Source organism: Ambystoma mexicanum, chromosome 3q, assembly GCF_040938575.1.
Source record: "Ambystoma mexicanum isolate Mex_15411 chromosome 3q, UKY_AmexF1_1, whole genome shotgun sequence".
Classification (NCBI taxonomy): domain Eukaryota; kingdom Metazoa; phylum Chordata; class Amphibia; order Caudata; family Ambystomatidae; genus Ambystoma; species Ambystoma mexicanum.
This window is the reverse complement of record NC_090926.1, coordinates 836,506,128-836,578,216: the sequence shown is the minus strand read 5'-3', so window position 1 is coordinate 836,578,216 and position 72,089 is coordinate 836,506,128.

The following is a 72,089-nucleotide window of genomic DNA, read 5'->3' as shown; positions in this document are numbered from 1 at the left end:
TCACCTCTCATCTCGGGTCGGTGCCTGTTCCCCGGCATTCCGTACCCCGGCCCCTATGGGGAAAAAGACACTAGCATTAGTACATTAATGCATGGACACAAGGGGAATCTTTTATCAAAAAACTTATCTGGAAGCCAAGCAAGTTTGGTTCTCACCAATCCGAAAATCCAGTGAAGTAACTGGATACCAACGCGCCCCTGCATCAGAAGCAGGATGGAGAGCTCGTCCTTCCAGACCCTAAGGTGAGACGCTACGAGGAATCACAGAAGGGTTTCGAGGAGGGTGAGAGGGGAAAGTGGGAGGCTGATTGCATTACCCCGCAGACAGTTAATCCCCTATTTTCGCCTACAGAAGGATACTTCTGCGAGCCAGACAAGCCGGATTTGGGGGCCCGGTCCAGTCCGTCTTCCGAACCCTGCGCATCACCTTAGAAGAGGTCACAGCAGCGCGAACCAGGCCAGTCAGGTCAGGTGAGCGTTACAGAACGCGAAGCCTTCCTACAAATTCCCACCCAGGCGCTATGGAAAGTTCTGAGACTGATCAGTTGGCCCAATTACTGGGGGAATTACGGGCCGAAGTAAATGCCGCTCGTCAAGAGACTAATGCCCTCAGGAGGGAATTAATAATATCAAAGGAAAGAACTGATGACCTGGCCAGACAGCTTTTGCAAGGTCAAGCTGGGCAAACTCCTCTACCCGGTTCCGGAGGGAACCCCACTCCTGTGGTTTCCAGTAACCCTGTGCAGATTAATCTACCTGGAAACATGCCGCTGGCCCCACCCGAACGCTTTGCTGGGGACCCCAAACGATTTGCCGTATTCATGAATCAGTGTCGTTTGCACTTCCTATGCAGACCTGGGGCTTTCCCTAATGATCAGACCAAGGTAGCCTTTGTATTGTCATATCTCAGCGGCTGCGCTGCCGATTGGTCAGCTCCACTGGTTACTCTAGATGACCCGATTCTCCGTGATTTTCAAAGGTTTCAAGCAAGCATGGAAAGGTTATTTCCTCGACACTCTCAGGGGCAGGCTCTGGATGATGAACTTCTATCCCTGCGACAGGGCAATCAGGACCTCCTATCCTATATTGCAACCTTTAATAGAATAATTGTGGAAACGGGATGGCCAGAGGATAAAAGAGTCACGTTGTTTTATCGAGGCCCACGCGGAGAACTTAAAGATGTCTTGGCCCAAGTTGTAAATTCGCCCCAAGAATGCACAGAGTATATGGACTTAGTGGTCCAATTGGATCACAGACTTCAAAACAGAAAAGCAGATCGGTCCAGGTTTGAGACCCGGGTGTTGGTCAAGACCCATGCTAATCCCAAGGGAGTTGATGTCTCTGAGCCTATGCAAATTGGAGGGGTTAAAGGACCCTTAACTCAAAAGGAACGTGAAAGGAGGCGGCAGTTAAAATTATGTCTTTATTGTGGGAATTCTGGACACTTTCTACGAGATTGCCTGGCTAAAACGCCCCGAAAGGTGGTAGGAGCCGCTGATAAAAACCATGAAGAGTCTGTTTCGGGAAACGACTCCGCCCGACAAGTGTAGGGGTCCGCTTGCCGAGCTTGAAAACTAACTCTCAGACCTCGCATTTCATTGTGCCAATGGTTCTCGTAGATCCACAACAGCCTAAGCGGTTGCATGCAATAAAGGCATACATCGATAGTGGGGCTATTGGAAACTATGTGGATCGTGAATTGGTCTCTAGGATTAACCTCCCTCTCCGTCCTAAAACCAGCAAAGATGTCATCACCACAGTCGATGGAACTGAAATTGCCTCTGGACCGGTAACACATTCCACTACTGAGGTGACTCTTATTGGTCCCGACGGCCATCGGGAGGGTGTTGTGTTTGATGTAATCAAGGCTCCACAGTTTCAGGTTATTCTTGGAATCCCTTGGTTAGAGACACATAATCCTTGAATTGATTGGCGAGCTAAGAGAATAACCTTCCCGGATTGTACACAAACCTGCTACCCAGAAAACCTGAAGATTAATCTAGCATCTGTAACCTCTGCCTCCATGCAACTACCTCCGGAATACCAAGACTTTCAGGACGTCTTGAAAAAAGGAACAGGCCAACACGTTACCTCCTCACAGATTGTACGATTGCCAAATCGATCTGGTGCCCGGTCCACAACCCCCTTGTAGCAGGATTTATGCCCTTACCGAACCTGGGAATCTGCATTTGAGACAATATTTGGATCAATACCTAGCTAATGGTTTTATTCGCCCGTCAAAGTCCCCGGCATCCTCGGCTTTGTTCTTCGTGCCCAAAAAAGAAGGCGACCTTAGAACTTGTATCGATTACCGCACATTGAACCAGATAACGGTTAAAAACCGTTATCCTCTGCCTCTGATCCCTGAACTCCTTGACCAGGTGAAGGACGCTTTCATATACACCAAGTTAGATCTCCGGGGGGCTTATCATCTGGTACGAGTTAAAGAAGGCGACAAATGGAAAACTGCCTTCCGTACTAAATACGGATTATTCGAGTACCAGGTGATGCCTGTCGGATTGTGTAACGCACCGGCTGCCTTCCAATACTTCATGAATGATGTCCTTCGGGAACTCATCGATGTTTGTGTTGTTGAATATATCGATGACATTCTGGTGTACTCCTCTTCGGAATCTGATCACAGAAAACACGTCAGGGCAGTACTTGAAAAACTGCGCCAACACAAACTATTTGCTAAATTGGAGAAATGTGTTTTCCATACCACAGAAGTCGAGTTTCTAGGTTTCATCCTGACACCCAAAGGAGTCCGAATGGACTCAAGAAAAGTGGATGCCATCCTCAAATGGCCATCACCTAGCTCTGTAAAAGGGGTTCAAAGCATGCTTGGCTTTGCCAATTTCTATTGCAGGTTTATCCCGGAATTGTCACGCGTGGTACAACCCATTACTGCACTCTTGAGGAAAAATAAACATTTTGAATGGTCTGAAGAAGCCGAGCAGGCCTTTCAGGATTTAAAAGCTAAGTTTACCTCCGCACCTATATTGAAACACCTGCGTCCAGATCTCCCTTATGTCATCGAAACTGACGCATCCAGCCTAGCCATGGGAGCTGTCCTGTCCCAAAGAGATCCCGAAACCAACCAACTGCATCCCGTAGCATTTTGGTCCAGAAAATTCTCGGCACCCGAGGTTAATTATGCAATCACGGACAAAGAACTGTTAGCCATTAAGTCCGCTTTTAAAGCCTGGCGACATTATCTGCTTGGCGCTCTACATACCATCACAGTGATCACTGATCACCGGAATTTACAGTATTTGAAAACCGCCAAGGCTCAGTCATCACGGCAGCTCCGATGGGCTTTGTTTTTCGCTGAATTTGATTTCGTGATTACCTATCGACCTGGCTGCAAGAATGGCAAAGCAGACGCCTTATCCCGAATTGGAATGGGAGAATCTGATACAAACTCAGAACCAGTACCAATAATTCCCGAACTTAGGATTCTAGGCATGACTTTGTTACAGACGCTTGAAGACATTCAAGCCAGAGTGAAACAACTCCTGGACCCTACAACCTTACAGGATTGGATACAAAAGGGATCAGACTTTACCATAGATAATGGTTTACCTTATTTCCAAGGACGCTTATTCCTGCCACATAAGGAATTACACAAACTAGTTATTTCCGGTTATCATGATGCATTAATAGAGGGACACCCCGGTATTGCCAAGGCAGAGGAAAAGGTGAAACGACAATTTTGGTGGCCCTCTTGGCGAAAAGATGTTAAATCTTTTGTGATGTCCTGTGGTATTTGCGCCCAAAATAAAAGTCAAAAGAAAAGACCAGCCGGTCTCCTTCAACCTCTAGACATACCGCCAGCACCCTGGCACACCCTATCAATGGATTTTATTACGGACCTGCCTCCTTGTTCGGGTTACAATACTATTCTAGTAATTGTGGATTTGTTTTCCAAAATGGCCCACTTTATTCCTTTGAAAGGTTTACCTTCAGCTTCTGTCCTAGCCAAAGAATTCCTCGAAAATATTGGTCGGCTACATGGATTCCCATCTATACTAATCTCTGACCGGGGAAGCCAATTCATTTCCCACTTCAGGCGCAAATGTTGTCAAATGCCGCAGATCGACGTAAGATTATCGACCAGTCACCACCCTCAGACCGATGGTCAGACCGAGAGGACAAATCAGACCCTTGAGCAATACTTACGGTGTATGTTACAGCAATCTGAAAGCAACTGGAAAGACATTCTTTGGATAGCCGAATACGCATATAATAATTCGGTACACTCTGGAACTGGCCACAGTCCTTTTTATACTTTGTTTGGGCATCACCCTCGAACCTCAAACCTTGACTCACCTCAGAACCTCGGAATGCCTGCAGTAGAACATCTGCATTCTACAATTACCCAAGCCTTCAAAGAGGCAACTACGCATTTAAAACAAGCCAAGAGAAAATACAAGGAGAATGCTGATCTACATCGGAGTGAAGCACCTCCGTATCAGATTGGGGATCAAGTGTGGTTAGCTACCAGACATTTACCACTCAAAGGGCCTCGAACTTTTAACCCAAAATATCTGGGACCTTATTCTATTACGGCAATAATTAACCCAGTGGCTGTTAAACTTGATTTACCAGCTAGTATGCGAATTCACCCTGTTTTTCATGTGTCACTTCTGAAACCAGTGGTACCCGGAACCCGACTACTCAAACCTCCAGAACCTATTCTAATAGATGGGGAGCCCGAATTCGAAGTGAAGAACATTTTAGACTCAAAAATGTTTAGGTCAAAACTGTTCTACCTAATTGATTGGAAGGGGTACGGACCTCAGGAGAGGTCGTGGGAACCCAGCGACCATGTGCATGCACCTCGATTAGTCAGGAAATTCCACCGACTCTTCCCAGACAAAACAAAACCCCCAGAGGGAACAACCTTGGGAGGGCCTTGGGGGGGGAGTGCTGTCATGATGCCCGCTCCCGGGGAGCCGGTTCAAGCCCTGCGTCCCCGAAAGCGGACATCCAGTCCCCAAGGAAGGACCCAGCAACCTCATATAGGGGCCCTTTGGATAGTGTCCTGGCGCCTATGGCGCCAGGCTCATAAAAGATATCAGTCCTGGCGCCATCGGCGCCAGGCTCATTATGAAAGTGCTTGGGTGCACTTACCTGATGCAGACCATGCTGCAGGATCCCGGCCTCCTTGAGGCCTGAAAGGAACTACTTTACCTGTGGGACTAATTTACCATCCGGGCGTGGTCGGGGAAGGATACATACCTGATTGGAGGAAGGATACATACCTGGAACTTCTTCCAAGGCTATTTAAACCCCACCTGAACAGCCACACGTGCTTTGCGTTGTTCTGCATCTAGCAGCTGGACGCTCACCGTGTCTGCTCCTGCATCCTGACTTCTGCCACGCCTGCCAGCATCCTGGATCACCTGCAAAGGAAGAGAAGAAGAGAACAGAAGAAGGAAAAGTCCTTACCTGCTGAAACCTGCATCCCGGAGACATCTCGCCGACAATCCTGAAAAGGAAGACTTTTATTTAAAAGCTCATCGCATCGATCGCTGCAGCGCCGCATTCCACTCACCTTTACAGGGCGCCTCCATGTTCAGCAGCGATCATCCGGATTTGCAGTCACACCCCAGCGCCTAGGGAGAAAAAGACCAGAACAAAAGGTGAGGGAGAGAAGGGAATAAGGAAAGCTAAATCTCCATGTTAAGACTTACCTGTTGATTCATTCCCTCTTCATTTCGGGTCTGCGCCGCATCCTGGCATTTCCGGACCCCGGTCCCTAAGGGGAAAAAGAGACATCAGCCTTAATGAGCGAATGAAAGGACATTATCAAAAAACGCTCATTAAAGACTTACCTGATTTCTACAAGGATTTCACCTCTCATCTCGGGTCGGTGCCTGTTCCCCGGCATTCCGTACCCCGGCCCTTATGGGGAAAAAGACACTAGCATTAGTACATTAATGCATGGACACAAGGGGAATCTCTTATCAAAAAACTTATCTAGAAGCCAAGCAAGTTTGGTTCTCACCAATCCGGAATCCAGTGAAGTAACTGGATACCAACGCGCCCCTGCATCAGAAGCAGGATGGAGAGCTCGTCCTTCCAGACCCTAAGGTGAGACGCTACAAGGAATCACAGAAAGGTTTCGAGGAGGGTGAGAGGGGAAAGTGGGAGGCTGATTGCATTACCCCGCAGACAGTTAATCCCCTATTTTCGCCTACAGAAGGATACTTCTGCGTGCCAGACAAGCCAGATTTGGGGGCCCGGTCCAGTCCGTCTTCCGAACCATGCGCATCACCTTAGAAGAGGTCACAGCAGCGCGAACCAGGCCAGCGCCTCCGTGGGAGTCAGGTGAGCTTTACAGCTACACTGCCCAGTAACGTCACAGAGAAAGGCAGAGAATATCACTAGGTTTGGTGATGTCAGGCTCAGGGGCGGGGGACATGATTTAGTGCCGCAAGGGCAGTCCTGCTTGGGCATGCGGCAATGGATAAGATTATCACAAAATGGCCGCGCCCTGCTGCTTCATTTCGCATGTGTACAAAAGTGGAAAACTACAGTAAGGTGCATAGGAAATGTTTGTACGATCGATCAATTTATGCTTAAAAACACATGCCCGAACCCTCGGGACAATAATATTTCTGAGCTCACTATTCCTTTAAGGGCCACACCTTCAACTTTGCTAGTTGTTCTGTCCTGACGGAAGATGGAATAGCCTGGTGGGAGAGCTAGACATGTGGCTGGTCCTGATGTGCCATTGATCCATGTTTCGGCAGTGGCGAGTATGTCAAGATCTAGGTCAGTGAGGAGGTTGTGACTTTCAGTGGCATGAGCAGCAAGCGAGCACGTGTTCATAAGGGCACATTGGAGTGGGGTAGGTGAGAGTGCTAGCACATTCTCTGTTTTTGGGTGGGATGAGGGTCTAGTGTTCTTGTGGGAGTTAGATGGGGTAGTAGGCCTCTCTGTGGGGGGCGGGGTTGTTGAGGTTTTTGCTTCCTCTTGGTGCTAGGAGGAGTAGGTGAGCGGCGTGCTCCCAGTATTTGTTTTCTTATTATGGTGGGTCTGGGGAGGCATGAGTAGGGGGTGCTCAGAGCAGTGTGTGCTTCCTAGGCTACCAGCTGACAGGTAGGAAGGGTTGTGAGTGTGGTTAGGCATCAGGGCGTGTAGGGCAGGAGGGGGGCAGAATGAGGGTAGGAAAAGTGTAGGGGATGTGTTCCAGGTTGGGCTTTTTTTCTGCCATGATATGGGTCAGGCAGGATTTGGGTTGGCACAGTGGCAGTACAAATATAGTATGGGCATCAATTTAGCAGGCAAGGGTGCATGGGTAAAATACAAACTGTTTGGGCATCGGTTTGGCAGGCAGGGGTGCACAGGTAAAATACAAACTGTTTGGGCACCAATTAGGCAGGCAGCAAGGTAAAATGCAAACTGTTTGGGCATGAGTTAGGCAGGCACGGGTGTACAGGTAAAATACAAACTGTTTGGGCACCAATTAGGCAGGCAGCAAGGTAAAATACAAACTGTTTGGGCACCAGTTAGGCAGACAGGCGTGCACAGGTAAAATGCAAACTGTTTGGGCACCAATTATGTAGGCAGCAAGGTAAAATACAAACTGGGCACCAGTTAGGCAGGCAGGTGTGCACAGGTAAAATAAAAACTGTTTGGGCGCCAATTAGGCAGGCAGCAAGGCAAAATACAAACTGTTTGGGCATGAGTTAGGCAGGCACGGGTGTACAGGTAAAATACAAACTGTTTGGGCACCAATTAGGCAGGCAGCAAGGTAAAATACAAACTGTTTGGGCACCAGTTAGGCAGACAGGCGTGCACAGGTAAAATGCAAACTGTTTGGGCACCAATTAGGCAGGCAGTAAGGTAAAATACCAATGGTTTGGGCACCAGTTAGGCAGGGTAGGGTGCACAGGTAAATACAGACTGTTTAGGCCGGTGGGCAATGCAGTGCTAAGGGCCTCATCACAAGTTGGGCGTTAATGCCGGCGCTATTAGCACCAGCGTTAATAGCCCTACTGCCAAACCCCGGCGCTAATAGCGCGGGATCACGGGTTTGGCAGAACGGGTATTGCCCATTCCCCACTGAGCTCATTCGGGAATTCCCCATTCCCCATTGGGCTCAATGGGGAATTTTCATGCTCAAACCGCCGGCGGATTTGCCGCCGGCGGTAATAGCGTGACATTTTTGGCGTGACATTAGCGCCAGCGTTAATAGCCCTACTGCCATACCCCGGCGCTAATAGCGCGGGATCACGGGTTTGGCAGAACGGGTATTGCCCATTCCCCACTGAGCTCATTCGGGAATTCCCCATTCCCCATTGGGCTCAATGGGGAATTTTCATGCTCTAACCGCCGGCGGATTTCCCGCCGGCGGTAATAGCGTGACATTTTTGGCAGATTTCCCCCCAGCTCAGAGCTGGGGAGAAATCCGCCGAAGCCCTGATTTGGCGGAGCCTTAAATCCGGTGGTAATACCGCTACTGCCGGATTTAAGGGTTACCGCCAAACTCATGATGAGGCCCTAAGTCTGCTGCATTGGATGGCATAAAAGTGTTAGGATATGCCGGCACGCAGATGGTCTGCATTGTGAGATTAAGCATTTATCGAGGGCCGGAGGGGCGAACAGGTCTATGACTATGGGGTGTTGTAGGACATGTTGTACATGCAGCTGTTAATGGGCTTTTTTTAGGCTACGAACTAGTTATGCTAAGTTAGCATAGAGCGCTGGTGTCTATAGGAAGCTAATCCAACAATCAGCTGGAGAAGTAGACTATACCTACATATATTTTCGAATAAAAAAACAATTCACAAAACAGGAAAAAATTAAACAATAAAGACTCCCAATCATAGTAGACGACTCTGCTAACAATTCTAATATGGGAGGAAAACATAAACTGAGTAAACACAAGAAATCAGGCAAAAGGAATTTTTTCAAAGCATTAAACAAGATTGCTGAATCAAATGTACAAATCGATAAGAAAAACAAAACCAACATTTCTGCTCTAGTACGACAGAAGACGTAAGAAAGAGAAAGGCACCTAGAAATGAACCAGTTGCCACCAATGATGTGGAACCAACTAATGAACAGCAAACCAACCCTAAATCAAGAATCAGTATCGGGTCACAGACTATGGAAACAATGAACAATGTGAAAGCACCTTTAAAACAAATATGGCTGGCTCCTATTTTTTGTAAGAGACAACAACTGGAAACTGGAGAGTCAGATGAAACCAACAAAACAAACGCCCACCCTATTTCTGAGTCACCCCAGATGAATGGCTGTTTAGGAAATGACCTAGGCTAAGTTCAAGTAATACAACACACTACATCTAATCCTGTGCCACCAATTTCAGTAAATAAACCTGTTGCGGCCCCCAAAATATGGCTCAGACGCTAAATCAAAAGGTAGGTCAAAAAGCACTTAATCAAAATCATATTTTATCATATACTAAAAAAATGTCAGACCTATATCTGTTTTCTAGCCAAGATATTGAACGTATATCCTTCCCTTATGAAACATGCACACATATAGCTGAACTCATTCTAAAAACCAGTGAAGGAATGAATGCTCTCCAAATCTGTGCTAGTGAACTTAAAAGTATAGGAGTAGAAGTATCTGACTGTCTATCGTTCATAGCCCCAGATGAACTGAAAAATGGAAGGAATGATATGACTGATGGTGCACAAAGAACATTGTCCAAACAGGCAAGAACATCCGAAATAACTGAAGCAGTTCCTCGAAGTGCGAATAAAGAATCAGCAAATCTACAATTGATTATATAATAAATGTCTGCAGGACTGTTTCAGTACTGCTCTCAGTTTAGTGTCGTTCCAATGAAACACAGTGATCACAGTTTTTTACAAGCCTTGTTTCTCAAGGAAAGATTCAAAATGAATAGCCCATCCTCTCCGAGATTACAAGTCAACACACAAGGCAATCGAGTTGTCCGTTTTGCTGAACAGGGCTCGAAAGTAAATACTAAATTGGAATGCATTGTCGAATGTGGCTTTGAATTTGAAATGCAATATCTCTGTTCTCCTGGAAGCTTTGTTGAATTTCTATGGGACCTCAAGTCCCCAAAAGTAAAGAAGGCTCCAAACTGAAGGATCCACCTGCACAGCTTTGTTGAAGAAACATACTTAGAAAAGAAAGCAGCACAGTAATAATGTCTGTGGCCTAAAAGCAAGAGGTCTTGATAAAAAAAACCTACATAGCAAAAAAGAAAGAACTTTGTAACAGATATCGACATTGGTCGCGTGGTCGCAAACTAATGTGTAATATATATGATGGTCAAACCATGCTCCAAGCCTTACTACCAACACAGGCAAAAAAATGGTGGTTGATAATTAATGGTAAAACATTGTCCCAAGGAGCGCAACAATCATCCACAACATCTTGTGGAGATTAGGTACAACATTTCACTGAGACACTGAAGATGTCAACCTCGGGTCTAGGTGTTGGAAAGAGTAAAGTAAAATGGGAGCTCCGTATTGAAAAAGAAGACATAGAGAGACTCATCACCAAATCATCAAGATCCAGGGCTGCCAGCCCTAATGAATTAACAAATATGATTTTAAAATCTGACACAGCAACCTGGTCCGAAGTTCTCTTTGGTCTCTTTGAAAATATTATCCACACCCAATGCCTCCCCGAGTTTTGGAAACAGGCTATTGTAGTCCTATTGTTGGGTGACAGAATGGAGCCAGTTAACTATCACCCCACCGCCCTTTTAGATTGTGATAGCAAGATTTTCTCAGGCCTAGTGCTACAAGAACCAGAGAAATGGGCCGAGTGCAGAGCGATTTTGTCTGAACAATAGACCGGCTTCCGATTTGGGTTATCAACCACACTTAATGGACTAGTCCTGAACACCATAAAAGAACAAAGTATGCAAAAAAAAAAATCAAAGCCAACTTATATAGCCCTTATTGACTTATCGAAAGCTTTCAAATTAATCAATAGGGCCAAATATGGTGTGAGTTAAAAAAGTGGGAAATCTCTGAGGACTTGCTGGAAATCATTATAGCTCTGCACCAACACATGCATTCTCGCTGCCTTTCTTTTCCATCTTTACCTTGCAGACCTCACTGATGCCCTGATTCATGGATTCTTTGCGCCGACAAAAAATGGGATTTGTGCGCCATTCTGCCCGCAAATCCCTGTTTTATAAATGGGGATTTGCGGGCAGAATTGCGCACAAATCCCATTTTTTTCGGAGCAAAGAATCCATGAATTACCCCCTGAATACCTACATGCACACACACACGTCTGTTCAAAAATAAGAAAATGCACAATCCACGTTCTTTGTGCACAATCCACGTTCTTACCTATGCAGACGATATAGTCTTAATCGACTATACACCAATTGGGTTACAACATCTAATAAAGGCAATGGAAATGTATGCATGTGAAAATGGCCTAGCAATTAATCCCCCCAAATCCAACATAATAATATTTACCCAGCACTCCAATAGTAAACATCAACCTGAATGGTGCATGAATAAACAAACTTTGCCGGTTGCAAAGAAATTAAAATATCTAAGCTTTGAATTAAGTACAAACCAGTTGCTCAAAGATTTGACTATAGAATTGGAGAGTAAAATAATACAATATATAAGTCAATTGAAAAAACTATTGAAGTCACTCTGCAGATTTTCGCTCCTACCCTTGTTACAATTTTACAAGGTGAAAGTGATCCCTGCAATCCTCTATGGAATGGAAATCAATCCTATTGCCCATACATTTAATTGGGCTTGTCTAGAAGGTTGAGTGTGGAAAAATACGTTGTCCTTACCATTGTCTTTATCGATTGCCCCACTAAAATATGAACTGGGATTACAATCTCTCCAATCGATTTGAACTAGAAATCACTCCTTCTACACAGATCCATTCTAGATCCATGTAAGAATGCACCTTGAAACACTTGTGTTTAGGTGCGTTATAAATGTCATATCATATCATATCATAACTCTCTATATGAGGACATAAGGATCCATACAGAGTCACAAAAGAGTGACTTCCTGCTAAGTCTGCAAAAAGATGCTGAACAAATCCTTCAAAATTGTGAAGTAACAAGTGAAGCACTGATTGCGAATCCGGAGAAGGTAAAACGTGCCTTGATAAGAACATACTGGATTGCAACCAGAGCTTCATTCTGTGACATGAAATGTACTATCAATTTGAGTGTTTGTGAAAAATGTAGCAAATATGTGCTGCCATACATAAGAACATTTCCTAACCCTACCTGGCGTGCAAAACTCTAGCGTTTTCTCCTAGACCTGATCAAAACAAATGAAACATTAGTAATCTGTCAAAATCTAGATCACACAGCAGAAGAATGCAATTTGTGTGGAGAAGGGCATCCCCAAAATGTAAGACACCTTCTGATTTCTTGCACATTCACATTAGAACTGAGAGTAAAATATGTTGCTAGATTTGTACATCACATCGATTGGCTCAGTAATCAAGAACTTTGGCCTAGGCTTTCGGCTGGGAAGGACATTTTGTTGTTTATTGAGCTCCTAAAATTATTAAATGAATTGCATTTTATAGAAATTCCACTATAATAAAGAGTAGGCGGAATTTAATTTCAAATTTAAATTGTCTTTCTTTGTTCACAATTTTTAAGATAAAGGGAATAGCACTGTTTCAGAAGAAAGTGTATTTTAATGATGACCAATAATTGATATAATTGTGTAAAAAGTCCTTCTATGACTAAATGCACAATAAACAAATAAACATTATTTTTAAAAAAACACATTCACACATCCTTACAGCTTCTCACAATCATTCATACTAGATCCACCACAACACTTCACTTATGCCGATACATTCTGTCATTCACACACATTCACTTTAAAAATAAAATCTCTCACACAAACATACAGACACACAAACTCACCCATGCACACATTTTTTTTGTTTATTTTCAAAAATAAATTTAGCGGGACGCAACAATGACTATTTGCTCGTCAGCCAGGGCTTTTTCCATTTTCCGAGACATCGATGGGCCTCATTACACGGTAGGCGGTGGACCAAGGTGCTATTAGCACCTTGGTCCATGCCGATAAAATACCGGCACCGCCTTGGTGGAAAGGGGAATTACCGCCCTATTCCAAGGTTGGCGGGGCGGTAATTCCCCCTTCCACCATTGCCCTTCCCCATTCCCATTTTTGCCCCATAGGGCATAATGGGAATGGGGAAGGTGCTAATTACGGTACCGCAAATTTGCGGTGCCGTAATTAGCACCAAGGTCCCTTAGCGGGTTGGTTTTTAATGCCTGCTAAAAGCAGGCGTTAAAGTACCAACCCGCTAAGGGACCTCGTAGTAAGGCGGTAAGGGTTAACGGTCACCGGTACCATTACCGGTGACCGTTAACCCTTACTGCCTACCGTGTAATGAGGCCCATCATCATGTTGGAGGAGGAAAGGTATCAGGAAGTGATCTTCACCCTTAATCCTGCCTATTTTTGTATCAGGCAGAGGGCAAGGATGGCGTTCAGGATGATTTATGCACTGAATTTTCCAGCACCCTCGAAGCGTCGTTAAAGCCATGATGTCACCCATGGTCTCCCTAATGCATTTCACAGACCTTTAAATGAGTGAAACTATAGGCTTTATTTGACGGCCTTCGCCCATGTAAAGCGTTCTGTAGGGCATAATAGAAACCACCAGTCTTTGTATTTGCAAACAATTTGAATATGTGTAGATTTTTTGCATCATTGATGCATTATGGATGTGTTAAAACTTACGTGTTACATAATGCAAATGCATTTTTGGGTCTGGGTTTCTTAAAGAGACCACGAGTGTCCCATACAGTAAGAGGGGGCACCATCTTAGAGCCTCCCCCATGTGGCCGAGCACCCACTGACATGGATCTCCACGTTTACCATTAGGAGAGTCAGGTGGTGGGGTGGCCATTCGCAGACGTTACAGTGTAACGTGTGTCACCTGTTGAGGGACACACATTTCATTTGTCGATTTTTCAAAGTGGGCGATTCTTCGATCAAAGCATGATAGGGCGCACCTGTGTACTGTGTCACTTTAAACGATCATGAAATGTATTTCAAAAGTGAGCAAGCCAGTGAGATGGAAGACCGTACGTCAGGTATTTATGATGTGCATTCTAGAACGAATTTAGGGGACCGAGACAAAGATGATATGCCCTCATCTGCCAACTCTTACGCTAGGGATAACGCACACAAGACATTAATATGGAATAAACCGTGCAGCTCATTTCACAAACGGGAGACTGGAACAGATCCATTAACCAAGTGATGAAATGCAGCATTGTAAAAATCGAACAGTTTTTCTTTTCCACGTGAGACTTTTTTGTTTTGTATTTTTGCAAGCTCATCTAAGGTCAGGCACCGTTCACCATGAAATAGGTCCAGGCGCCTGCTCATTTTGTTTATTGGATATTCAAGTGCTCACATATAAACTGATGAGCTGCCAGCAGCCTTTTCTAAGACTTGTCTTAATAATTACAATATGAGTTTTAATACACTTTTTTTTCTAGAAACTGCGAATTTTCTTTCCCTATAACTCTTAAGACCAGCTCGTAGTTTTCTTTAGAAGATGCATGATCGACACTGGAATTACTCGGTGTATGTCCGTTATTGCTGAAGTGTTTGACAGTTGTGTAAAAGGTATGTTTAATTTCCGGCAAAGACTTAATGAAGCTGTCATTGTCAGTATTAGGCCTTTGCGAAATTGCCGGAAAAACCCTCCAGGCCGATTGCAGGCACCTTAATTAAAAGGCAGTATTTTCTGTCAATAACTGAACAATTTTATTACGTCTCATAATGTCAGAGTAATTATGTACGACTCGACTCACAAAGCAAGTTGCCACAACACAGTGGATATCTGTATAATTTTGTAGAAGTGACAGAAAAGGTGAGACCTACATTTGTGAAGCTCCTTTCAAATCTGTAAAGGCACTGGCAGGCAGGCATTGCAGAGAGCGGTTAGGAGAAGGCAGTGCAAGCGTGGCTGAACAGCCAACAAGTTGCAACTTACACGGGCGTTCACAAATAGTTACAAACACGCTGCACTTGCACAACTAACGCACACCTGATTGATCTACGACTGAACCGAGCAACTCGTTTTAAATTTATTTTTTAACACATATGCAAGGTGTATGTATTGCATGTCCCTAGTACAAACCCTGTCTACCATACAAAGAAAAAGCCCACATTTCATGCACATGGGCATTTCCGTTGCCAATAGGACCAGCGACATATGTAATTCACAAGAGGCTTAAATTACGCAAAGATGGTATATGTTTATAAATGCCTAGTTCAGGTGTAATGCATGACAAAATGAAGGTGTACATTTTGCGCACGTGAACCAGCCCAAGTATATTATGCTCATTAACTTAGTGCGAAAGTTCCTCGCTAACAGACATAGAGCAAACCGCTTGAGAAAGCAAGCGTTACATGCATTCTGTTTGATGGCCGAGATCGTGTGAAGGTTAGAGCCTTCAAACAACGGAAATCTGTGTTGAATGAAGAGATGATGAATTTAGCAATTTAGCCTCCATAGAGAAGATGAGTCACAGATGGGGGGGGGGGAGGGGAGATTTTATTTTCATAATATTTGGAAAGGTTGTGGCATAGCAGTCAGTGGCTATTGGGTGCTCTCAGGGGCAGGGGGACTGCACAGTCAATAACAAGTTCAAGACACAGAGTACATATATTTTCCGCCCTGCAGGGCCTAGGAGAAACGTGTACGGGCACAGAAGTGGAATCTCACTGGAATATCAAAGGAGTAAGGCAGGCTGTTTCGTAAACCTTTATTGGATGTTACGAAGTATGAATTGCTAAAGTATTATTATATTGTCCCCATTTTAGGATCTGTGACTTTGGATTGCAACATAGACATCTCATTTGTTTAATCCCTTTCCTTTCATGTATAGTTTGCCATACAATGGTAACACAACAGAGAAACTATTTTGACCCAAAGCATTTTATTATTTTTATTACTGAGGTTATTGGGTTTCTTGCGCACCACTTGCACGTTTTGGACTCCAAATACATCAGCTCTTTTAACACCCCGTGGAAATTTGGAATCGTTCACTTCAAGCTGTGGGGCGCCCCGGTTCCCTTAAATTTGGTGTGAACATTGAGACACATGCACTCCAAATTCGCTACATTCATGAAGCCTCTTTAAAACTTGTCATTTAGGAACTTTTACTCAAAGTTTCAGTGTGCATTACTTCACCTTTTCACCACTTGATTATTGTGAACCTTCAGTGTATGTTCCAGGATTCATTATTTCTCTTTATCATCGTTTGATCATTTGGGATAACTTTCACTCCATTGCAGTGGATAGAGTTTCTCACATTGAAATTGCATACACCCTCTGAGACATGTACAGTGTGTGTTATCATGGATTTACACTTACTTTCGTATACTTTGGGAACATTCCCTCCTGGTTCCATTGTGTACCAATTATTTCTCATTATCAACACAACTGTGCGCATCTGGAATCATCATTTTAGTTACTGGTCCATTCCTCCTACTTTTCTCATATTACCCAGGACAGTTTTTCTGCCAAATTTATCCCTCCCTCGTAAGTAGTGTACAGACGTATCCTGCCAGCACTTGCCTTTCATCTCCTAGGAACACTCTTCTTTCCTGCCCTTAGCACACCCGAACAGTTCAAGATTCTGGTGGGTCATCTCTCTCTCTCTCCCTCACTCTGTTTCTCCTTTCACTCATTCTCACTGGGGTTCTCTCAACAGGTGCTATTTGGCGTGTCAGCGCTCATGCATCTGCCAGTGATTGGTCAATGACACTGGCTTTGCATGCTTTTTTGCGGCATTAGTCTTGCCACCGCCTACTGGTACCTCTGGAGTTTGAACTTGCTGTTTCCAGGAGCCTCTGTCTCACAAATTGGTCCAGTCTTTGAGCTTGGGTTCATGTCTTCCCAGGATGACCCCAGAACACATGGGATTCCTGTCTGCAGCTCTGTCAGGACTCTGCTTCTTCTCACTGGGAGACCTTCACATTATGGTCCACCTTTTCTTCAAGTTCCATATCTATAGCCAACTTTGCGTGATGGTTAAAAGTGTAACTCCTCACAATCCCTATTCTGTGAGGCCCCATGGATGGCATTTCATCATACATGTCACCTTCAACTTCCATGATTGTGGAATATTGAATATCTGTGACAAATTGGATTTTGCTCTGCAGGGGTCCAAGGATGAGTAGGGGTAAAATGGCCCACTCGGCCCTCACACGTCTACAAATTGAACCCCAACACAATCATAAAGGTAACAAAAGGACAGTTATGAGATATAACTTCTTAGTCTTTTGTGGTAACATGGACCAAGGGAAGGCTATGATCTCGAGAGGGGTGAATGAGATCCAGTAGTGACCCAAAAGACACAGATTCAGTCGAAAATAAAGATAATGTCCACGCAAGGTTCCATGAAATATATATGCCTTAATTAAACCCACCATCTGCAATAGAATGTAATAGAAATACTGCACAAAATCCAACCCTGTGAAAGACAAAGAGAAAGCAAGAGCATGGAGACAGTAGCCTTCTGAGCATGGGTACAGAGGTGGTAGACAAATATTAACAACAAAAGGATATGTCTTTGGTGAAAGAAGGTGCTCGGGTGGCCTCACCAGTCTCTAGGGTCCCACTGGACCAAAGGGGCAATTCATGCTAAAAAATACCTGGTTTAAGTTCTTGGGTGGGTCGGCGATGTTGAAACGGTGTGAAACATTGAAGCAAGCAGATCAAGCTCAGTTCAAGCATGTTGAATCATGTGGGCCTAAGCAGAATCGGGCATCAAGTAGAAGCAAATGTGGTTGCCATGTGTTGTGGAAGGGGGGCTCTCAACGATGCAGGTCCGGGCAGTTACAGGATCTCTTTGCCGTTGTGCCAGGCTGAGTCGGGCTTTAGCCGTTGGGAGGGGTCGATGCATGATGCTCCAGCCGTTCGAGTAGGCGGGCGATGGTTATCAAAGTGGTGATCTTGGGGGCATCAATGTGGGGGCCTGTGACTCACAAGGGATTCCGATTGTGTCCAGGCATCGAGCAGTTGATTCAGGCCTGCAGGTGACAGGCTCAGCTGGGGCACATTGCAGTGTCAAACTGGTTGGAAGTGCAAGCAAAAGGTCGGATTGGTGGATGAGCGCAAAAGCCAGTGCCAGACTCTTCCCTCTCGTTAAAGGTGCAAAGAACAAGGGGCAACCACTTCAGTGCAGCAGAACAGGGAGCTTTGGCTGGTCTATGTGAGGGGTCATAAATGTGAGGCAGAAAACTTTGTGAAGGTTTTTTAAAAGATGCCATTTTATTAACTCAAAAGATTGGATAAACGCCTCACTATCCCTACCATGACACCGATTCCCCTGCCTAAAATAAGCGGAAACTGTCTAACAAAAAGATTCTGTCCATCACACTTAAACATACACAGCTTAACAAGGCAATATATGGCAGTTCAACAGCAACAGATATAACAGTTAAATTCACATCATAACAACTGTTTCTCCATCTAATCTGGGTGAATTTGCCTTCCCCAGATTTACGCAAGATTTTGTTCAACAGTTGCAAACAGGTTAAGGAAATCCTGTATCGTAACAAAGTTCAACTTCAGTTCTCTTTTGGTTCCAACTTGATAACACAAAGTACTAGATGGATAACTCAAAAGTTCCAATTTGATTACACAAAGTTCCAAATTGCTTTCAACCAATAATTCACAAGTTCAAATAATTCAAAAAAGTTTTCCTCTTTTTACTTGCAACAATGTTCTTAAAATACCTTCTGTTCAGCAACTTAGAATATTTCCTCACTACATTGGTTTACACAAAAAGGTATTTGTCAGAATATGTTTGCACCGGGGTCAAAAAACCACTTGTTTATTATTAAATACTTCTGCAGCAGTTCACACAGCACTTGCTTCTTCAATGGTATTCAGTTGTCAGGATGAGTCTGCATTCATTCACAAAACACGTTAGTGGTTCTTCAACTTCTTCAAGTCAGTTAACCATACCACAGTACTTCAATGGCTTCCACCTGGTCTACTCCTGTGCAAGGTTTAATAAGACAACATTCTCTGCTCTGGTACAGATCAAACTACCACAACATTCTCTGACCTGGTGTACTCTCCTGCCAGGCCAGAGCAATCTACTTCTTGTAAGTACTTCTATGGTAAAGGTTGAACTCAAACAGGTTAGCAATGTCTTTTGCTCCACAACATCAAATATAAGAAACACTTCAAGGGAAACAAGAACCACACTGGGGCTGTATGCTATACCAGCATGATTGCCACACTCTCTGCAGGTTATGCTCCACTCCTCCTGGACGTCTTCCTCCAGAAGGGTAGCCTTCCTGCCACTCTTGTTTCTCCCCTTTTCCACTAACCAACTGCTGATAAGGCTTTTGTCTTAACTTTACACTTCTTCGCCTTTGGCAATGTAGGTTTAAGCCATACTCTCGTAGAGCCTCCTTTTCATATGGGCAATCGTTTTTACCAATACTGGCAATTCTGGTACTTTCTTAATTGCCTAGGTATGTTTCTCTTTTGGCTTTGGCAATGATGGTTTATCTTTTCTCTTATAGATATTGACCCTTTTTGTATGTAGGGATATATTACATTACGCATACAAATAATAACACATGTGTATAGATAGCAGTGTTTCCAAGGGAAGCAACAAAATGGGTGTAAATGCTGATGGCAGTGTTTTAAAAGCAGCCCATTGCGAAAGGTGGTCAGATGATAGTTTTGTTTTTCATTAGTAGCCAGTAAAATGACTGCTCATTTTAAGAAACACAAAACAATGTGTGCAGTCATTTTAAAATGCAAATGGGTGCACAAGGGGACCATTTGAGGATATAAATCAGAAGGCTAATGGGATTGGCTTGAAGGTAGAGAAGAGATGGAGAATTACATGATGCAGGTAAAATGCCACATTAGGTTTTACATTAAAATAAAAAAAACAGAATGCAGAAAAAGACAGAGGTTCAATGTGCATGTACACAAATTAGATGTATTTCTATCTGTGAAGTACTGCATTGGGAAATAACATATATAACAGACTAACTCTCCTATTAACAAAAAAAGCCAAGAAACCAATTAATTATCCCAGCTAACATTGTAATGCAGTTCGGTAAACACAGATGGAAATTAATTCTTTTCAATGGAGAAGAAAATATGCACGGTAAAAAAAAATAATGAATGAGCTGTCTTATTGTGCAGTCTGAAAACTCTATTGTTCTCGCAGGAAATTAATAGTTACATGAAGGCTCCTGTAATGTGATTGGTAGAAGCTTAGGAGTTGTCAGACACGTCAGGAAGAAAGGCAGAGTTATTCTTGATTGACATCCAGTTAGAATATAGGGAGTTGAGCTGAAAGGCGTGGATTCATTCATTCTGGGATTCTGCTTCTTGCCTGTGTCACAGTCCAGTGCTGTATAACCCTACAGTCTGGCTTGTCAAGAAGGTACCCCTATCCCACTAAACTAGGGTGGTCTTCTAAACTTCTTTCAGAGTTTAGAAATCCATCTTAACAGATACCCATGATATACACATAGACCGTTAACTTTCCCCTGCTTGTGCATATTGTTCTGCTGGGGTATATGTCATGTATATACACCCCATTCCCTCCTAGGTCAACCCAATTCTCCACATAGTTCTCAGGGTCAGGTGGGGGAGTAGTGATGGTCCAGGGGGGTGGAGACGCTGTTCTATTATAACCATGCGTGGCTTGTCAGGGTCATCTGTTTGCACTGCACTGTCTTTTGTACCACAAGGTGCCCCATGTACCCCAATTGAAACCATCATCATTGCACTGCTAGGCATCATTTTAGCACAACATCGAAGTCCCAGTTGGCAGGTGCAGAAGAACACCAGTACGAACATGATCACTGGTACCAATATCTTCATGATGACCCCCATCCATGATGGTGCCCGGAAAGAAGATTGTTGAACCAATCGCTTCTTTGGATGCCAGCTTCTGTTTGCATGTGGGTGCCAAGGGTGTACATGTCCTCTATTAAATGGGTGAGAGACCCATTGTCAGCATCGTCTGGAGTCACGTACGTGCAACAGGAATCGCCAATCTGTTTGCAGACCTTGCCTTCCATTGGCGTAAGTTAATCTAGGGCATAGCAGTACTTCAGGGTCAACAACCTGATTGCTTGTTTCTCCATCTTTATAGCATTGAGGACTTGCTCAGTATCATTCACCAACTGGATCATTTCCGAAAGGGGCGATCTGGAGCCATTTGGCATTAGCAGCTGCTTGCACCCCAGGCAATAGTAATGACGCACAGAACATCTCTTCTTTGCTGTAGAGCCTGTATTGATCTGGTATTTGTTTGATCAACTGTGATGAGTCTTGAGATATGTAGTTGGACCTCCTTCTTCTCTGCAGCGTTTCATTCTTCCTCCTTTTCTAGCTGAATTAGAAAGATGGGCTGCTGCAGTAGAACTGTGGTAGGGATGTCCGATACTGGTGCTGGTGATTGGACCGATAAGTCACCAGGTCTCACTAACAAGTGCTCTTCAGGGACCACCAGGAGACCTGAGTGCAGTGTGGCCAGTGAGTAGGTGCCCCTCCATGGTGGTGGGAGGTGCAGAAATGCCTGCTGAACACAAATCCAGTACCTGTTCATAACTGCTGCTGCCCCTTTCTTGAGGGCCGGAATGTATAATGTCTTGTTGCACTTATTTCTGGCCCCTACGAAAACGCTTCCTTCATTCTAATAGCACAGTACATATTCCCCTTGTTTCTGCACCTTTACTGGTTTCTCTATCGCCTCGATCCATGTGGCTTTCACCACATGTTCATTCCAGTAGTCTCTGCATACAGTTTTCACTTCTTCTTCGAATCCCACAAGGCCTCCTGCCATGTAACTCATTGTAGTTTATTGCCACCTGTTTGCTACAAATCGCACACCTTCCAGTGTCAGTCTTTGTAAACACTGTGTGCTACAGGGGTTGCGGGCACACTGCAGTTTTTCTGGCTCCATGATCACAAGTTGTACACTCTGTACCTGAAAAGTGCTTCGAAGCCTGCATAATGTAGATGGACCAAACATTGAGCCGCTAAGTGGCATTAATACCTTTGGGGCCCCCGACAAGTGTGGTATCAAGGAACAGATGTAGCAACTCCCATTAACCCTCTTTTTCCCTACTGAGCTCGTCTGCATACCAGCTATTGCTTAGTTCTGGATGGCGCACATCTACAATAACATCTAGTCCTAGACCGTTGACTCATCAAACTTATCTCTTTTCAACAGTCTTTTAAAGCATTTAGTTTGAAGTTGAAATAATACTCTTATTGTGCATCATTAGAAATAAAACATTTGGAAAAAATAGTGACCATACAATACTAGATAAACTGTTCTTTGCTCCTGGGTGACACTCATGTTACTGTTACTCATTCTTATGTTACTGGCAGTGGTGTTACCTTGATCAAAAAAGGAGGTGTTAACAAGTGAAGTGTTGATGGAAGTAATGTTTCCCATCCCCCCTTTCATATGTTCATCCCATATGAAACTACACCCCAAATATATTCCTAAACTAAACATTAATAATGCAAATAGTCCAGGTACACAGAATGTAGTCACTGTAGATTAGGCACGATATTGGCCAGGGCGTGCTCCAAACATATTTTCAGTATAGGAGAGAGTGAGAGGGAAAGAGAGAAAGAGAGCGCGAGAGAGAGAGGGGAGAGGGACAGATAACGAGAGAGAGAAAGAGAGAAAGAGAGATAGAGAAATTCAAAATAACAACACAAAAGTGAAAATTGTGCATAGCAGCATCAACTATGGGAAGTTGCAATTGGTCATTGTGTGCAGAAACTCAAAAACAGAGCATATAAAATCAATCAGTCACTGTACAGTTTTCTCACATTTAAGGTTTTATTCATTCTTCATGGGGGATGTGGCATAGGGTACTTTCCAGATGTTGGAAAGATATATCTAATACCACAGCTCCCTAACCATAACCGCCAGAGGAGTGGCATAGACAACGGTGTATGGAACGTTGTACTTAGACTCACTCCATCAGTGCACAAAGTTCTTCATGTAGATCGGGTCACCTGGGATGAGCTGGAGCGGTGGTGACGTAGATGCAGCGCTGGTTGTATCTTCAGACCATGGTGGCGCTATCGGTTGAGAAATAAATTGTACTGCTTTTGGTAAGGCAGAAAGATAAAGTTGGTATTCGTCCCTTAGAACAGATGCAGCCCTGTGAGCAGCTGATGCACTCCTGATGGAAGATAAGGGCGTGGGCATTCACCGGCCTGTTACCACCTCATGTGGGGATAAATGGTGATCCTTACGGGGCTGCATGCGCATGCTAAACAAAGCGATGGGCAAACAGTGCACCCAGTTTTTCTTCAACGTAGTGCAAAGTTTGGACAATTTGCTTTTTAACAGACCATTAACCCTCTCCACAAGTCTGTTGGCATGGGGGTAGTAAATTGTGCACATCCGATGGCTGATGTCCAATAATGATGTCATTTCATTGAACAGCTCATTGAAGAAGTGGGTGCTATTGTTGGATCTCAATACATGGAAAACAACTCAATGAGGGAAAACCTCTCTGATCAGAAATCTGACTGCACATTTGGAATCAGGATGTGCACAAGGACCTGCCTCCACCCATCGGGAGAAGGGACAAATGCCCACGATCAGGACAAGTGACCAGTCTTCTTGTATATCTGCAGCAATATGGTGTTTCAACACATCGGCCGGATGATGCACCTGTTCGAATGTAAGCAGTAACAGCTCCTGTAGCATGACTGACTTGCCTGTTATTTCCTGTCACCACAATAAATCTGTCGGTGACTGCTTACATCTCATCTTTTGCTACAGGTCCTTCTCTTCCTGTGGAGCATGAACTTGCAATTCAATCATTTGGGCAATGGGCAAGGAGTTGTTTTGTTCAGGTTGTTGCACTTGTCCTTGTGCTATTACTGGGTATTCTGGGATGTTGGGTACACAGAGGTGTGCTGCTTGTTTGGCTGCTGCATCTGCAGCGGCGTTGCCGAGTGAGACGTCATCTGTGTCATTAGTATGGGCGGTGCATTTAACCACCGCCAACATGGAGGGTAAGGAATGTTCATCAATTCATTTTTTCTTACAATGCTGCATGTTGCACGAGGGACCCATCAGCCCACCTAAACCCTCTCCAGTTTCATCGTGCCAACCCAGAATGCATCATAGTGGTGTTTTATAGCTCAGTCAGAGTAAACAGTCACGCAACATCCCCGGGACACTGAAAGCACCTTGATGAGCGATATAAGCTCCACCACTTGGGCCGAATATTACATGGGCAGTCTCTTTTGCACAATCACTTATACTAGGTGGACAACCGCCACACCAGTAGGCCTCAAACCAATCCCCTGGTCAATGGTTGCTGCCCCGTCAATGAAGAGGACCTCCCCCACCCCCTTGAGTGGGCTGTCTTTTGCTATTGGTATGTCCTCTTCTTCCCCTTCGAACATCACACAGTCAGGCTTTGCAAGGTCTTTGTAAGTACACAGTCTGTGAGAAAGGTGGCATGGTTAACAGTCTTGCATCGTAGTATGTGTATCTGCGGGCTGGACAAAATGATCTCCTATGCGGAGTCCATTTGTGTGGAAAGGGTTGATTTTGACTACTCAAGGATGGCAACTACAGCATGCTCCACGTACAGTGTTACTGAGAGTCCCATGACAGTTGTGGAGCTTTTCTCAATTGCAAATGCTGCAGCCGCAAGTACCCATTCGCAAGGGAATTGGCCTTGTATCACTGAATCTAACACTCTGCTGTAGTAGGCCAATGGCCTGTGGCCCATAGTGCTTTTCCTCATGAGCACCACTGTCATCATTTGACCATTAGAATGGGAAAACAGATAGAACTCTCTGGAATAATCAGGGGTTACCAGTACTGGTTGCGTTCAGATAACCCCCTTTAGGTCATTGAAACTGGTAAGCATGTCCTCTGTCCACACTATCTTTTTGTCTGTCTTTTGCGCATCTTTGAGGCCCTGGAAAAAGGGTCTGGTCTATGCAGCATAATCTAAAATCTATGTCCTGCATTAGTTACACAGCCTGAGGAATTTCTGCATTTCTTTACCTATTTGTTCATGGGGGCACTCTGCACTGATGTAGCGCGCTGGGGTATTATTTCCTTCTCATGGACAAATGTCAGCTGTCCCAGATAGACCACTTCTTGGAGACAGTACTGTAGTTTTGCTTTGTCTACTTTGTACCCCTTGTATGCTAGCAGCTGCAAGAGAGTGACAGAGTCACTCCGGCACTGCTATTCACTGTCTCTGAACACTAGCATATCATCCACATATTGAATGATAGTACTGGACACTTCAATATTTTCTAGATCAGCATGTAAGATTCTGTTGAAGATGCTAGGGGATTCACAGTACCCTTGGGGCAGTTTTGCATGTTTGAACCACATTCTACTAGTTTAGATGCAGTGAGATATTGTGAGTCCAGATGCAGGTGTATAGAAAAGAAGGCATTCTTCAGATCCACCACAGTGAAATGAGTTGCTTTCTTGGGGATGATGCACAAAATGGTTGCAGGGTTAGGAACTACTGGGAATTCTGCCTGAACAATGTCATTTAGGGGGCGTAGACCCTGGATCATTCTCCAGCTCCAACATTTGCCTTTTTTATTGTGTATATTGTGGTGTTGCGTGGGGAAGTTGATGGCACAATAATCCCTTGGTTAGGGAGTGCAGTGATGGTGTCCCATATTCCTTCCTCTGCTTATTTAGACAGGGGATATTGCTTTATTCGAGGCATTACTGCTACTGGTTTATTCCCTGCATGATCCCTACATTGTGGACACTGGTCATCCATAGTTGTTCAGAGACCTGCTCTAGATCTTTGTCAGTGAAGGAGGGTGGGATGACAAGAGCCATCAAAGAACATTGCTCCTTACAATGCTGCACCATAATCCCACAGGGGATGCATATAGCCAGTACTATTTCACCATCATCAGCCTGATCCTCAAACAACTCTGCATCTGTTACTTCTCTTAGGTATACTGTTGGATCAATACACAGCACTGGGCGCCATTCGCAACAATCTGAATCTGTCCCCACAACAATCACTTTTGTTGATACAACCTAGCCCTGCAAATACAACAAGAATATAGTCCCTGTCACAGGTTCTGGGGTCACAATGGGCCTAAACACAAAATCAGATAGTACCCGCCAACATGCTTCACTAATCCGGGGCACTGCATCAATTAAAACCGTGATCCTGTAAACAAACATATCAGGGTCAACAGGGATGCTGCAAACTACAACCTCTCCTCCCCTTGCCTGAATAATCACCATTGCAATTATTGCACACATCCATGGGGTGGCATACACTATCCCCCAATCTGTAATGGAGATTGTCATGTTCAATTTGCTCAAGAGATCGCATCCGAGCAAATTTATGGGGGAAGTCTCGGAATATAGCAAGAGTGCATGCACAAACTTTCCTCCTATTTTGATGGCCCTCTTCTATGTTTGAAACCATGGCGGGAGCCCCAGAGAATTCTTGCATATCAAGAGTTTCAGTAGGACCGGGCACGCAAATGCTTTCTGTGGGCTGTCCTAATTAGGGTATGTGTTGGTGCCCGGGAATGTAAAAGGATTCCCACCCAGGACACTCACCCCTGATAGAGTGCCACTGCCCCATTTGGGACAGCATTATTTTTAAGTGTGGGCCCTCCATATGATTGGTGTTGTGGGGCCACTTGCATTTGGACATAGGCCGGGGCTGGAAACTGCACCTGTGGGGGCCGTGGGGCAATTGTATGTATGTCTGGTGTATCTCATATGGTATGGACGTTGGGATAGAGGTAACAGGGAAGTGTTGCTTCTGTGGTGCTGTGCCAGTGGGCGCAGTGTGTAACCACTCCCATCTTGCGTCTACATTCCCTAACAAAATGACCCCATTTCCCACATCCCCAACACTGAGCAGGTCCTGCTCCCCCTCTCTGTCCCATCACACCAACCCCACCCATGTCCCCTCTTCCTCCTTGAAATCACCCTTTACTGTGTTGCTGACCTCCTTGATCGCAATCTGGATACTGCCGTTTTGATCCACTGTTCCTCTGTCATTGCCCTCAGCTTGGCCAAAATGCTGCTATCCTCACACCTATCCATGCTGCCACCTGTTCTGCCAATTCTGTCTGGGAATCCTCTGCTACCGCCCCTTCATGTGATATCTTCGCTAGCTTTTTCTATACCAGTTTTGCTTCCTCTGCTTGCACCCTTTACACTGTTTCCTTTGCTCTCTCTTTAATCCATTTACAGTGATGTATAATTATAGTCTGTATTTCCGCCCACCACTTCGCCTCAATAACCACAATCTTCTTGATTGCTTTTTATACCTCCTTGGGCAATCTCTGCTTAGTAACAAAATAGAAAAGAGGAACTGATCTGTTCCACTAATCTCCCATCTACGCTCTCCACATCTCCTGCACCTTTAATATGTACTGAGCGGGTTCTTCAACATCCCAGATGGTATATTGCATTATGGAGTCCAAATCCAGCATCCCACACCTGTGCTCTGATGTTATTAAACAGTGCCCTGTCAAGTGCATCATCATCTTTCTTAACTCCTGGGTCTTCCACCTTAGCCCACACATCTCCAGCCTGGTCTCCCACCATTGCTACGAGTAAGCTTTTTATGTCTGCCACTGCTAGAGGGATCCCGGCAGTCTGTTTCGCAAACACATATCTCCATTTCCCAGCCCCTGCCGTAAGGGGCGGGAGCGCCTTAATCAAGTTGTTTTTATCCATCTGGGCACAGGGGATATATTGCGCCCTTCTGGGGCCTTTATGCAATAATGGCAGCTGTGTCCTCAACCGATGTCTACTTTCTATTCATCACTTCGCTTTTTCCTTGCTACGGTCACCCGCCCTTAACTGCGCAGGCCACAAACTCTCTACCCTTGGGGTATTTTCTGTTGCCTCCTGCATCTCTTCTTCATCTTCTAACTCATCCATGGTATCCCACTCTTCTTCCTGTAACAGTCAGTCTGCACCCTCCTCCCAACCTCACTGTTCCGTACCCTACAATCTCCACTCCCGTGTCACTACCCTTCCCCTTCTCAATATGCACATCCTTTATTGTGGTGCAGTCCAGTCTAAACAAAATATCACTGGCCATCCACTCATCCAGGCCACACCGCGGTTTGCTCCTTCCTTCGCAGAGGGCTATCAACCATGCCAATTATGCCTGTACTGTTTCTAATGCCTCCTTGAACACTTTCTATGGATTGCTATCCTCCTGGCGTTGTAGTATTAAATGTTGTTTGATATGGGGGTGGTGCTGTGGTGGATGAAGGCACAAAGGTTGGGTTTGTGTACCCTGTGGCTGGAAAGGTGGTAAGGGGGTAGATCCCTTCACTGGGCGAGGGTGGCTGTTGGTTGAACAACACTCAGGGCTGGGCAGCTGCCACACTTGAACTTACATTCATCAGTGTCTTCTACATCCTCTACCATTTTCCACAACTCTAAAATCTCATTCCTCTTCTGAAGCTTTTTACCTTTGTATTTGGCCGTTAAGAACGTAGACTTGTCTTCCAATGTTCCCATAACACTTTATCAGCTTGCAGCTAAAGTCCTGCTGATCACATACTGGCAGTTTCATACAAAACCGGGCTCCAGAGACCTGTCAACGTTTGATAGAAGCTTGCGGCCCAGCCGCGTGTGTGGCTCCCGGTATGACACGCACTCACCCTCCTACGTTCTGCCCTCACAGCCGCGGAGGCCACTATTGCCGCCTGCGGTGCACCCGGGACCTGCACCCTTTGGGTCCTTCGTTGTGGGCCCAGGAGGCCACAGTGGCCGTAATCGAGGATGCAGTGGCTTGGCTGGTGCGCCGCGCGCCGACCCTAGAGGCGAGGTGGTGCCCCAGGCCAGAGCTGGCAGCCTCGCTGTCGGGGCCCGCACTCGGGGTGTGCTCTGGCCCCGCCACGCTGGGGTACCGGGGGCGTGCTTGTCCCAGCGCTGAGAGGAGACAGTGCTGGAGGGCGCCTCCCGAGTTGAGATCCCCATGACCCCAGCGGATCTCCATCGGGCCGGTGATGTCTGGAGGCATCTGCGCTCCGTGTAGCAGGAACCTGGTGATATTCCTGGAGCTGTGCATCGCAAGCCCGGACCAACATGCTCGCAGGCCAGGTGAGGAGCGGGGAGGTCTCTCCTTAAGCACCACCACTGCCTGTGCCTCCAGCCCCTCGCAGGACTTTCACAGCGCTTACACAGTGCTTACACAGCGCTCTTCCCAATATTCTTTCAAAAATGTGCCTGAACACAAAGCCTGACTGAGATTGGGCAGATATGAGCCCCAACTTGCCCATCTGGTGACACTTGCCCTTGTCTGCCTGAGCTGGCCTATGATTGGGACTTCACCACCTGGCACTCCTGAGCCCATACAGAGACAGACACACTCCCGCTCTGGCACGGTCTGGGAGCCCCTTTGGTATTTTCATCCACTGGACGGGGCACGCCCAACCTCCTTCTTCGACGGCCGGGAGCTGCGGGATTCATGCTCACTCCAGCTCAGCCAGTACAGCACTTATTACCTCTGGGTAAGGGTGAAACATCTCATCACTATCCCGATAAATCAACACTGGGTGCCGGTGGTGGCTGCTCGCCCCTTCCTGGCCCCCCGGTGGCTCCTACCAGCACCTCACTCTGGGACCCCGCTGCTGCTACCTCCTGGTGCCCTCACTCTGCCTCCCACTGTCACTGTTTATACTGACTGGGTACCATCAATTTGATTTGAACCTTTGCCTTCTATATCACTTCAAGCACCACCCACGTGGACATCACCGCGCCCCAAACTGCACCATAAATGTCTAATCGATCTCGAGGAACTGGCAAGGGGTGAGCTATGGATAAATTCAAAAAGGCTGTACCAAGGGCTGAGGCGGGAAGCACATCATACATCCAGGAGGAATCCGAGACTGAATCACATTCCTGCGCACTAGCCCCAGATTTCACCACGATGATGGAATCCATGGCAAAGAACTTTGCTTCCTACCAACAATAAGCTAGATGATATCAACGCCAATGTCGCTTCACTTAAATCCAGGGTTGACCAAGCTGGGACTAGGATCACCGAGGCAGAAAATAGAATTGGCATGAATGACGATGGACTACACACACTTCAGAACACAGTTGCCACCTTGACTCGAGACATGAAGATTGTGAAGACGAAGTGCGATGATTTAGAGTCCCGCTCACGCAGGAATAACCTGTGCATTGTCGGGGTGCCGGAGAACGCCCTTAAAGGGCGCATGGAGGTTGCAGTTGAGAACCTACTTAAATAGCTGCTGGGGAACCCCGCCTTGTCCCCATACTTCACAGTTGAGCAAGCCCATCAGCCCTATCACCACACCCTAAGCCGGGCAACTTCCCCAGGCCTATCATCGCCAGAATTCTTAACTATAGGGACAGGGACCAAATTCTTTGCCTATCACGCGAGAAGGGTGACTTGCGCCTTGACGCCCACACCATCAGGATCTTCCCTGACTTTTCTGTGGGGGTGCAACAGGAAAGGCGTCAGTTCCTTGGCATCAAAAAACTGCTTAGAGAGCGCAACTTCCCCAATGCAATACTGTTCCAAGCACGACTCAAGATCACCTACAAAGAAAAACTGTACTTTTTTACCGTACCGAATGAAGCTGTGAAGTTCATTGAATCACAGATACCTCTCCATAATCCTCCTTAATCAGGGGCAAGGGGCATTTATTTTTATTCATAATAACCGTAGTGAATATGCATTTGATATCTGATTAAAGAGGAGACTCCCAGTTTTGAAATGCACCCTGTCCAATGTTTGCAACTGATATGGTTTTAATATTACAAACTAAATTAGTTTCTATGTATAATCTAATACTTGAATCATGCCCTATATTTACTCTATGAACAACAACTTGTGCTGCAGCATACGACGCATGTAAACATGTCTATATAATCGGGTCAGTGAAAGATTGATTTGAAATGAGATCACAGGCCTGCTTAGTTCTCTTGCATTAGCCTACCAGGGGGCCAGTTTATGCAGAGTCACAAAAATGCTACTTTCAATGGCAGAATTTGCTTTTAAAGCAAAAATAAGACTAACAGGTTCAGACCAACAGACCCTAATCTCCTGGAGCAACATAGATTTAATTTTAGTTTACAGTATTTTTCTAACAAAGATGTGGGCTGCTCAGGAGTGAAACTGTGGTCAACATGAAACCTGCACAATATCTAGCTGAATTGAACACGTTATTGTTGTACAATAATCCCACAGTGGTTGGGAAAAGAAATAAATCATTATATTAGAAAGGTGATTAATATTCTTCACTTGATGTATAGCAGAAAAAATGAATAAGAACACAATTCAGACCACTTGACAACATCTTACCACTTGACCTTTGCCATTTTAAAAGTTATTCATGTAGCACATGCTCTGTTCTCTGGTCAGCAGAGGTACATATTTGTCATATTTAGGACCTCAGTATTTTCAGATGTACAGTTCCAGTGCAGCAGACACAGTTCTCCATGAATACAGAGTATTTTTATCTTGGAGCTTCTCAGCATTTCCTGCTGTCAATTTAAAGTTATCCAAACACAGTCTTTGGAGCAAATACTCAAGGCCCAATATTGTTCCTGAAATGGTATAATTGGTGGCCATACCATGTGTTGAGTTCTGTTTCTCAGATGTGCAGATGACTACCTGTGTCCCACAGGTGCATCCTATTCATTGTATTGGAAACATATTACATCAGTGAAGCAGGGAAAGGCACTATTCTGGCTCCTCCCACATCAGACAGCTTATATTTGTCTTTAGTATTCTCCTTCCATAAACCATCTGCCTCACTCTTGAAAGAAGTAGCACAGTTTTTCGGTATCAGTTTGCCTAGGGTAACAGTTTTGGGTTACATTTATCTTCACAGAACCTTTGGAATTTTGTATGAATTAAAATAATTAAAATAATGTAAGAGAGTAATGGATTTGTCTATAATTTAGTATTTAGTGCGTAATTCTCATTATGCAACCAGACATGGAATGGTATTATCTGGTTATAAGATGGCAGCCGCTGGAAAATGGTGCGAGTACTTGGGCATAGGATAACAATGACTAGCAAATTCCTTTCTAATACCTACATACAATCAAATATCCATGGATTTATGTAACACAAGCACATATCAGTGGTTGTGTGTGCAAGGGACAGATGCCAGGACACACATACTGGTTATAAATCAAGTGTCTGAAGGTGCACTTTTTAAGCCATTTTTCTTACAACTTTAGTATATTTACATCTGCAATTAGATTGATAAAGCAAAACAAATCAACCGCAGGAGGGTGTATTTTGGGAGCAGAAGGGCAGGTTGTGGGTGGGAATGGCCATATGGAATGGCATGTCAATGGGCAGTGAATTGGTGAGTAATTAGTAAAATAACACCCACAGGCTATCTGTGCACCTCCTCACATCCCATCCCCCGCTATCTATACTCCAATACAATAGTTTCACCACCTAATAGCCCAAACTAAAAAAAATATTGTGCTGCATGTCTCCTTTAATCCGTTTTTGAGAGCGTCACAAACCAGTGATTGTTAGGCACATTTTGTATGCAGTATCCTCTGGGACCACTACACACAACTGGGACTACAGGTGTAAGCAAAACTAACCTTTGGCATAAGTCTGTACCACACAGGTTTTGGTAGCGAGCTGAGCAGCCAGGCTTACCTCAAGAGGGAATGTGAGCTTGTAAGGTTATTACACAAAGGTCTAAAATGACAAGTATTCACATAGACACTTATACTCAAGGTTTTTTGGTAAAACACTTATTACTTTATTACATAATCATTTATAAATTATTCACTAAATCAGGCAACCAATATCACACAAAAATTATACTACCGTATTGAATACTACGCGGTTGAGCTCCCTTGAAGTAGGAGCAAAATAGCATCGAAGTAGAAGCAAAAAGGCATAAGTTAATAAAACGAATATTACAGTTACTCTAAAACAGTGCAAATAGTTTGAGTTCACCAGAGGAGTTGATTCAATGCAATAGGTAGGCCAAAGTCAATGGGATAGTGCCTTGTATAAGTAAAAATGGTTCTGGTATTTAAAACGGAAAAGTCTTTGCCATAGTTTTTGGAAGTAGTTCACAGAAGAAAGGGTCGTATGTCGGGCCACATGCTGACTAGACCTGCAAGTTGCCAAAGCTGTACGCACTTTCGCAGTAAGAGGTAATTTCTCTCGGTCAGGTTTTCACAGTACCTTATATTGAAGAAAAAGATGCAGCTGAAGACTTCTGTTCCTGGCGATCCTGCAGATCTCGCTGTTCCTGAGCCTCAGTCATGAGGACAAGAGAGAGGATGTCGGGGGACTCCTGCACTACACAGGGACTGGTCACAAAGCTGGCAAATCTTTGATTCCGGTTGCTGTTCTTCAAGCAGACAAGCTGGTGTCCTTCCCCCTGTTAATCCTAACCAGCTCTGAGAATGGTATCCAGGTGGCTTACAAGTTGATTGGTCCTATCAACTCAAAGGAATAAGTCGTCCTTGAAGGGGCTTCTCTCCTCAAGGTGAACCTGGCAATTTGGACCTGATGCAGGGCTCCACCGGGCAAACCAATGGTCCAGTAGTTGCAGCAGCCGTCCTCTTACAGCTCATCTTCGGTTCTTTAATTCCAGTGGTCGACTCTGCTTTCCAGTCCAAGAACCTCGCCTTTTAAACAGTTTTCCCCCATTCATTCCAGCCTAGCCGCCACTCACCCAGCAGGGTGGCTGTCCTTGCTGGACAGTCAGCCAGCCAATCATGCCGGAGTGAATTTGGTTCTCCTAGGAGACTTTTGGGCACCTCCCTCACTTCCTGCCCCCCAGAGACTCGGGTGCCAGAGGCGGTCTTCAGTCCTGAAGCCCGCAAAAGGCGTAGAAACAAAGGGCCCAAACCTAGTGTGGTGGGAAGAGACAAACTCTAGAAGGACCTTTCCAAAAAGAAATGGCGAATAAAAAAAAGACCAGGACCTGTTTAAAAAAGGGGCTCAGACGCCATCTTGAAAAACATGGCTCCCGTGATTTTTAGCTACTGGTGTTCATGGTTGGCAAAAATCATGGTAGTTTGTTGTAAAACCACTGCCACAAACCATTTTGATAGTAAAGTGTAGCATTTGACTGCTGCATGACAGTAGACATAGGGGATACTAGGTAACCCTTCCAGCACTCTATTGTAAGATAGTGTGTGCTGAATCTAGGAATTTAAAAAGACTAGTAAAGTCAATTTAACTTTACATTCTCTGGGAAACATTAGTTTATCCCAGAGAATGTATTTAAACCTTGGAACAGCCTAAAAGGCTTCCCTGTGTCACTGCACTGAGGGTGCTGTATGACACACATGAAAAGAGGATGCCTATGGAGTTATTTAAAACCCCATAATCATAGAACACAAGAATAAAACACACATCAAAATACATGAGAGAGTGGGAAAAAAGGCTCACACTCTCTCCAGGTAAAAAAATCAAGTCCTCAAAATCCAGCAAAGTTGCTGGGGGTCTCTAAGGTGAAGGGAATTAGCACATTTATGAGCATTCTCCCTAACACTCACCCCCCCAGACTAAGGGACAGGAGGATTAAATCCACCCCCAGATGAATCTCCATACTCCAGTCGGTCATACATTCTGGTGTTACGCTCACCTGGTCTCTGCGGAGGCGTTGGGGCACGGTTGCTGCCCTCCCAGGGGTGAGGACGCTTGGGTCTGACTTCACCCTCTGCGCTTATGTGGTGACTGGTGGTAATAGGTGATGCTGCTCAGAACTGCTCCTGCATGGAGATTAGGGGGCGTGAGTATGCCAGCTTATGCGCCTGATCACCTTCCAGACCCCTGCTCCCAAACCATGGTATCTGTGGGATGCGCTGTCCCTGGAAAGCTCACCTGTTGATTTGTTTTGGCCAGCACTACATCCTGCTGCTTCTGGCAGGGGCGCTTGTATGATCAGGATCAAGTTCCTTCACTGGTCCCTTGCATGTGGTAGTCCAGTCCTGCTACGACTAAACCACTATACTTCAGGTAAGTGTTCCTGTTTGCCTTTGTTTTTCCTCATCTGTTTTTGTTGTATTGTAAAGTTCATTGTCTTGTATTGCTGTCCGTTTTGCTTTTGATGTTTGCTCTTTTGCATTCTTTCCTTGCAGGTGATGTTGCCGGCTCAGCAGAATCTGCAGAGAATGAGGCGGTAGCCGGAGGGAAAAAGGAACGAAGATGCAGCGCTACAGTAGCTGGTAAGTTGTTAACTAGGGGGTGCGCGGGGTTCAAATGCGGCGTGGCCCTAGGATGGATGTTCTAACCTTGTCTACCTTCTTCTTCACAGGGTCCAAGTTTGTGGATGCGAAGCGTGGTGCTGCGGCGTCGGGATCAAGATTACTGGATGTCAGGAGATGAGTCTGCAGATGAAGCAATGAAGCACCGGTTTCTGTTGGTGAGGCAGGAGAACACCTCGTTTCAAAGGTAAGTAAACTGGTCCAAGCGGCGTTGAGCATCATGGAGGCACGCGAGTGCACAGTAACGCGAAGCACCAGCCTTAAGGATGGAGCACCTTATATAGCAGAGCTTCGGAAGCCACGCCCACCAGGTTCCGCCTGTCTGCCACACCCTGCCACACCCGATGAGTCAGCACATGAAGACCATACCTAGGGAGCCACAACCGATCAGTCAGCACATGAGGAGGTTCTCTGGAATAAAGGCGTTCTGCTCCTGGAAAGTTCTTGTAAAATAAAAGCACCCCTGCACTGAAATAAAGTAAACGCACTCCTGCACTGAAATAAAGTGTTCCTGCTCACATCTCTGTATGAGACTGGCACCAAAGGCGCCAGGACTGTGTCCAGCCAGTGACCCTGTGATTATGGGTCCCAAAAGGGACATAAGTGAGTCAAGTGACCTATTGCCCCCATCAGTAGATGGTGTAGTTTTTGTGTTCTGGGGTCTGTGGCCCTGACATCTGGCGAGACATCAGCATTTTGGTTATTACACCTGACACGTGCTCAATGGTAAAATCAAACCCCTGCAGGCTGATTGACCATCTTAACAATTTAGGATTCTCCCCTTTCATCTGCATTAACCATCTCAAGGGTTGGTGGTCTGTCTGAATCACAAAAGTAGATCCATACAAGTATGGTCTAAACTTCTTCAGAGACCACACAATGGCAAAACACTCACGTTCTATGGTTGCCCACCTTGTCTCAGGTTCCTTCAGCTTTCTGCTGATGAAGCAGAAAGGATGTTCCCTACCATTCTCATCCAGCTGACTCAGAATTGCACATATACCTGCATTGGAAGCATCTGGTTGCACAGTGAAGGTTTGGCTGTAGGCAGGAGCTCTTAAGACTGGAGCTTGACAAAGGACTTTCTTAAGTCCTTTAAATGCCTCAGTGCACTCCTCATTCTACCTGACCTTTTTGGGGAATTTGGGTGAGGAGACCACATTCAAGGGAGAAGCCATGGACCCATAATTCTCTATGAAGTTCCTATAATAACCAGTCAGGCTCTCACTTGGGTTTGAGTAGTAGGGGTAGCCCATTCTTGTACAGCTTGTACTTTGCTAATCAATGGCCTTATTTCACCTCCTCCTACCTCATGTCCAAGGTAGACAACACTTTGCTCTGACCATTTTGACATTTACTTGCTTTTATGGTCAGATGGGCCTGCTCAAGAGCCTGCAAAACAAATCCTAAGTGGTCAACATGTTCTTTCCAAGTAGGGCTGAACACTGCAATGTCATCCAAGTATGTCATGCAGAAGTTCTCCATCCCATTCAGAACTTGATTAACCATCCTTTGGAATGTAGAAGGTGCATTCTTTACTCCAAAAGGCATTACCCTAGACTGGCAGAGCCCTGCTGGGGTTTAAAATGCAGTTTTCTCCTTCGCATGATCTGTCAGGGCTATTTGCCAATAGTCTGACGCTAGGTCAAATGTGCTGAGGTACTTGGCTGAACCAAGTTTGTCCACCAGCTCATTTGTCCTAGGTAAAGGATGGGCATCTGTCTTGGTGACTGCATTTCGAGCTCTATAGTCCACACAGAATCTCAACTCCTTGGATCCTGCCTTTGGCACTAGTACAGATGAACTAGACCATGGACTCATAGATGGCTCTATTACCCCGAGATCAAGCATCTTGTTGGCCTCTTCCTTGATGTGGGTTCTTATATGACCTGACATTCTGTAACCTCTGCTTTTAACAGGTAAACAGTCACCAATGAGCATATCATGCTGGCCGCAAGGGGTCAAGCCTGGTGATAGGGAAAACGGGGAGGCAAACTGATTTAACAGAAACGTGCACTCCTCCTATTGTTCCAGTGTCAGATTAGAAGAGAGATTAACTCCTTCTATCTTCTCATCTAAAGGTTGTCCCTTGAGAAGATCAGGTAGAGGCTCACTCTCCTCCTCCTGAAGCAAAGCTCCCACTTCTGGTCTTGAGACATAGGCTTTTAGACGGTTGGTGTGAAAGACCCTAGGATTGCCCAAGTCCACCACATAATTGACCTCTCCAAGCTTTCCCACAAACTTGAAGGGTCCAATCCATTTGTCCTGTAAAGCCCTCTGCCTTGTAGGTACCATAACTACAACTTGTTGGTGTTGAATAAACTCAACCATGTTGGCCTTCTGGTCATGCCAATGCTTCACCAGAGCCTGACCTGCTTTCAAGTTATCTGTTGCTTCTGTCATCATGTGTGTCATTCTCCTCTGGAGACCAATCACATAGTCAGTGACTCTCACTGGCTTGGGGGAAGGAGCACTCTCCAACCCCTCCTTAATCAGGGCGAAAGGGCCTCTAACTGGATGACCATAGAGAAGCTCAAAGGGACTAAATCCAACTCCCTCATGAGGGACTTCTCTATAAGCAAAGAGAAGGCATGGCAGTAGAAGATCCAACTTTCTTCTAAGGGGTTCCTCTAAAGCACCTATCATGCTCTTCGTAGTTCTATTAAACCTCTCTACCAATCCATTCATCTGGGGATGGTAGGCAGTTGGGAACTTGTAAGTCACTCCACAGTTTTTCCACATGGCATGCATGTAATCGGACATAAAATGTGATCCCCTGTCAGAGATGACTTCCTTAGGAAAACCTACCCTGGTAAAAATACCAAGTAGGGCCTTAGAAACAGCCTGAGCTGTAACAGTCCTCATAGGTATGGCTTCAGGATACCTAGTAGCATGGTCTACTACAACCAATATAAATCGATTGCCTGAAGAGGTTAGAGGGTCTAAGGGACCAACAATGTTGATTCCTACCCTCTCAAAATGGACTCCCACCACTGGGAGAGGCGCCAAGGGTAACACATTCTTGGTTCCACTCTTGCCAGATGGCTGACTAGTGTGACAGCTCCTACAGAATTTATCTACATCAGACCCCAATTTAGGCCAGTAGAAATATAGAGAAAGCCTTTCCTTGATCTTCTTGAAACTCAAGTGACCAGCCAAAGGAATCTCATGGGCTAACTGTAGGAATTGTTGTCTGATCTCTAGAGGCACTACAAGTTTTCTGTAGTCCCCTGGGATAGACTCAGTTGGTTCACTGTAGAAGAGGCCATCTTCCCAGTACAACCTGTTCTTCCCTGGCTCTTGCCCGTCCAGCTGCGAAGCTACCGGTTGGCGAAGTCCTTCAAGAGTAGGACACTCTCTTTGTCCTCTGCTGAAGTCTGCCTTATAGGGGCCACCTTCTGCCAGTAAAGACAGCAGATCAGGATAGTCTTTAGGATCCAGATATCCAACTGGAGGAAGGTCTTCTTCCAGCTCTGAATCTTCAGCAGCTGATTCAAACGTTCCTGGTGGTTCCTCACACTCAGCCTCAGCTGGTGGAGTAGTCACAGGTGTGACTTTGGACAGTCCTCTGGGGATGTCCTTGTTGGAAGTACAGGAGTGTTCTCTTGCTTTTTCTTTGAGATCTTGGGGTTCTCCTTTTCCTCTTTCTTCTTAGAAATAGCAGTTAGTAGCTCCTAAGGGCTTGGTGTTATAGTTTCTTCTGTAACATCCTCTGGAGAGACATCTAAGGTACTCTCCCTGGCCTTGCTTGTTTGTTCTTGTTTCCTTTTGCTGGGAGGCCTTGGGGTGCTTGATACAACTCCAATCCAACAGGACTCTCCAAGGCACCTCACTCTGCACACTAACAGGTATCTTGACAGTCATGTTGTTGCACTTGATGAGAGCTGGTAATCTTGGAAACATTTGAACAGGGCCTCCATCAAGCTTATTGGGGCCTTTGGGTGCCTTAGCAACATCCTCAGGTTTGAAAAAAGATTCATCCACCACTGTAATGCTGGCCCAGTGTCTCTAATGGCAGGGGTCTCCTGACCCTTTAAAAGTACACAGTCCTTATAATATTGTTTTGTGTTGTCTGGAATTGAATTATATACATCTAAATTTGGCTGTTCCCACAGACCTAGGGACACTAAAGAAACACTTGCAGAGACTTCAATGGGGTCTTCAGCCAGTAATTGAAAGCTTCCAATTGCCATTTGTACTTCTCCCTCTGGGGAAAAGGCTAAGGAAACAGTGTGGACCCCTGAAGGTTTACCCTTGCACCTGGGATCCCCTTTCACATGGACAGTAGACCCACAAGCATAACTTTTCCCAAATGTTTTGACAAATGGGTGTTTCTGCTGACCTCACTCTGGTTTAACACCAGAGGTTTCACTGGCCTGATTCAGTTTCCATTGTGGCTTACCCTTTTTCTGTTCGGGGCTCTCTTTTGGATTGGAGGTATTAGAATTCTCTTTGCCATCTTTCTTTTCCTGCTTCCCATCATCCTTCTTCTAAGTTTCCTCAGAATCCTAGTGAGTAGCCCTGTTGGCAACTCACAAGTCGGCAGCCTTTGCTAACTTCTTTTGGATCAATTTCCTTAGAGTCAGCCAAGTGTGGGAGAGCAGGCATCAAAAATAGATTCCAACAAAAATAGACTTCTCATTCCTTCAAAAGTATTAACTCTGTAAACCTTTACCAAACCATCTAAGTTCTTCAAACATTCACACACCCAGGTAGTCCAAGGGGTACCATCATGCTTTTTGAGGGTCCTAAACCTCTTAAGGTACTAGGAAGGAGTTTTCCCAAATCTAGTTATCAAAGCTAGCTTCACATGTTCATACTCCAATCTTTCAAGTTTCTGCACCTCCATTACAGCATCAGTTGCAACCTGGTGGAGCCTAGACAAAAGCCAAGGAATCAACTGATTCCCTGTGAAACCCTGAATCCCATAGTTATACTCAAAAGCAGCCAACCAATCTAAAATATCAAGTTTCACCACATACATACTCACAGCTTTTTTAGGCATGCAAGGTCTCTTAGGACTGGTAGACCTAGAAGACTGGCATAGAACCATTTTCAAGAGACAATTTCTTCATTTCAAGAGCATGATGCATTTCCATTTCTCTGAGTTTGATTTCTTGATGTTTACTTTCAGTTTGCATTTGGAGCCTTTCGAACTCTAACTCAAGTCTCATTTTTTCAAGAGAGACACATTCTGGACTCAGTACTGGACCTGATAGAGTCCCTGTGGCTAAAGGTTGAGGCCCAAGAGCCTGTTGAGGTGCAGAGGGGCTCACATCCTGAGACTACTCTCACTCTTCTTGCTCATCAATAACATTGGAGTTAGACTCTGAATCATTATCATACTCATCAACATTTTCCACATTTGCTGAAGGAGTAGGTGTAACAGACCTACTTCTCAGACTTTGAAATTCCAACAATCTTTCAATTAATTCATTTTTCTTTCCTTTAACAGGGAGGTTCCTGACCTTACACATTTCATTAAGTTGATCTACTGTTAAAATGATCAGGGCCTTCTGTCTGTAGTTATCCATATCAGGCATGATACAATTACTTTTCTAGTGGTGCTTAGCCTTGTGAAGGTTACTACTAGCCTTGTGAAGGTTACTATCTGAACAAAAGTAAAGCAGAACTCTCAATGTAACAACTATACAATTTATCCCACTTCTGCCACCAGTGTTAGGCAACGTTTGTATGCAGTACCCTCTAGGACCATTACACACAAAAAGGACTACAGGTGTAAGCAAAACCAACCTTTGGTATAAGTCTGTACCACACAGTTTTTGGTAGCAAGCTGAGCAGCCAGGCTTATCTCAAGAGGGAATGTGAGCTTGTAAGGGTGTTACACAAAGGTCTAAAATGACAAGTATTCAGATAGACACTTATACTCAAGGTTTCTTGGCAAAACACGTATTCACTTATTACACAATCATTTATAAAGCATTCACTAAATGAGGCAACCAATATCACACAAACATTATACTACATTACTGATTACTACGCAGTTGAGCTCCCTTGAAGTAGGATCAAAATAGCATGGAAGTAGGAGCAAAGAGGCATAAGTTAATAAAACAAATATTATAGTTACTCTAAAACAGCGCAAATAGTTTGAGTTCACCAGAGGAGTTGATTCAATGCAATAGGTAGGCCAAAGTCAATGGGCTAGTGTCTTGTATAAGTAAAAACAGTTCTGGTATTTAAAACGGAAACGTCTTTGCCACAGTTCTTGGAAGTAGTTGACGGAAGAAAGGTTTGTATGTCGGGTCACAAGCTGACTAGGCCTGCAAGTTGCCAAAGTTGTACGCACATTCGCAGTGAGAGTTAATTTCTCTCAATCAGGTTTTCACGGTACATTATATTGAAGATGCATCTGAAGACTTCTCTTCCTGGCAGTTCCTGCAGATCTCACTGCTCCTGAGCCTCAGTCATGGGGACAAGAAAGAGGACGTCAGGGGACTCCTGCACTGCACGGGGACTGGTCACAAAGCTGACAAATTGGCAAATCTTTGATTCTGGTTGCTGTCCTTCCCCATAGTTAATCTTAACCAGCTCCGAGAATGGTATCCATGTGGCTTAAGAGTTGATTGGTTCTACCAACTCAAAGGAAGAAGTCGTCCTTGAAGGGGCTTCTATGTTGAGGTGAACTTGGCGATTCCGACCTGTAGCAGGGCTCTGACGGGCAAACCAACAGTCCAGTAGTTGCAGCAGCCGTCCTCTTCCAGCTCGGCTTTGGTTCTTTCGTTCCAGTGGTCGGCTCTGCTTTCCAGTTCAAGAGACTTGCCTTTAAAAGTGTTTTCCCCCATTCATTCCAGCCTAGCTGCCACTCACCCAGCAGGGTGGCTGTACTTGCCGAACAGTCATACAGCCAATCATGCCAGAGTGCATTTGGATTTCCTAGGAGACTAAGCACGGGGAGTTTCTGGCACCTTCCTCACTTCCTGTCCACCCCAGACACTAGTGGGCCAGAGGCGGTCTTCTGCCCTGAAGCCCGCCAAAGACGTAGAAAAAAAGGGACCAAACCTAGTTTGGCGCGCAGAAACAAACTCTAGAAGGACCTTTCCAAAAAGAAATGGCGAAAAAAGAAGACAGGGACCTGTTTAAACAAAGGGGTCTTAGACGCCATCTTGAAAAACATGCCTTCCATGAGTTTTAGCTACCGGTGTTCGCGCTTGGGAAAAGTCATCGCAGTTCATTGTAAAACCACTGCCACCAGCAATTTTGATAGGAACGGGTAGCATTTGACTGCTACATGAGTTTGTAGACATAGGGGTGTTAGGCAGAATCCTGGGCAGTTCCCTTAGGGAGCACTATACAAGATTAGGACTACAGGTGAGAGCAATAAATCCCCTTTGGTATCAGTCTGTACCACAAAGATTTAGTTGGTAGCCATGGCTGAGCAGTCAGACATATCTCAAGAGGGAGATGAGCAGTATTCAGGGTTTACAGGGTTCAGGGTTTACACAATAGGCCTAAAAGAATTTGACAGAGGGATTGTACGGTACTCTCTCGAAAATGAACATAGGGGAAAAACTATTAACCCCTTCCAGTACCTCCATAGTAAGATGGGTTGTACTGGTTTAGTTTATAGGATTTGACTAGTAAAGTCAATGGGGACTTTACATGCCCTGGGAGACAGAAGTCAGTCCCAGGGTATGGAGTCTATGTTTGGGGGTTGCTACGACACCCCTTTGTCACTGCACTGAGGGTGCTGTGTAACACATGTGAATAAAGATGGTTCCTATTGGGTTGAGAAAGATCCCATAGACATTAAACACAAAAATAGCCTAGAACACACATAGCAAAAATGCCTAAGAGTGGGAAAAACAGTCTCACTCTTAGCAGGTAAAAAGAAACAAACCCTTCAAATCCAGCAAAGCTGCTGGGGGACTCTATAGGTAAGGAAATTAGGCATAGAATGAGAATTCTCCCTAACAAGGGGATACTAGGTAACCCCTCCATCACTCTATTGTAAGATAGTGTGTTCTGGGTCTAGGAATTTAAAAAGACTAGTAAAGTCAATTTAACTTTACATTCTTTGGGAAACAGTAGTTTATCCCAGAGAAGGTATTTAAACCTTGGGACAGCCTAAAAGGCTTCCATGTGTCACTGCACTGAGGGTGCAGTGTGACACACATGAAAAGATGATGCCTATGGAGTTATCTAAAACCCCATAATCAAAGAACACAAGAATAAAACACACATCAAAATACATGAGAGAGTGGGGAAAAAAGGCTTACACTCTCACCAGGTAAAAAAATCAAGTCCTCAAATTCTAGCAAAGTTGCTGGGGGTCTCTAAGGTGAAGGGAATTAGCACATTTATGAGAATTCTCCCTAACAGTGATAAAGTACAAGCATGGCTTGTGTGGACAAAGATGTGGCACAGAGTGGTGCGCTAACCTCACCCCAAACCTGAGAACAAGCTACGGCCGTTCCGGCATCTAAGAGCACAACTCAACAGGCAAGGTGGATTTAATTCCAGCTGAATACTGTGTAAACACCAATTATTGCTCAATCGCTAACACACGTACTGTAATGCTCCTGATGTATGGATCGGTGTTAAACCTGATATTCAATCGATATAATCCTTTTAGGTTAGCAAATCCTGTATTATTTGTGGAATTTGTTTAAAGAGCACTTTCGGTTACAGTGTATGCACAACTTCGGGTGCAGCACCTTAAAACGCAATATATTTTAATTTTCACAATAACATTTGAGGTCCACAATTACTAGCCACCATGGTTGTTTTTCTCGCGATGTATTTCTAGTTGATGAGTTGCACAGGAAAGTTAGAGTTGCTAATTGTATATGAATGGGAATGATTACGTTGTTCACCATGAAATTGTAGAGGGAGCACTGTTCATGATATCAATAGGCCTGTCTGTAATGCACGTTTCTCTTAAAATGAACTTCCTGGGGAGACCATATAGTGATATATTTTCTTGTATTTCACAAGCTGAAAGTAATCATTATTCAGGACCCTGTACAAGTAGTCGGCTAGAATTAATTCAGAGTGAGGTTTGTCTGCTATAAATTCCATAACACAAAACAATGAGTTACCAATTCAAAACTCCAGTCTCCCCAGAAAGAAGCAGAATAAAACTGATGTTTCTACTCCTCCGTCCATGCTTAGTGCCTTGTTTTCCAGGTCTTACCTTATAGCCCAGAGTCAGGGACCGAAGCGCTGGCCTGGGAATGTGGATGGGGGAGTATAATTTCCCTGTGCACAAAACATTCACGTTTTTAAACTCTGCACCTCAGCAACCCACAAAGGCAATGAGATTGTGAAAATCAATTTAAATAACAAGAAGCCATGTTCATATGTTTACATTTAAGCCTTACAGATTACACGAGGAGACTTATCACGGGGTGACTGACCACCCCTCCCCCAACTTATTGCACAAGTCGAAGCTGATGGTAATAATTGAGGGGAGAGCAATTATCTCAAGTGATAATAGCCCCTCATGAAATGCATAAGGCTATTAATACAAACGAGGGTATCACGGGGCACGCACAGTGTATCTAATGACAAAACATTGTAGGTATACTTACATTCGAACATTTCCTCCAATGCCCCTTTGGCACACCAAGGGCTGGAGGGTTAAGCACTAGAGCTCCCCAGCATGACCTGCGATGTGGGGGGTATTCTCTGGTGAGGACCCCACTACGGGGGCCAGGTTGCCTTTCATGTGCATGATCCTTTACCTACTTTGGACTGCACAGGCCTAACTGAGGTTAACTTGGGCCACCTCCATTGCCCTGGACGGAGGGGACTAGGCGCTATCAAATTACATATATTCCACTCCCATTACTCATTTGTTTTCCAGTGGTACTGAAGGACACCCCAGTTAGGTCACACACTTTAAGTGATTGGAATTTGGTCTAAAGGTCAGAGGGACATAGCCATAGGCATAATTCACTTGTTCCAGGATCAGACATGTTCCTTACAAACCCACTGTAACATTATTGTATTGGTGCCCCTGGTTCATCATTAGAAACCTGATAAATGTCTTGCATGTGTCCCACACCCACATGTATGAACATGAACGCTGATAAAATGCATATTTCATAGTGGCGCCTACCATTACTGGGGGGAGAGGTTAAACCATGCCCCTACTTGAACTGTACACAATGACATGATATATGATGGCATTTGTAACGCGCCTATACACAAGTGTTTCAAGGCGCGAAAGGCGTTCTATAAAATGATATGTACATTTCCCTCAGTGTGAACGAACTTACAAAGTTCACAAGTATAAGTCGAATTAAATAGTCACATATTGCCCTCGTGACAGCTATCATTCTGGAGAACCTCTGCCAATTGTTTTGAAATGGTAAATGACCGAGTAGAGATCGAAAAACATATCACTTACATTAGAACTTATTGTAATTAAAATGTTAAACGAGTCCTTCTTTATTTAAATATTGTCTAATATCAGGAGGTTCTCATTATAGGAAGTGCACACGTGTTCACTTTGTTGCTTCAATCAGCTGCTACAACTACTTTTAAAGCCTGCACAAACACGAATAGTTATGGCATATTGACAACAAAAATAAAATAAATAAAAAAGAATTCCGCTCAGCCCGACCTTAAGCACCCAAAGTTACCAAAGAAGCGTGTACGAACGGAAATGTCTCTTCGGGTAGGTCCGTTTCTTTAAATGTAATAGCTGCTTTAAAGGAACTTCTACTTCCGTTCCACAGCCGGCTCTTCACACATGACCAGTGACGCACGGGATTGGATGCGCTTGAAAGGCTTTTAGCCTTCGTACAGTGTGCTTCTCAGGTTACTTGACGTTAGTTTGCTGAATGTTTTATCCGGACTTGTCCAATACAATGTCAATAGGAAGTTCATGGGAAATGACAGGATGCCAACTCTAGAAATAGTACTGACTTGAAATAATTACTTGCACAGTGTTGTGACTAAAGCACGCTGTGTTGTTCGAGTGATCACAGCAGTCTCCCACAGGGATGGGATCAGTGAAATGGTTAATAAAAAGGTTGATTGGCTTCCCGCCCGCTTGTTAATTTCACTCACAAGCTGGTTATGTATGTTTGTGTGCACATATAGGTCCAGGCCTCCCCAGAGCTCTTAGCAACTGGTGACAAGGATGGCATGAAAAAACCCCAAAAACCAAATGAAGAAAACGGAAGAGGCAGTGAGTTGGCCGCCCGCAGTAAGGGATCACAGAAGACTACCCCGGCCCACTCCAGGGCAGCCTGTGCTCCTCCCTGGAGGGACCCTCATCAGTGGAGCGCAGGTGAAGGAAGAGTTAAAAGCGCACAGCCACATAAGAAGTAAGGTGGCGCGAATCAAGCCCGGCATAGCGTCCAGGTGGGAAGGCTCGCAGTTGGCAGCAGGCCAAGACTGCTGACGGGAGAGAAAGGGGATACAGCGTGCCATGTCTCCCTGGCAGGGCTGAAATCAGACTGTGCTCTGCAGTACATTGGAACAGTGTGAAAAACAAATAACATAAAGCCCAACAGCAGAGGGGTGCAGCAGGTCACACAAGTTTACCAGAAAAAAAAAAAACCTGCAACAACCGGAAATGTAAGAGCCACGGGTTTGGAAAACCCGTTTATTGCCACAGACCTGCATGCAGTGTGTTGTATTTGCCAGTGTGCTACACACACAGTCAGCTCAATAATAAGCTGCAAAGACAAGCTAAAAGTGTGAGTGGTGTAGACTGCAATGTTATGTTTCATGTCTGCAAAGGAAGGCATGCACAGTTCACTCAAGTCGAATCTTGGACGCAAACACTAAAGACAGGAGGGACAGCACCTGAACAAATTTCCCTCTTGTGCTGCGGCCCGCAGGGGGTGCTCATGCATTGAGTGAAACGAGGTCCCAGATAAACGCGCAACGGCTCATCATGCAGCAGCGCTCCATGTTCACCAGCAGTGGAAGAGGCGCCGATGCCCAAAGCACCGGACTCGTAACCCCAGGCCTCTTCAATCTCCAAACAATGTGCATGAGCCCAAGGGGCCCAGTGCAGCCAGCAGGCCTGTTGTTTCACAGCCACTCGGTTCCAGAGTTTGACGTGAAAGCGAGACCAGTGACCCTCGGTCCCAGCAGGATGCATTGACTGGAGACGCTGGACATGTTCTTCGAAGTGGCCAAAGTAATGGTCGATGCAAAAAAAGAAGCATCTCCTATTCTTCTACGCAGGGAGTGAGGTCTACAAGCTGTACAGAGTGCAGCCTCCAGGTAATGGATCGTATCAAGCTGCGGGGAGGGCGCTGTCCAACTACTTTGCCCCAGTGGTCAATATTGACTATAAATAAACACTGCGCATTCGAGATGTGCTGATGAGGACGTGAGCCATCTCGCTCCCGAGTGGCTGCGGACATCCTGGTGCAATATCCTGGCTCCCTGAGGTGTTTTAGTGTGAAAAGTCATACATACTAATGGTGGAACAGTGTGGCAGCTGTTTATTGCCTTCCGGACACAAATCAGTGCAGGGAAGGCTGCAGGGCGCCGATCGACTTTGCTTGCGAAAAGGTAGGTGCCATTTTGGCCCGGGCACCCTGGGCCGGGTGCACAGAGGTCCTCTCTGTGCTGAAACCGCAGGCGCATCTGGACCGACCACCTGCCCTGGGGCCAAATTCGTTGAGCGTAGCCACAGCGGACTGCCATCGGGCAGGTGGTGCCTGAGAGGGAGGAGGACGCCTGCTGGCAATACGAAAGGCAAGCAGAGGAGAGGACAGGCTCCACTGGCCCGGCACGCTCACTGGAACTGACTGTGACATCCTGGCCCCCTCGGTGGACAGGTGGCGAGCAACGGCCTCTCCTGGCTGTTAGCGGCTTCAGATCGCTACCAGCTCTGGCTCCACTGGAGACTTCACCCTGACGGAGGACCCCTGAGCCAAACCCGCCGGGGTAACTTGTGACAGCCTGGGCTTCACTCCCCCTGCTTATTGGAGGACCCAGCCACATTTTTAAACATTGGTGCGCCCAGCCTGTTTGGGGGCAACCACCACTGCTGAACTGTCGGTGTGCGGCCTGGAGCTGCAGTGGACCAGAGAGGGGCCTGCCTTCCCTGCTTTGAAGTGCCCTGAGCAGAGGGTGTGTCACGGCTGGCTGTTTGGCTGTGGGGGGACAGCCGCTGGATCCCTGCAATACACACATGCCCCAGGAAGAGCAGCGGACAGGAGGTGAGGTGGAGAGAGGGACTCTTAAAATAAAGTAATTGCCTACACTGAAAGGTTATTGTTTGAAGGAGTCGGGGGGATAATTCTTAAAATCCCGAGTAGACACGGACCAGAGGGAGGCCTTCCCCCCCTTTTTTTCTACATCCTGCCTAACTGGTGAACCACAGGAGAGACAACAGAGCGTCAGGCTGAGTCAGAGACGCTCGCCGGACCCAGCAACGGAACAACTACATTTGGGCAAATAACTGGCCACAAAAAGCCTTGGACTCACACAGGAAGACCGCTGCCATGGCGGGTGTGCTGCTTGGGCTGGGAAAGATCCTACCTTCCACAGCAGACTGGGCCAGGTTGAAAGAGACAGTGCACGGCCCCATCTCCCTCTGAGAGTAGGAATTAAGTCCACCTTGCTAGCAACCTCACCCCAGGCCCGGGGTAAGAGGCACAATAACATCCAAGACTCACTGTGGGCACCAAATCCCCCCTCATCGCCACCATCACTCTCAGACATCCAAGCACCTATGCTGGCGGGCCTGTTAGGGAACACCTGAATGAACTGCACCACTGACATCACCCCGCAAACGGCTGCGGGGGATTATTGTATATAATCCTTGGGGCCGACAAAGGACGTCGCTGCTGTGGGCCCTCACTCTGTGGTTGACCGATTGGTCTGTGTCAGCCACCCCCAGGACAAAGTCAAAAAATGGGCCCTACAGAGTAAAACAGACCATTTCACAGTGTGTGCCCTCCAAAAGCCCATAGCCCAAGCTTCAGAGACCACAGACATGAGAGACAGGCTACAGGACCCACCCATCTCCCTTACCAATGTCGTGACGTCCATTAGTGAATCTAGATCATCTCTGGAGGAAAAGATAGGTGGCCTGTTTACTGAGCTGTCCTTCCTCAAACAGAATCACCGTAACCTGGCCTCGAGAGTGGGAGGGACAGAAAAAGGATTTCTGGCTCGGAGGATGCCATCAAACAGATGGAGAAACAACTGGCCACGATTACTCAAAAAGTGACCCACCTTGAAAATAGAGCAGAGGATAATGAAGGGCATGAATGCCCCAACAACATACACATCCTGGGGGTCCCAGAGACGGGGAGGCATCTGACATGGAACTCTTTCTCAAACAATGGCTCCACAAATTGTTTGTCCTAAAGAAGCTCCCCAGGTTTTTCTCGATTGAGCGAGCACACAGAATCCCGACTGGTTGCCCGGTCCCCGGTGTACCATCACGCACAATAATTGCTAGACTACTGAACTTCCGAGACAGGGATGCCATACTTCAGATGGCCCAGGCCACTGGCCCCATCACCTTCAATGGTTACTGCATCGGATTTTATCCTGACTATACCTGTGAGGTTCAAAAGGATTGCCAATCCTTTGACTCATTGAAAAAGAAGCTACAGTCCCTGTCTATAAAATATGCATCATTCTTTCCAGCACAGTTCAAGGTACATCACAAGGGGATCACTCACTTATTCTACATGCCGAAAGAGTAATGGGAATGGCTTGAAACTCAGATCCTTAATAGATCCACGCCACCACGGTAGCTGAGAGGGCCACCAGAGCAGAAACCAAGAGGCGACCAATCCCAGCCCCTTTGGACTCCCAAGTTGCTGAATCACCGATGCCTGTGAATACTGGGGAAGGCAGAGACGAAAATGGATGACCAATGCTGCCACTCAGGATTCCCGAGTAGACGGGAGCCACATGGGGACTCAACATTGGCGGTCGCTGACCACTGATGTGTGACTTGCGAATGCAGTCTTGGCGGATACCCTGCAGATGTGTTACTTAGTTGTTTGGCACCTGGATGGCGCACAGTTCGGGTTACAGGTGCTTCATGTTTGGGGTAGTACATGGAGGAATGCAGGGACCATGGTTTATATAGATGTTCACGATTGGGATGAGGATACAAAGGGGGAAGTTTGTTCTCAGTGTTTGTTTTGGTTAGTGGCATAGCTTGGTGGAGAGGTGGGACGCAGGGTGCAGACAGGCATTTTGCTGGCTCCCAGCGAACAAATGCCCAGGCCCAACAATTCCGAGATCTGACGATTGAGCACTGATATACACAGGGACTGGGGGGACCCCTGGGGAGAAAGTAACCGAGGGAGGAGGAATCCATCCCACACCCCCACATTTCCCCGGGCTCCAATGGCACATGATGGACAACTAACCCTGTTGAATGTCATTGGATTGGGCCACAGTGTTAAACGCAGACTGGTACTCCAGTTCCTTAATAGACACTCACCTGACATCGCCCTCCTCACAGAGACACATCTAATTGGCACAGAATGTATGTTTTTTTAAAAGATCCAATTATGCATCTGCCTTTCATGCAGGATTCTCTAGAGGGGCAAAAGGGACGATGATCCTCATACACAAAAGGGTCCCATTTCAATTGGGGGAGGTCCTGGCGGATCCGAGTGGGAAATTTGTGGTGGTAACCGGGGACATAGGCGACAACATCTGGGGAATCGTAGAAATATATGCGCCCCCACCACTCACACTGGAACTCCTGAATGATCTCCAAGCAGTAATGCTTGACAACAAGCAGATCTCTGGATGCTGGCGGGAGACTTCAATGACATAATGGAGGTGGCTCGACACAGATCTTATAAGTGCTCTAGGAACCCCAACTACTCGACTAAATTGAACTGCTTTGCACTAGGGCTGGTGGAAGCAATAACCTTAAATAATGTTAAATGCGACAGACTGTGGGTTCCCTTTTTTTCCAATGCACATAAATCCCTGTCTCGTATAGACTACTTCTTTGTCCCACAAGACATGACGCACAGACTGGTGATCGCTACATTTCTTGCCAGGGGCAATCCAGACCACTCCCCCTTGTTCATTGCATTAAAGCACAGGTGAACCAAAGCTAAACCCACCAGGCACCTCAACGCATACTACCTCGGTCTCCCTGAGGTGGCAGATGGGCTCTCCCAAAAAAGAGCGGAATATTTCTCCCTAAACGAAGGCTCCATCGACAGCCGATCACGCTGTGGAAAGGTTATAAAATGGTACTCTATCGGCCACCAAGGGGTGCATGGATGACTTCTACCTCTGTGTGAGCTCTCCCCCATGGTCCTAGAAACAACTTGAGTCCCCACTTCTGGACCCCCTCGGGGAAGAAGTGGTACAAGGCTGCATAAGAGCCCCCCCCTCCCGCTAGAGAAAATCCGATGAAAAACAGCGAAGATTGCAGGGATATCACTGACTGAAGAGGTCAGCCCCTCCTGCTGCGATGCAGCAAAAGCAAAACTGTATCAGCCGGACAGTACCCTGTCAGAACGCCTCCAAGCCCAGTGGAATCGCTCACGAATACAGTGAGGCTATTGGGCTTTGAAGCCGTTAAGTGTAACCCTAACACAGTGAGCAACGGAGCTTGTGAGGACGGAGAAAGGTGACGGGAGCCCCAACGCAGAGAGGGAGAGCCCATTGAGAACTCTTTCAAATGGTTCCACGCCACCCCTCGAGCGCAGAGTACTCGCAGCCCCTATCAGGCACAGAGAAGTCCCCAAGCTGTCCCACAACCACGGAGAAGCAACCCCCCTCTTCAATGCGGGCAGAGGCCCAACTGCACACATTGTGCAGATGGATTCAATCACCCTCCTGATGCGAACTTGCTGATCCGCATCAAAGTGCCCACAGATTTGAAGACACTAAGAGGACCATGGGGTGGTGTGAGTGAACTGCGACAACGCGGCGCAGGAACAAGCAAAAGGACGGTGAGTGACCGCGACCAGCCCCTGGGGGTGATACCAGAGATGGTAGAGCCTGTCATACCCGTGCAAGAGAGAAGCCCATACGAGACCAATGAAAACTGTCTTTTGGGTGAATCCCTAACTGAAAGCTAGTGTGGAACCTCGCATCCTACGCGCTACACGTGTGCCTCGGGCGGAGCGTCTCCAGGCCCATCTTGAACCTGTATCAAGTCTGACGAGTTCACATTCAATGCAATCAACGCCACTGTTGGGTGTCCTGACCCAAGTTTGAGCTATCATGCTGCAACATTTGGTGCTGTGGTACTTAGAAAATCCAGGATGGCCAAAAATCCCACATGTGCGCCAGAATCCAGGAGAACCACGCAGTTTGTGAGCACACCAAGATGGTCACCCAAGGTGCCACCCATTTTTGCCTATGTTGTGAGCACAGAAGGGCACAGAGCCTAAAACCATTGTAAAAGGGGCAATGCTGATTGCCAAAAGCAACCCATAACTGTTGGGAATTCGTTTTCTTCAGGTCAAACATGGCTAATTTATGGGCACAAAATTATTTTACTGCAGAACTACACCAATGCCATTTGTTGAACCTGGACAATATACTTCCATGTAATATCTCTTGTTTGAAATGCTTGAATTCAAGACTGATCCAAAAAAATGCATGCAGTACCTGCTTTTGACTGAGGGCGGCGCTAGCGGTCTAAACTCTGACAGGGAAACTGCATGTCAGGAGTTGCAGGAGAGGCCTTTACATCAAAGGCTGGGAGTTAAATAAAATCTTAACCACATGCTGTTCCCAGAAGACAATCTGATTTAATTAACAGGCCAAAGGCTGGGAAACCTCTCACCTCCAGAGATTCACACCAGTAGTCAGAATCTCACATGACCTCTTGATTGATAGAAGGCAGACTGGCTGGCAGCCTCCTGGAGACCACACAATAGGCTCTTGCACTTGAATAGAATATGCTGATGTTGACTGTTGACTGTACACAAAGAGCTCCCAGCAGAGGACACATGTGATCACTGACCCACCCAAGTCTTGGAGGCGGACTCCAACACTCTGAGAACTGAATTGAAAGCAAAATATATATTTTACAGAAACACTGATAACTCTTTGTAATCAAATGACAGGAATGTATAACTTTGAGAGCCTTAATTTAAAAAATGTACCTTCGATTCAAGCCCAAACTCCAATTTGTGTGATGTTCTGGGGCAAAACCCCGCTGTTTATGGATACTACAGACTCTGTGTTTAAGCTGGAGACATGGGAATTTACTGGAGTATGTATGGACAGGCCGTGTATATGTGTATAATTTTGAATGAAAAACCAATATTGCAAAACCAGTTAAAAAACGCAAAATGTTGCCGTTTCTGAATGCAAGCTCTTAGAAACATCAGAGTTTGAACAGATTATATCTCATGTGATACGTGATGGGTGCATGTAATTTCAAACCACTGTGTATCTATGAAATATGTCTTTAGGTCAAATATAGATTTGTGGGCAAACTGACCAGGGGAGGATCCTCTGACCCATAAAACCTACAGCATCACTCTGACTCACATTTCCTTCCCCCAATCATGGGAGAGGGGAGAATTAGGCCAATGACAAGTAGAAAAGGGCAGGCTTAGCTAGGCCCAGGCACACACCCACTTTCAAAACACATAAAAAGAGACTGCTCGGACAGGTAGAGACATTCAATTCCATTTGCTGCAGAGCATGCTGACCGACGACTTCACATCCAGAGATCCTACACTTAGACTTCCAAGCTAAACAGAGACTACAGAACTTTGAACCAAGAAGGCCCACTGCAAGCAGAAGTATTTGTCAGCAGGCCCAAAGATCATTTGCAGACTATTCACAGCCGGACCCAGCTGTTGATTCTGGCCTAAAACCCTGTGCCAGAAAAATCCAGAAGCAGTGCTGTACCCAGAGAAAGCAGAGCAGTATCCAGAACCAGAGGCCAGAGATCCAGAGGGACCCAGACCACTGTTAGCAGAACCAGAGAGCTGATCCAGATCACTGTGAAGTGCCGAGACCAGAACCAGAGTCCAGTCCAAAACCTCACCAGATCCGTGGCGAGGCCTATTTCAAAAATATATTGTGAGTACCTAGCAGAACTGTGCAGAACCAATCTCTTAGTTAAAATAATCTAATCCAAACTATTTTAATCTAACCAGAACTGCCTCCTAACTGTCACCTGTCATTTTCTAGCTGCAAGCTGTAACCTGTCGCTTTGAACTTTTAAAATTTAAAATCTGAAAAACAACCTTCACAAAATCGTTCATAACTCCGTAACCAGTTGGGCTAGAAACTTGCTTTATCTTTCCTCTGAAAGCTTAGAATCCTAGCTTTTCAAAGAACCTAGAACCGACTTGCTACTCCTTATACTTTTGCCGTAATCATGATTCACGCATTCGCGAATTTTGCCGCGATTCGCGATTTGGTTAAAAATCCAGCCACGTGTGAAAACAGCAGCTTCCTTGCTTTCCTTTGCCAAAAATTCGTTTAACCTGCTAGTTACTCCTAGATCCTTGCTAAAGTGAGCCTGAACTCATCCCAAGTATATTTCACTCACCCTGAACCTCCTAAAGGGAATTAAAACCATTTTCAGCATATTCCTCACTTCATTGCCAGCACATATAAAAGCATTTTGGGCCTGTGTTTCAAACTTCTGTAGTCTAAGCTTGCTGGGGTGAACTGAATTACATTTGATTGCATTTCTAAGAACAGTGTGCTCTCCTCTTCATTTCCTTACATTGCATAAGGGGGGGGAGTGGATTGCCAGAGAAAAGTGATTACATTGTTTTGTTAAAATCATATTGAGTATTTTCTGTATTGCATTTTCATTCAACATTGCATACATCTGAAACTAGATAAAGCATTCTCTACCACCTTATTCTTTTGTTCCTATTCCCAAGCGTGCTACCTCATCTTTTATACTACTCCTGGGTAATCAAATCAGTTTATTAGTAGAACATTACCCATTGTTGTTAACTGCTCATGTTCTGAAGTGTGATATTAATTATTAATTTATTATAAAGTGTGATGTATTTATATTGTTTACATTCTCAAATAAAGCGTTTAAACTTGCAAAACAGAACTACTTCTTGGCTCAGTGGGGTCAGGGGGGTTCCAAGAGAGGGGTGTTATATAGGGGTAGTCATCCAGAACTCATGAACTGGACATAAAGATATATCAATAAGGGTTTCCATTCAGTATCCCAGACTAGGCATTGACTTAGCTGTAGTGCTGGATTGAATCCTCTTACACCACCACAGATAGGATCATCCGCACTACATGCGGGCCCCTGATCAGCCAGGCTAAAGAGAGGGATGCAGTAAAAAGAGCAAATCTGTTTCCTACTCCTCATAGGCAAGTGGCACTGAGGTGGCAGTCTGTTAGATGTAACTATTGCTCCATCCTTATACAAGCAAGGAGACCCATAAAATCCTATGAGAAGCACTGTAGACTCTGTCCTTGACACCCCTGTTCTCAGAATATGCTGGGGAATCCCCACGAAACAGGTGTCAGCGTGGGGTCCCCAATACCAAGCAATATATTCCTCTAAGGAACACTGCAACTCTCCTGCAATGCGGAAGCCCCATACTTGCCCAAGTGTTGCATGATCCGAGCCCCTTCTCTTCTGGAATCACTCTGACTTACAATCTGGAATATTGGGATAGTGGTCAGTTGGCCTAAGACCACTTCATAATAGGCAAAACGAGGCCCGCCTCGGGCAGAGCCTGACAACAAACAATGAGCAGCACTGATAGGAGGTTGGCTTCTCGCCCAGAAGGAAACAAGCCTCCCCACACCACTGCAAGAAATTGGTGAGAACCACGATGCGCTCAAATGCAGTCAGCAGCACACCTCAAAAGTCCAATAACAATCCGATGACTGTGACATTTCCAAAGATCCCCCAACTGAATCACCTGTGAGGTCGCCCCCCGACCAATTAACGGAGGCGCACTCCCTCCAAACAGTTCCGTGAACTGAACAAAATCCTCCTGGCAATCCACTGTGACATTAATGGACCTCACCTCCTAGCCCCCCACTGAACAAGCAATGGAGGTACCCTGAAGCGCAAAGGATAAACACGAAGCCCTCCGGCTAACTTGACCAGAAACAGTTGCCAAAGGGAAAACTGATCTTCCTTGTCACCTTTGAACTCATACCTCTTCGAGAAGGTTGGGCCCCCTTTCAGTAGGGGCGTGTGCCCTCTTCTCTCCACGCAGAAGGAGGATAGCAATTCCGATTGGACAGTATTCCCGTACACCTCCCTGAATACTGCTCTCTTAAGCGCCTTGAACTCCGAGCGCATGAACATCAAAGAAAAGCTTGCATCATATAAATTTGACTCACACCGCACACATAGCGCCTCCTCCCTTAACACAACAATGGCTTCTTCGGAACCGGAAGCAGCCGCTACCAAAGCAGACGTAGTGGATCTATTATCCAAAATGAAGAGTATGAGAGCCGACATAAGCGGGAAAATAGACAAAATAACTCACAGGATCGGCTGGAAGAGGTGGAGCACAATCGGACCTACCTATCCACACTAGACACGCAGATGTACGCCAGAATCACAGATATTGAAACGAGGGAAGAGGAATTTCGATTGAAGGTCGACGACATGGAAAACCGTGAGCGACTCAACAATATATGCATTTTTGGCATTCCAGAAAAGGAAACCAAAACAGAATCCAATCTGAAGAGAACCTTGCACACACTGATAAAACTACTATTTGAAGATGAATCAGTCGATGAACCCAAGCTAGATTGCATCCATCATGCAGGCAGTTCGACCGGTGGCCCGACGACAATATTGGCTCGATTCCATAATTATGCGGCCAAAGCACGGGTCCTAGACAAGGCAAAACGAGGCACGCAGATCGCCCTGGGTACAGCAAACGTATCCATTCATCAAGATCTCTTCTATCTCATATTAGAAATGAGACGGAAATGCCTCCCACTCACTAGATTCCAGAAAGATAAAGCAGTAAGATATCAATGGGGGTACCCCTTCTCACTGACATTTGAATGGGAGGGGAGTACGGTATGACTAAAAACCGAAAGGGACATTGGCAGCTGCATAACAGACCTGGTTGGTGAACAGGAAGGAAGATTGGTCCCAGAAGAAAGACAGAACAAGGACAGAGACTGGAAGATCAAAGGCCAAGGCAGAGAAAGATTTCAGGCTCAAGAAAATTCAGGAGAATGAATGCATCCCCGGATATGCAACATTGAACTCTCCTTCACAGACCAATACTGCTGTTAGCAGATCGGCTTGAGAGAACACTTTGCAGCCCTTTCATGTACAGAAAACAGCATTGTCGAGGTCGGGAGCTTCCAACCCATGGGCACCAAGGATGAAGAAGCCAAACGCTAAAATCTGTAGGTGAAAGCGGCTGGTAGGAAAAAAAGGGGGGGTATATGGGGGGCTCAATTTCCTTTATTAGAGGTGTTATGTTAAAGGACCAAAAGGGGTAAGAACTTCACTGGTGGTCCGAGACCGACTGGGTGATGTTAACCCAGCTGGATCGGACGCCACAGACAAACGATGGGTAGGTGGGAGGGAGGGGTGGCAGGGCTGCTCCTCCCAGCAGAGGTCAATGCTCAGCCTGTCCTTTGTTGTTTGTTTCAGCCTCAGACGAATGTCTAATGCGGTCTCATTGTTCTCCTTGTTGTCATTATGCGGGAACCATTAGGCTTCCTGGTTTCAAGGAAGTGTCAAGCTGAGAAGTCAACTTTCCCAGGCCAGGCACTTGGATCAGAATTAAATAGTGGATTAGCTCCTGACTGGGTTCTTTTAAATTAAAGTCTTTTCATTTCACATATAAAATATAAGCACCGTTTATAAGGGATTTGGACATTTTAAAAGAATTAGCCCTTCACAACATGCTTTAAATAGTGGATTTTGTCATTTTAATCAGGAAACAGAAACACTTTTAAACTGGGTTTGACAGCTAATTTCCTTAAGCAGCTGCCAGGCAGGGAGGCATGGATTCCTCTGACTGTCTGGAGAATCCATGATTTCAGCACACTTTCCTTTCCATAATTGTCTGGGAAAATTTTTAAGGGCATTTTCGGATTTTGCCCTTCTGTGGCCTTGTTTCAGGTGACAGGTGACAGATGACAGGTGACAGCAGTGATTCCAGTTTTTACACCACGTTGCCTGTCTGTGTGGCAGGGTGTGCAGCTCTTTTGTGGTTCGGGAACCATGCACAATTTTGCAGATTTAGTGCGCATGGGGGTTATCACCTCCATTTTTGGCAATTTTCCTTCCCCATTGGCAAAGGGGTGCAGTGTGGTGCATTGGCATGGATAAAAATATTCCACATACTATACGGGTAAGATCATACTAGTGGTGATGAACTCAATTGATTTAGAAGCACAAGCCTGGACTATAGACTGGACCAGAATAGAAGGTAGGATTTTGGAAAAAATCTTTAAATCTATCACAGTCCTTACTCATCGAGAGTTTACGATTCCAACTAGGATTACACTCACTTTAGGCTAGTTTGGATTGGAAATTGGCATCATTATATAGATTAATACTGTTACCGCAAAGCAATGCCTATATGAACACATTAGACTAAAGTTGGAAATGGGAACCAGTGTCACTTTACACAAATTGAAAGAAACCGTTGCCAGAATTTTGGAAAATTGCAACCGCACGGAGGAAGATCTGGTTATAAACCCCATTGGGGTAAAACTGGCAATCTTGAGAACTGACAGGGCCAATAGACCGAATTAATAGCTATGCCATTGTGTCGGAGGGCTTATCTCACCTCATCAGACAAGGGGATCTGTACACACATCAAGGTTATTTTGCAGTCAGCTGGAAGCCATCAGCAGACACAGTTGTTTAGTCAGAAATGCTGGAACTACAGTCTGTTCATTTTAAACACACCTTTTATAGCAAATACAGGATTGCACGTATCTGTATGCACACCTGGACCTCGCCTTTAATGCATTTTTTGTTAGTCCTGATTAGGATGACATGCTATTTCTCAAATTAGAAAATTACAGCTCTAAACACATGACTCCTTTATGAAAACTAGCAAATCTATGTACTTTCCCAAGTTTCCAATAAACATGAGACATTTTGCAACTTTGTGAAATGGTTTAAAATCAGTTTGGTATGATGCAGGCCTTCAGACTCCTAAGCACAGTGTACTCAGAACATAGATAAGCTATACGGCTTTCAATTGGGTTATCCCACTTTTATCTCCCTTTAACCCACTGGCAAATTTTATTTATAGGGAACCTTATAACGCCACTGTTAAACTCCTCCACCACTTTTAAACTCCTCTCAGGCTTAAAGTCTTTGTTTATTTGAGATACAACTGTGGAATCCATTTTCAAATGATAAATGTCTACTTTATGTGAATAACGTTCTTCATATTTAAACATAATGTGGCCTAATGTCTTACGTTATATTTGATTTTGCAAAATATAAACATGTTTCTTTTATCCTACGCTATGCTAAATAAATGTGTGCACTGTTCCCTATATCCAATGTACGTTTTCCTTGAATAACGGCAACTTAACTTACCTAAACGGACAATGAAACTGTTTCTAGAATGTTGGACAGGAGAGTGAAGTATTGGCCCTGATGTCCATATTTGCCTGTCCACCATAATAGGAAGCGGGGGGCTAAATCATTTTCATCCCTTTGATAAACCAAAGGGTTTTTTACCTTCATACTTAAAGTGTTTCCCAAATTCTTGTTGCAGAGCAGAGTTCTTAAGATTCTGCCTGAATCTGGTGCCAGCGGCTGAGATTCTAGCAATCCATCATAAGGGTTTATATGAGGATAAATGTAATTTGTGTGGAGAAGCCCTAAAACAGACCTTAAGACACATTATGATTGAAGACCCCGCAGTTCATGCCCAGAAAGCTCTGTATTTGAGTCGCATTGTTGATAAAGTAGAGTGGCTGAAAACAGAGTACTTTCTTTCAGTTGAAGTATTGAAAAGTTTGAATGATTTAAGTTTGATTAATTTGTAAACTGATTGAATTATGAAGAGGATTGTTATGTAAATGTTTATGTTTGTGTCCTGAGGATTGGTTATGTAAATGTAACCTGTTTCATCACTTTTATCTGTTTCTAATTATGTTACAAGTCAAAAGCCGAATTAATCAACTAAACCATATTAAGTATACATAAAAAAGATAGGACTACAGAATGTACTGATACATCTGTAAATTACTGTCATGATGCCTACCTCCAAGGAGCCAGGTCCGACCCAGCAACCCCAGAGGCAGGCATCATTTCCCCCAGGGGAGTGCCAGTGGGCCCAAGCTGGGGCCCTTTGGACGCAGTCCTGGCGCCTTAGGCGCCAGGCTCATGTTGGACCCCTGTTCTGGCGCCTTAGGCGCCAGGCTCATAAAGCTAGACATGTGTTCAAGTGTTTTAATGTGCACTTACCTGATGCAGACCATGCTGCTACATCCAGGCCCTCTTGAGGCCTGAATGGAACTACTTTACCTGTGGGACTACTTTCCACCCGGGTGTGGTCGGGGAAGGATACATACCTGATCGGTGGAAGGATACACACTTGGAACTTCTTCCAAAGCTATTTAAACCACACCCGATCAGCAACTCACGCTTCGCATTGTTCTGCTCCTCGCAGCTGGACGCTCACCGTGTCAGCTCCTGCATCTGGACTTCAGCCACGCCTGTCAGTATCCTGGGTCACCTGCAAAGGGAGACAAAAGACCTTACCTGCTAAATCAGAACCACGGAGACATCACACCGACGATCCTGAAAAGGAAGACATCATTTTTAAAAGCATTTGGCTACGATCGCTGCAGCGCTGCATTTCACTCACCTATCCTGGACGCCTCCATCTTCAGCAGCGATCATCCGGATCCACAGCCACTTCCAAGAGCCTAGAGAGAAAAAGACAAGAACAAGGTGAGAGAAGGAAAGGAATAGGAAAAGCTCAGTTTCCTTCTAAGACTTACCTGTTGGGTAATTCCCATTTCATTTCTGGTCTTGGCGCTTCCAGGCATTTTCCGGACCCCGGCCCCTATGGGGAAAAAAGACAAAGACATTGAATGAGCGAATGCAAAGACATTACCCGAGCGCTCATCCAGAACTTACCTGTCATTTACTGGAACTGCACGTTTCACTTCGGGTCGGCGCCATATCTCCGGCATCCCGAACCCCGGCCCCTAAGGGGAAAAAGACATAAGCATTAGCGCTTGCTGCAACAAGACAATGAACATTATTATAAAGCTTGGACCTTTGAACTTGCAGCAGAACTTTTACAGCGCCTTACCTGAATAGTCAAGCTTACCTGAACTCCCATCAACCCTCAATCCAGTGAAGAAACTGGGTTTCACCGCGCCCTGCATCAGAAGCAGGATGGAGAGCTCATCCTTCCTGACCCTAAGGTGAGACTTCACAGGGAATCGTGGAAGGGTATCGTGAAGGGTTGGAAGAGAGTGGGAGGCTTGAGCATAACTCAGTCAGTAGGTAATACTCCCTTTTCACGCACAGGGGAATATTCATGCGAGCCAGAGAAGCCAGAGTAGAGGGGCCCTTCCTGTCCATCTTCAGAGTCCTGCGCTTCACCATTGAAGAAGCACCAGCACTCGAAGCCAGACCTGCGCCTCCGTGGGAATCAGGTGAGCGTTACAGAACGCGAAGCCTACCCACAATTTCCCACCCGGGCGCTATGGAGACTTCCGAGACTGACCAGCTGGCCCAGCTTCTGGGGGAATTACGGGCAGAGGTGCACTCAGCCCGCCAGGAGACTAACGTTCTCAAAAGAGAACTGATCCTATCCAAGGAAAGAACAGATGACCTAGCCAAAAGGTTATTACAGGCCCAGGCAGGGCACACTCCTTTAACTAATTCCGGAGACATTTCCACATCAATGGGTTTGAATAACCCTGTACTAATCAATCTACCTGGACATATGCCTTTGGCCCCGCCTGAACGTTTTGCGGGGGATCCCAAGAAATATGCCGTCTTTATGAACCAATGTCGTTTACACTTTCTATGCAGACCCGGAGCCTTCCCTAACGACCAGACCAAGGTAGCCTTTATACTATCTTACCTCAGTGGCAGTGCTGCCGTTTGGTCTATTTCATTGGTAAATCAGGATGATCCCATTCTCCAGAATTTTCAGGGCTTCCAGGCCAGCATGGAATGATTGTTCGCTCGACACTCTCAAGGACAGGCCCTTGATAACGAACTGCTATCCTTACGACAAGGTAATCAGGATCTTCTACCCTACATTGCCACCTTTAACAGACTGGTTGTGGAAACTGGATGGCCAGAAAACAAAAGGATCACATTGTTTCATCGAGGCCTGCGCGGAGAGCTTAAGGATGTTCTAGCTCAGATAGTAAACCCACCCCAGGTCTGCGCAGACTACATAGACTTGGTGGTTCAACTTGATCACAGACTTCAAAACAGAAAAACAGATCGGTTCAAGTACGAAACCCGAATACCCATCAAAACCCACGCTAACTCCAAGAGTACCGACGTATCCGAACCTATGCAAATCGGTGGTGTTAAAGGACCATTAACGCAGAAAGAACGAGAGAGAAGGCGGCAAATGCAACTTTGTCTGTATTGCGGGACGTCCGGTCACTTTCTTCGGAATTGTCCAGTTAAACCACCTAAGAAGGTGGTTGGAGCTACTGATAACGAATTATTGACACCAAATTCGGGAAACAACCTAGCCCGACAAGCATAGGGGTCCGCTTGCCGAGCTTGAAAACTAAATCTTTGACCTCGCATTTTGTCATGCCAATGGTGCTCGTGGACCCAAAACAGCCTCAGCAGTTGCATGCTATGAAAGCATACATCGACAGTGGAGCTATTGGAAATTACATAGACCGTGAATTGGCTTCCAGGATTAAGCTTCCTCTCCGCCCGAAAGTAACCCAAGATGTCATTACTACAGTAGATGGAACCGAAATAGCCTCAGGGCCTGTAACGCATTCCACTGTTGAAGTGACACTGGTGGGTCAGGACGGACATCGGGAAGCAATCGTGTTTGATGTGATCAAGGCCCCACAATTTCAAGTAATTCTTGGAATTCCTTGGTTAGAAACACATAATCCCAGAATTGACTGGCGAGCAAAGAAGATAAGTTTTCCTGATTGTGAACCAACTTGTTATCCAAGAAATCCAGCTATGGGTCTAGCCTCAGCAACTTCCACCCCTGTACAGTTACCGTCAGAATACCAAGAATTCCAAGACGTTTTTCAGAAAGAACAGGCTAACACGTTACCTCCCCATCGGTCTTATGATTGCCAAATGGATCTGGTACCCAATGCTCAACTACCTTGTAGTAGGATTTATGCTCTTACGGAACCTGAGAACCTGCATTTGCGTCAGTATTTAGATCAGTACCTAGCCAATGGTTTTATTCGCCCGTCCAAGTCTCCTGTCTCTTCAGCTCTGTTCTTCGTGCCGAAAAAAGAGGGCGACCTTAGAACGTGTATAGACTATCGCGCCCTAAATCAAATAACGATTAAGAATCGTTATCCTCTGCCCTTGATCCCTGAGCTTATCGACCAGGTGAAAGACGCTTGTGTGTTCACCAAGTTAAATCTCTGAGGAGCTTATCACCTGGTGCGTATAAAAGAAGGCGACGAATGGAAGACTGCATTCCGCACCAAGTTTGGGCTCTTCGAATATCAGGTGATGCCCTTCGGTTTGTGCAATGCACCTGCCGCCTTTCAGTACTTTATGAATGATGTTCTTCGGGAACTTATCGATGTCTGTGTCATTGTTTACATTGACGACATCCTGGTGTACTCTTCTTCAGAATCTGATCACAGAAAACATGTTAGGGCAGTTCTTGAGAAATTGCGCCAGCACAGACTATTTGCAAAACTCGAAAAATGCGTTTTTCATACCACAGAAGTTGAGTTTCTTGGATTCATCCTGACACCTCAAGGAGTCCGAATGGACTCACGAAAGGTGGACGCCATCCTCAAATGGCCACCTCCTAGCTCGGTGAAGGGAGTTCAGAGCATGCTCGGCTTTGCCAATTTCTATCGAAGATTCATCCCGGAATTTTCCCGAACAGTCCAACCCATCACAGCTCTCCTAAAGAAAAACAAACGCTTCGAATGGACTCCTGAGGCCGAACAAGCCTTTCAGGACCTGAAAACCAAATTCACCTCTGCACCTGTATTGAAGCACCCGCACCCAGATCTCCCGTACATTGTGGAAACCGACGCATCCAGTTCGGCCATGGGAGCTGTCCTGTCGCAAAGAGACCCAAAAACTAACCAACTACACCCAGTGGCCTTTTAGTCCAGAAACTTTTCTCCTCCTGAAATCAACTACGCAATTACCGATAAAGAGTTACTGGCCATCAAATCTGCTTTCAAGGCTTGGCGTCACTACCTTCTCGGGGCAAGACACACCATCACCGTAATTACGGACCACAGAAACATACAGTATTTAAAGACGGCCAAAGCTCAATCTTCATGACAACTCCGATGGGCTCTATTCTTTGCGGAGTTTGATTTTGTAATTACCTATCGCCCAGGCTGCAAGAATGGAAAAGCGGACGCCTTATCCCGGATTGGCATGGAAGAACCTAATTCGAGTTTAGAACCTGTACCCATCATACCTGAGCAAAGAATCTTAGGCTTAACTTCATTGCAAACTATTGAGGACATCCAAACGAAAGTAAAACAACTTCTAGACTCTTCAACCTTGCTGGAATGGAGTCAAAAGGGTCCTCATTACACCGTTAAGGATGACTTACCCTACTTCCAGGAGCGGTTGTTTCTGCCAAGTAAAGAATTGCAAGAACTTGTTATTGCCCATCATCATGAATCTTTAATGGAAGGACACCCTGGTATCGCTAAAATGGAGGAAAAAATCAAACGCCACTTCTGGTGGCCTTCTTGGAGAAAAGACATAAAGTCTTTTGTTCTGTCTTGCGGAATTTGCGCCCAAAACAAAGCTCAAAAGAAAAGGCCAGCCGGCCTACTTCAACCCTTGGATATTCCACCGCCACCATGGCACACCCTGTCAATGGACTTTATAACCGACCTGCCTCCTTGTGCTGGTTACAACACAATCCTTGTAATTGTGGACCTATTCTCCAAAATGGCCCACTTTATCTCTTTAAAAGGTTTGCCTTCAGCTTCCACCTTGGCCAAGGAATTCCTGGAGAATATAGTTTGCATACATGGTTTCCAATCCGTATTATTTTCGGATCGTGGAAGTCAATTTATCTCCCATTTTTGGAAGAAGTGTTGCCGATTAGCACAAATAGATGTGCGGTTATCCACCAGCCACCACCACCAGACCGACGGACAAACCGAGAGAACCAATCAGACTCTCGAGCAATATCTTCAGTGCATGTTACACCAATCTGAGTTGAATTGGAAAGACATTCTTTGGATCGCAGAATATGCATACAACAACTCAGTGCATTCTGGAACCGGACAAACCCCTTTTTATACTTTGTATGGTCACCATCCTCGGACCTCTGACCTAGATCCACCTCTGATCCTGGAAATGCCCGCAGTAAATCATCTGCATTCCACAATAACCCGAGCCTTCAAAGAAGCTGCAAGTCATTTACAGCAAGCCAAGAAAAAGTATAAAGAAAACGCTGATTTGCACCGAAGTAAAACTCCTCCTTACCAAGTAGGAGACCAGGTATGGCTAGCAACTAAACATTTACCCCTCAAGGGCCCACGAATCTTCAATCCCAGATTGATAGGACCTTACCCCATCAAGGCTATAATCAACCCAGTGGCCTTTAAACTGGATCTACCGTCCAACATGCGTATTCATCCAGTTTTTCATGCATCACTTTTGAAGCCAGTACAACCAGGAACCCGATTGTCCAAGCCTCCAGATCCAGTTCAAATTGAAGGGGAATTAGAATTCGAAGTTAAAGACATTTTAGACTCCAAGGTGGTAAAGTCAAAACTCTTCTATCTTGTTGACTGGAAGGGATATGGACCTCAGGAGAGATTGTGGGAGCCTAGTAACCATGTCCACGCACCTCGATTAGTACAAAGGTTTCACCGGAGATTTCCGAACAAGCCAAAACCGCCGGAGGAAAGAACCTTGGGAGGGGCCTTGAGGGGGGGTACTGTCATGATGCCTACCTCCAAGGAGCCAGGTCCGACCCAGCAACCCTAGAGGCAGGCATCATTTCCCCCAGGGGAGTGCCAGCGGGCCCAAGCTGGGGCCCTTTGGACGCAGTCCTGGCGCCTTAGGCGCCAGGCTCATGTTGGACCCCTGTCCTGGCGCCTTAGGCGCCAGGCTCATAAAGCTAGACATGTGTTCAAGTGTTTTAATGTGCACTTACCTGATGCAGACCATGCTGCTACATCCAGGCCCTCTTGAGGCCTGAATGGAACTACTTTAGCTGTGGGACTACTTTCCACCCGGGTGTGGTCGGGGAAGGATAGATACCTGATCGGTGGAAGGATACACACTTGGAATTTCTTCCAAAGCTATTTAAACCACACCCGATCAGCAACTCACGCTTCGCGTTGTTCTGCTCCTCGCAGCTAGACGCTCACCGTGTCAGCTCCTGCATCTGGACCTCAGCCACGCCTGTCAGTATCCTGGGTCACCTGCAAAGGGAGGCAAAAGACCTTACCTGCTAAATCAGAACCACGGAGACATCACACCGACGATCCTGAAAAGGAAGACATCAATTTTAAAAGCATTTCGCTACGATCGCTGCAGTGCTGCATTTCACTCACCTATCCTGGACGCCTCCATCTTCAGCAGCGATCATCCGGATCCACAGCCACTTCCCAGAGCCTAGAGAGAAAAAGACAAGAACAAGGTGAGAGAAGGAAAGGAATAGGAAAAGCTCAGTTTCCTTCTAAGACTTACCTGTTGGGTAATTCCCATTTCATTTCGGGTCTTGGCGCTTCCAGGCATTTTCCGGACCCCGGCCCCTATGGGGAAAAAAGACAAACACATTGAATGATCGAATGCAAAGACATTACCCGAGCGCTCATCCAGAACTTACCTGTCATTTACTGGAACTGCACGTTTCACTTCGGGTCGGCGCCATATCTCTGGCATCCCGAACCCCGGCCCCTAAGGGGAAAAAGACATAAGCATTAGCGCTTGCTGCAACAAGACAATGAACATTATTATAAAGCTTGGACTTTTGAACTTGCAGCAGAACTTTTACAGCGCGTTACCTGAATAGTCAAGCTTACCTGAACTCCCATCAACCCTCAATCCAGTGAAGAAACTGGGTTTCAACGCGCCCCTGCATCAGAAGCAGGATGGAGAGCTCATCCTTCCTGACCCTAAGGTGAGACTTCACGGGGAATCGTGGAAGGGTATCGTGAAGGGTTGGAAGAGAGTGGGAGGCTTGAGCATAACTCAGTCAGTAGGTAATACTCCCTTTTCACGCACAGGGGAATATTCCTGCGAGCCAGAGAAGCCAGAGTAGAGGGGCCCTTCCTGTCCATCTTCAGAGTCCTGCGCTTGACCATTGAAGAAGCACCAGCACTCGAAGCCAGACCTGCGCCTCCGTGGGAATCAGGTGAGCGTTACAATTACTGCAAATCCTAACACTATCTACAAAGGTTACTGAATAATCTCTTATAGATTACTAATTATGAGTTGGAGTACATAGGAGGCTGACAAACCTCTGAGAGACTACCATTCTCCAGAAAGAGCACAAGTATTGCTGAAAAGCATCTGACGGATTGCCTATCCTGAGAAGAAACACAGCGGTTGCTGATGAGCCTCTGAAGCCATCAAGAGACTGTGAATCCTTAGTTGAAGTACATAGTTCGCTGATAAGCCACCTCAAGACTGTCAATCAAGAATCAAGTTCAGAGGTTGTTGACAAGCCTCTCATGAGAAGCAATATTTAGGTTGAGTGAGAGATGAAAACTTAAGAGAAGTTATGCATAGTTTGATGCTAACATTCTTGGAAACTGGACTAACGTATTTTACATTGTATCACAAACAAAGTAGCAAATCCTTCTCCAGCCTGCTAGAACATTTGCCTAATTGTTGTTAATTAGTCATACATGGTGTAAAAAGTAGCTGCTAGGGCCTGCTGGAAATTTCTAGGCTACCATGCAGGGAAATCCTTACAGTAGATGGAGTGACAAAAACCTTATCTTTTAATAATGGATGAATGTTAACACCCCATTTCCAAACAAGCCAATTTGCTTGCAGCCCATTTACTCATAAGTATTTTACCAAATTATATTGCAAAATATAGATGGGGATGTCGGGTTTAGGTATTTAAAAAGGTGGAGGATGTGGTGTGGGGCTACAGGGGCTCTTTCCCTTGCATTTTCAACAGTATAATGTGGTAAAAATAAATTAGAGCAAATGGGCTTCAAGGAAATGGCTCTGAGGGAATCACATAGATCCAGATGAACCAGAGACCATGACAAGCAAACCCAAATGTCAAACACTCTCAAGTCCAATCTCCCGTCAATTCCAATATGCATATCACACTAGCCTGAAACTTTAGAGAGGGGGATTAAGGAATAACTCATCAAGGATATCTCAGAAGGTCAGCATCAGCTCCAATGAATTCAGGTTCCAGCAAGTCAATGTTATGCCTTTGAAGGAAGTAAGGAATTGCCCGGGACTCAGCCCTTTATTTGGTCTAAGAACACTGATACTAGTAGCCGTAGAAATGCGTCTTATAACTCCCCTTCCCTCTCAAACACGCCAATGTTACAGCTTTGTTGAGTGGGCCATATAGTTCAAGGTTGCTCTCTATGACAAAGTACCACATCAGAGGTCAGGAAATAGGGAGAGAGGGACAGGGGAGACCACCCTCTATATGATGTTAAACCCGGCAATAGCATATGGAAGATCCTCAGGGCTTCTCCCTCATTTCCGTCCTATTTGCCAAGGCTGACAATCAACCCCATAGACTGAGAGCGAGGTGCATTCATTTTCCCTGGGGTTCTGGGTGCAAACAAGTACAGATCATGAGCGGGACCTGCAAGCAGGAAAAGGGAATGCAGCCTGCACTGTAAATAGCCAGTATCATAGTACAGGAGAAACACAATAGGCAGAGTGTACGACTATTGCTGAATCAGGTGGCCACAATGATAGAGCTGCTTGATTCCAAGATGGTGGCCTGGTCATTTATACACTCAGCTCACAAAGCCGATCAAATGATGAGGCCCTGCATTAAGAGAACCCATTTATTCGTGGACCAGTGTTTAAAAAGGTACCATAATTAAGGGTTGTTTTGAGGGTTTGGAGATGGTCAGAGAGTGTGATGTAGAGTAAAAGAAAGTGCAGACAGCAGGAGAGGAACCTCTATGAGGAGAGAAAAATCAAAAGGAATGAGGGAAGATGTAATGAGGAAGAAATTGACAATTTAACCATTTTGAAAATGGAGGAAGGCAAGAAGATGAGAACCTTCTGGAGGAAGGCACGATCAAAGAGGATGAGTCATTGGAGAAGGAAGAGATCATAAGCAGGAAGAAGGGGAGCATACATGAGAGAGGAGAGGGAGTGCTATCAGGAGGAGGGGGAGTCAGGAGCTAGAATGTATGTGGAAGCAAGACAATGCAGAGCAACACAGGTTTAAATCCCGGTCTCTGGTATAAAGCAAGTTATAAAAGATATATATTTTTTATTTAGTTAGAAGACTAAGGTCGGGAACTGTCGGGGCCCATACATGAACAACCATACAATTAAAGAAAAAACATGTAACAAGCCCATCAAGAAGGCTAAAGAACACTTGTCATCCAGGAAGAGAGAAGCCATGTGATGAAAATAGGCTAGCCGGTGCTGTACTCTGGAACGTATGAAACAGGAAAGTCCACAAACAAGATTAACAACCATTTGCCTAGCAGTCCAGAGCCAGTGACAGCTAACCCAAAGGTTCCTTTGATTATCTGAGTCAGGTAGATGGCCTAGAGTTCAAGCCAGTAAGGAAATACCAAGAGTAAATTGACAAGCCTGTGATATGCTCGTACATGATTGAAAAGGAAAGAGTGCTTTTTCATTGGCAGGGGGTTATAATGAAGACAGCCTGAACATTGACCAATGGAAGAAGGTAAAGAAATAGACTGTTGATGGCAAAGGGAAGGCCATAGTCCAGAAGGCTACCCTTTGACTAGCAACTTGCAGAGTATCTACAGGTCTGAGGATCCAGACCCAAGCTATTGTACAAGTCTATATGAACATTGAACTATGGAACCAAGCTTAAGATATTTTTTAGGTTTTGGCTATTAGGTGTCTCTAGCCACCTATAAAGCCAACAACTATTGACATGAGAATAGCAGGTCTAGGGTAGATGGCATGTGAGGAGGGAAACACAGTCTGCATATATTTGGTGGTCTTCCCCATCAATGCCCATGGCCATACTGAGACCTAAGTGACTACCCCCATTCCTGCCCCTTTCCACTCAAACCACACTCATTGTAGACTCTTTTACCATGTTACCATGTTGTCAATCAGCTTCTTGACTCTCAGGCCTATCAGCAAGCCTGTGATGGGCAGCTTATTGACAATAGAGGAAATAGACAACTGAAATATGTGGGAGTAGTGTGTGTGTGTAAGACTGTGATAGAAACTGAATTGATCATCGACACCTGGAAGCTATTATTTACAAGTGAAGTCCTGTTTATTTGTTTGTTTTTTAACTTTATTTTTAGTATGCTTGCTTCATTTAGTTGAGCTGGGTAGTTTGGGCCTATTTTCCTAACTGCTAGAGCTTTTCTTTAGCATATCTGGGTATTGTGTGGATTGCTGAGATATTCAGAGCTGTGAGCCAACTCAGTTTCTATCACAGTCATACACACACGCACACTTCTCCCACACTTGCACAAATGATCTTCCCTCTGCACATGCACTGCCCACCTCACACACTGACTACACCCACAGTGACTAGCCACTTATACTGCACATGCACACCCACATTTCACACACAATGCGACCACAAAATATGCTCACACTATCTGCCCCACACACATGCACACACTGACCACACCAGCATACTGCACACCACAAATGTTCCACACACACCTCTACACTTATCCCAAACACTGCCCTCCACATAATGTCACCACTCACACCTCTGACCTCAAACACACCGAGTATACCACACTACCCCACATACATTTCTCACACATACTAACTGTCCCAAGCACATCCTGCCCCCAGACACACTGCCTACATACTTACTGCCCCACTACACACACTGCCCCCACACACTCACTGAACTCATACACTCCCCCCAACACACACTGCCTACACAGTGTCAACACAAACTCAATTCCCCCATAAACATACACACTGTGCCTTCTCCACACACACTCTGCCTGAACACATACACACTATCTGCCCCATACACACATTTCTACTGCCCACATATGCACTGAATCACTATACACTGGCTCTATATGTGCGTGCACACACTGACCTCCACAAACATTGCAACCCACACACACACACATTACCTGCATACACTTCCACACACTGTCTGTGCACACACACACACACACACACACTGTCAAGCCATACATGCACCAACTGCCCACTAACAAAATCATTGCCCCTACAACACACACTGTTTTCCCTATACATGCTATGCCCCAAACATACTAAACCCACACACATCCCTCCACATGCCCTTGCTGCCCCATGCACATTTTCCCCATGCACACTGCCCACCTATGGACATTGTACCTGTACCCCCCCCACACACACACACTGTTCCACTCATGCACATTCTCTCCTCACACACTGCCCCCACACCTTACACACGGACACCTCACCCAAACACTCCCCAGGAACAAACACACTTTCCTACAGATCTGCACACACAGCACCATACTTCCACTGCCACATGCACACACAATATGCCCACACACACAATTACCCCACACAATCCACATCCCCACACACTCCCCCCATAAATTCACTGTTTGCACATACAAACACTGCCACAACAAACTACA